The sequence below is a fragment of the Dipodomys merriami genome, unplaced genomic scaffold (genome assembly GCF_024711535.1).
Source record: "Dipodomys merriami isolate MVZ:Mamm:240054 unplaced genomic scaffold, mDipMer1.0.p SCAF_22, whole genome shotgun sequence".
NCBI lineage: Eukaryota > Metazoa > Chordata > Mammalia > Rodentia > Heteromyidae > Dipodomys > Dipodomys merriami.
The window spans coordinates 13,652,979-13,723,842 of NW_027203604.1; the positions used below are offsets into that span (position 1 = coordinate 13,652,979).

The 70,864-nt window shown below is 46.0% G+C and overlaps 2 protein-coding genes and 1 long non-coding RNA gene across 3 annotated transcripts; all 3 read right to left on the minus strand.

Moving 5' to 3' along the window:
• Positions 1-430: 430 nt before the first annotated feature.
• LOC138834926 (NUT family member 2G-like) lies at positions 431-6,967 on the minus strand. Its single transcript, XM_070033722.1, has 8 exons — positions 6,934-6,967; positions 6,627-6,647; positions 4,583-5,288; positions 3,595-3,723; positions 2,649-2,788; positions 1,907-2,199; positions 1,496-1,612; positions 431-1,168 (listed from the first exon to the last, which is right to left on the minus strand). Exons 1-8 carry the CDS (start codon positions 6,965-6,967, stop codon positions 431-433), a joined length of 2,178 nt encoding a protein of 725 aa, XP_069889823.1.
• A 12,075-nt stretch (positions 6,968-19,042) lies between these two features.
• LOC138834927 (NUT family member 2G-like) lies at positions 19,043-23,791 on the minus strand. The gene is made up of 6 exons (XM_070033723.1): positions 23,243-23,791; positions 22,257-22,385; positions 21,312-21,451; positions 20,571-20,863; positions 20,114-20,230; positions 19,043-19,786 (listed from the first exon to the last, which is right to left on the minus strand). Exons 1-6 carry the CDS (start codon positions 23,683-23,685, stop codon positions 19,043-19,045), a joined length of 1,866 nt encoding a protein of 621 aa, XP_069889824.1. The 5' UTR covers positions 23,686-23,791.
• Positions 23,792-50,375: 26,584 nt separating this feature from the next.
• Positions 50,376-54,426, minus strand: LOC138834591 (uncharacterized). The gene is made up of 2 exons (XR_011374213.1): positions 53,484-54,426; positions 50,376-52,900 (listed from the first exon to the last, which is right to left on the minus strand). It is a non-coding gene; the product is annotated as an uncharacterized lncRNA (long non-coding RNA).
• Between the last annotated feature and the right edge of the window lie 16,438 nt (positions 54,427-70,864).

Sequence of the window (70,864 nt, forward strand, 5' to 3'; positions counted from 1 at the left end):
GACGATTATGATCAAGGATCACAGTGAGATTCCAGTCTGCCTGCTCCCAGGAGCAATGGACTGATCCACATGGAAGAACTGCAGGAGCAATGTGTGCACGGCAGATCCTGACAACTCTACCTCTTTCCCTGCTCACCCTCCTCATTCCGTGGACAGCCCAGACCCAGGCTCAGCTGTGTGAGGACACATTCCAAACAAACTATCTTTATTTAAACTGCACAATTACATAGCCCCCTAGGTAAATCTCCCTCCCCATCCTCCTCCCCCGCTTTACTCATTCCCCCTCCCTTCTTTCCCCTCAGTCTCACTACCCTCCCCCTTCCCCTGCTACCCTGAGGACCCCTGGATCAGCAGTGAGTGAGGAAGACCTTTTGCTTGGTCCATTGCACAATGCAAGCCAGGTGAGATCTGACTCAGGCCCCAACTGGCTTCAAGGATTTTTCTTCTTCCGCTTCTTCCTCTGGGCATCCAACACCTCACGCTTTCTCTTCTGAGGCTGTGAGGGCTGAACCAGCCCCAAAGCCAAGTCCTGCTTTGCAGATTCCTCATAGTGAGACCCTGCACAGGGATTCTTTGCTGCGTTGCGTGAGTCTCCAATGCGAGCCCTTTTCTTGGACTTGGCAGGTGGAGGGGGATCCAGGCTGTGGCCTCTTCTCTTGCACAGTGAAGGCCCGGGGGCTTGGTGTCCAGAGGACAGGAGGGTGGTGGGGGACCTGGGGCTCTGAGAGAGTCCCCAGGGCAGGAGACAGTACTCAGAGCCCAGCAAGGAAGCCAGGCTGGGGACACCTTCCTTGCCCACCTTCCTGTCCCCTGCTCGCTTGCGTGGAGTGCCAGCAGGACGCTCTTCCATGTGATTCACGGCATCTCCAGACCCCAGTCTCTGGGGATGGGATCCATGTCCCCGGGGACAAGCAGTGGACCGGGTGGTTCCTACTGAAGGACACCCGTAACCCCCCTGGAGAACAGCAGCAGCAGCAGCAGCAGGTGTCAGGTGCTCTGCATCTGTGCCACCATGGCTCTGATCATCACTGCAAACGATATGCAGAGTGCTGGTATCTGCACTGACTGCTTGTTGGGGGCTCTGCTCATTTCTCTCTGCACCTTGGCAGATGGCCAACTCAGAAACACTTGAGGCTACTCTGAGTGCCCCAAGACGTTTCTCCACTATCTGTTGGAGGAAATACAGAGTTACTGGCTTTGCATCTGGCTGGGAAAGGCCCAGAGTAGAGGGAACAACTGCAGGGTCACCTCTCTTGGTTGCAGACACACACACTTGTGCTTGTCAGATCCCCACTGGGTCTCTTTGCAGCTGTGCAAGCTCAGCCCCTCCCTGGCTCTCCTGTGTCCTTCCTTCTAGTCCACATCCACATCTACCTTCAGGAATAACCTCCAAAGCCATGACTGCCCAGAAGCCTAAGGCAGTGCTCCTTCCTTTTGGGTGTGTGGCCTTTCTTCCCCTCCTGATCTACCTGCCTACAGTCTTTCCTGTGCCAACCTGCTCAGGGGTGAGTCCTTCTTCCTGTTCCAGCTCCGCAATTAGGGCCTCAAGATCCAGGTCTGGTTTGGAGGAAAGCAATTCTTCCAGGAATGTGGGGTGAATGATGGCCTCCACCTGGAGCAGAAGGAAGAGGGTGTCAGTGTGTGTAGAAAGGAGAAATCTGTGCCAAGGGGACCTTGAGAACACAGGAAGGAATGACCTCCCCAACCTGGTACACACACACACACACACACACACACACACACACACAAACACACACACACACACACACACATACACACGCACACACACACACACACACACACACACACACACACACACACACACAGTGCTGAACAGCCAGGAAATCAAGGTCCATTCCAAGGGAGAGGGAAAGTGGCAGAGAACAGGGCTGGAGTTGGAGCCCACATTTGACATGAAATCCTCCTGGCAGCACAGCTGGTCAAGGAGGCTCAGGAGCTCTGGATCTGAGCACATGTCTTCCACATCCTGTTGTTCCATTCCCGCCTCTTTGGGTGTTCCCCCAGAGTCCTGGGTGCACAATTCAGGAAGGCCCTCCAGCCAGTCCATGATGGCCATGTACTCCTCCACGGCTTCAGGTGGGATCTCCTCGGGTGCCTTGGTCTCTGGCGGCCTCTGACCTTTGGGTGCTGATGGCTGGGCAGGCTGAGCCTTGAGGCCAGTCTTGCTGGAGTTGCCCTCTAAGGGAGAGGAGACCAGACAAAGCAAGGATGGGGGAAGAGCTTCCTCACCAGATGGCTGAGCAGCAGAGTTTAGTAGCGCTACAGCAGCCCCAGACCAGCATAGACAGTGGAGCAGAAGAGACTGCAAAATGTGGAATACATAAGATAGCCATGCAGTACCAAATTCTGAGACACTGACATTCTGGTGCTCTGCCCATCCCATTGCTGATCCTGAGTAGGTGTTGTCCAAGGTGCTTGTGCTGAGAGGACCTATAGACACAGCCCTATAATAACCACTTCCATGCTAACTATTCCTCCAGAGACCTCAGGTTCTGGAGGGATGCTTTGTTTCCATTGCGCGAGGAACTCCTCCATCGAAAACAGAAGGCCTGCATGTGGGCAAACCCTTCGAGACCCCATCAGCCACTTCATGCCATGGACTCCAATAGAACATTGAGAGACTCTACCTGGCTGCTGGAGAATGTCGGGGGATGAGGGCCTTGGAGAATCTGGCTTCAGTGGGATGGCAGGAGGCGGGCCTTGGAAATGCATAGTGCCCTGCAAGTTTGAATTCTCTATCACCTCCGTAGCCTCAAATTCCATGAACCTGGGAATGTAGGAGGCACAGGGTGAGCTGAGAGGGGGATGAGCCCCATGGGCACTTCCCAGAAGGAGGACATAGAAGGTGTGCAAGCAGTACTCTGAGGTTCTTGCCTAGGCGCAGAAGGTTGCTGATAAAGGATGAAAACAAGATGTCAGTGTGGGAAGGAGTGACACTGTCCAAAAGAAGCGCACTCTTCACATGGAGCACATGACTGAATCACCCTGAATAACACATTATAATAGCAATAAATAATATTTTTAAAACACGCAAAGGTCAGGGAGACTCTAGATCGCCCACGACTTGTGTGGAAAGAAGTGACCCAGGAAGGGCCTTCAGTGACCCATCTTCTGAGCCTATTCCATCCCTGCCTCTAACCGAGGAGGTGAGTGGCAGAAGCTGATCAGGATTGTGATTGATGGAGAGAACAAAGATGAAATTAAAACCTTGGGTTCCTAGAGCAGGCATGGGCCCTCAACTCTCATGAGCCACTGATACCTGGAGCCATCTTTGCCTTTGCACAACGGCCCATGTTAGCTGATTTCCCCAGCGAGTCTGACCCTCCGTCCCCTGGCAGGTGTGGACCAGGCATCAGTGAGGCAGGAGTTTGTGAGGGCCCCCAACTTAGAGCTCAACCCGCACCTCAGAGAGACTGTGCCACTACCTGGACAGAAGGCTGTCAGGAGAAGGGCATCTTCTGTGCATGCCCATGCCCTTCCTGGCAGTGGGAGTGATGAGCCCCACTGGGCCCAGGCGTGCAGTCTCTGTCCTCCTCCACCACACAAACCCCAGCTCCAGGGTCCCTCACTCACTTGGCCGCCATCTCGTGAAAGTTCATGCGCTCGTAATTGCTAGTGCCTTCCCACTCCTGAAGTCCTCTCCACAGGCCCTCATCCAGGGACATGGTGGGCTTGAGCCGGGCCAGGGACCGAAGCACTGGGCTGCAATTCATCAGGATCAGTCACAGCCCACAGCCCACAGCTGACCCTCCATTCCCAGTGGACCCAAACCCTGTGCTCCTCACCCTTGCTGCCTACATGTCCAGCTCCCATGTGGGCTATTATCTCCAGGTCACCCTTATGGACCACAGAAATCAGTAGCAAGGGCACTGCTGGCCTACCCATGTTCCTGTGAGTGCTTTCCATTAGTGAACATTCTAGACTGAAATACTCTGTTCTTCAGAATTGACATACTCTGAAGCCTTAATCCCCCAGTGATGCTATTGGGAGACAGGGCCCTGGGCCAGCCTAGCTTAGGTACACTCATGGAGATGGCATTCTTCACCAGGACAGGACAGTGGCCTTGGAGAGGCAGACAGGAAGAGCAGCCAAAGCTACCTCTCAGCCCTGCATGACACACACAAGGCAGCCATGAGGAGAACCATCTCCAGAAATGGAATCTTCCTGCCCAGAATCTGAGAATTCCATCCTCCAGACTGTGAGCAAGGAATGGTTTCCATTTCCAGTTCCATAAGTATGGGTGAGGCCTGAGCTGAGTGACACATGCCCAGAATGGTCTTGAGCCTAACGCCAAATTGTGGCACCCTTCATAGCAGGTGCTGTTTTGGAATGTGGTCCTTTCTACAGTGCTAATCCTTCTGTAAAAGTAAGATGGCCACACTCACAGGGGTACCATGGTGCAAAGGGAAGGAGCTTTTCTTGCACCTGTGTGACACTCCTATTTCTGTGTGTGGTTTTTCTCTACAGGTGTGATAAACTTCAGGACTTCCCTGCCCTTGTGGTGTGGATTCCCATGCAGGAGCCCCAGCAGGAGCTCCATGTTCCCAGAGGAGACACTCACATGAAGAAGCAGGCAAGTGCTTCCCCATCAGGAGTCTGTGGAAGTTTCTTCCAGACCAAGGCCTTCAATTGCTGCCAGCGCCGAAAGTTCTGATAGACACTGGGAGGTGGAGGCTTGGCCTGGGATGTGGGCCGACTGCCCTCTGTACAGGGCCTCTGTGGCCACGGTGCCTGCTGGCTCACTGGGGGCCTGATGGGAGCCTCCTGGGAAACTGGTGGTGTTGATCCCAGGGGTGGGCCCCAGGTCAAGCGGTCTTGGGCAGCCTGTCTACATCCAGTCATGGGGACACTCCCTGGAGCACTGCTGGCAGGACCAGGCAAGAGGAGTGGAGCTGGGCCCATGGAACCCCCATCCCCAGGAGGAACATTCCAGATGAGAGGGGCCTGAGTGACAATTACTTTTGGAGTGTGGAGGGGCACTGCTGGCCTTCCTCCTGTCCCCATTTCCACAATGACATGGGAGGGGCCTGCCCCACTGGGTTTGCAGCTTCCTCCTGACACCAGAGATGTGCTGGGGAAAGCAGGCAGCACCAGAGGGCTCCCCTGAGGAGGGAATGCCGCAGCCACTGTTGGAGGTGGACAGGGAGGCTGCTTCCTCAGTGACCCTTGTGCTGGTTCTGGGGCGGCTGTGTGAAAGGTCAGCTCTGTGAGAGGAGCTCTGGAAGCAACGGGGTTCAGGCTCAGGTAGGCTGCCGACACTGGACACGCTGCTGGAGAGAGAACAGGGTTCATTGAAGAGGGACAGGGCACCGCAGAGGTGCTCCCTAGGACTTGGAAAAACGGAGAACTAAGGAGGAACGACAGCAAGTCAGGGCTTGCAGTGGGGAAATAGTGTTTCACAGATGTCCCCAAGTGAATGCCATGGTGTGTCTCTCTTTGAGGATTAATCCTGCGGAGGACTTGCTCCTGTTCTACAACACTCCTGCACCTGTGTGTGCTGAGATTAACCCCTCAGCTTCTTCTGCTTCTGTGGGTCTCCTTCAGGCATCCTGGGCAGACAGCCCATGTCCCTGAAGGCCGTTCCCTAGAAAGGGGTTAATTTGCCCCTGTTTGGCAACACGAGCCACTCAGCATGCTTGCTGTTTTTCAGGAGACCCAGTCCATGTGCATTGCTGTCCCCCAATCTTCTCTGTGGAGGTTCAGATTCAAAAGCTGCCCCTTTAGCTGCTCAGCCTTCCTTTTCCTGGTGCTCTACATAAACCTCTCCTTTTGTTTCTCCTCGACCACCAGAAACAAAAGCACTGAATGAAATCTCTCACCTAGCAGCTTAGGAAGTCTAGAGGTATCCTCATAAAACAACCCACAACCCAGTTCACATTAGCACCTTCCTGGATAAACAGTAATGGAAGAGACTTCTCACCAGGCCTTTCCTATGTAATTGCTTGTCCCTTCCTTCACAGAACCATTGGTGTGGTGATATCTTGTCCTTGCACAGCCAGGCATGGCTGCAGAGGACCAGAACACTCAGGAAATGAGGAGTAGTGAGTCAATAACGGGATAGTCTAGAGATTTTCATAGTCACTTTGTCAAATCAGAAATGTGTCACTTTTCTATTTTGCCCTCAGTTGTATCATAGATTGGGTAACAAGGATCCAGGCGTGAAGCAGATACACAGGGTCAACAGTGCTCTAGAGGACAGCATGTTCTGAATGCCCTCACGTAGCCTCTGTGAAGAAAATAGGTGCTCAGGTCCTACACCTAACCACCAGGTCACCTGCTGTAACTTGAATGACAAGAGTAACAGCAGAATGTCCTCCCCACTCAGTGGTGCTCCCTCTGACCTCTTCAGAAAGACAACCCCAGAATCTACAAAAGGAAAGTCGGCAGCAGTCCATATCAGTTCCCGATTCATGAAATACCAGCTGGAGGAGATGCGCCCAGCCTTCATGTCCACAGACAAAGGGCAGAGATTGTTGACCAGACAGAAAATCGGAAGGCTTCTTTGTACCAAGGGGTGACAGTCGCCAAGTGTGTGCAGCCCAAGCTGTGTGCCAGTTGCAGTGTCCAGGCTGCGCTGTCCCTTTGCGATGAGTGGCATGAGTTACCTGGACTAGCATAGAGGTCCCCTGTAAATGGGAAGAGACCAGCAGGTCTGGCCTGAGGCCCGTGGAATGACCTGCAGCCTCGTCTAAGAGACCATATTCCTAGGGTCCTTATGAAGACTCCATGGGAGCCATCTCCAAATTGTCATACTTTCCTGAGTCATCTAGATGATCTTGGGAAAGTTCAGTGCTATGCTGATAAGCTACAGCTCAATAACTCAAGGTGGGAGCGTGGTAACAAACGGAAACTCCAAAAACCTTTCAGGGATAGCTGGGGGTTAGAGGTTCTGGCCCTGCCCTTCAGGCTTACCTCCATCTGAAGCCATCCCCACAGGGTTGGACATCGCCCACAGCTGTCTGGCAGCTTTCGAAGGCAGGAAAGTCAAGTGGAGAACCCAGAGAGCAACGTGGCTGCAGTGCTTCTCAGGGTCCAACTACAACTGGGGAAAGTTTAAATGTAAATAGCAGTAGAATGTGGGGGTCAAGGCATTCTACAGTGGGGGAGGGGCAGAGACCCAGGAAGGCTGGGTGGGGGTTGACAGACATTCCATTAAGGGCTGTGGCAGGAGGGCCAGAACCTCAGTTCCCTTTAAATAATAATACAGAGGCAAGATGACTGGTGGGTGCCCAGGCAACTTTAATATTCGCTCTCACATGCAGCAGCCAATGGTTTTGCTGATGTTTTCTTCCTTCATGTCTTCATCCATAAGCCTGGTTTTCTTTCCTTCATCCCACCCGATTTCCTTCTGCATAAGTAGATTCTTGAACCATTTCAATGGTTTCATAAGCTCGGTCTTTAAGCTCAGGTTTGTCAATGCATATGTGTATTTACATGTGTACATCGTGTGTTTATATAATTTGTATGTATACATAATGTGTATACATCATCCATACCCACATATAATTCTGGCTAAAGATGATTTCAAATATGAAATATCCATGGTAGCCTCTAGACTTCATAGCTGTAGAGAAGGCTGTGAGGAATAGGGACCAGAAAACGTACTCTCGTCCTATAGTAAAGGTGTTTCATATTTTTCTTTTTCTTTTTATGCAAAAATTAGAAATTCTCTATCCTTCTTTTGTCTGTGTAGTTTGAGAAGATCCAGGCTTCCACCCACTGATCCCCAATACCCACTCCTCTGTGTCCTCCACATGGTATGGGAGCTGTCCCCTGGGGTCCTGACCACACTGCTCACTGGATTCCCAATGACTTGTCTCCATCACATCCACTTGTTCTTTGGAATCTGGTTTCTTTGTTGCATGGGTGATATTAATGACTTGATGTCTTGCCTTTGGCATCAAGTTGTATTCTTTGTTGTTGGTTTTCACACTAAGATGATGGTAGAGCCACACACATCTAGTAAGACACATAGGTTTTGTGTTTTGATCTTTAGCTGAGCTAGTGCTTCTCTCATCATCTTCTGTCCTGAAGTGCTGCCGGGACAGCTAACCACACCTTTCACAGCCATATGACTTCAGGGTACATATTTGATGGTCACTGCAGCAGGGAATCATACATCACTATTTCTAAATATGTTTTGGACTTTTCTTCCTATCATATTGTACAGTGCGTGTGTGTTCATGCCATTGACACCTATAAGGATAAAATGATTTTGTGGCCAGTTGCTGGTGACTTAGTCAGGTGGCTGATATGTCAGGTTCAAAGTTCAAAGCAATCCCAGGCAGAATATCCATGAGACTCTTATCTCCAATAAACTACTGCAAAAAGTGAGAACTGGGGCAGTGTCTAGTGGTAAAGCAAATGACACAGACAATACCCAGACCCTAAGTTCCAGTCCTACTTCTGGCAAATAAAAAGGGGAAAGAAGATGATTTTAGTCCAAGTTTGGGTTAATGTGAGGGTCTGATAATATTTCATGTAGGTTCACCTAGATTACAGATTTTGTTTCCATAGAAGAGTAAATAAGAATTGGAAGTGTGAATTTGTGATAAAGTTGGGTTTTAAGACTTGCCTAGCAATCAGTTAAGCACCAATTGTGAGTAATTGTTTTAACCAACTCTTAAAAATGTGTGTTCTCATTTACATATTGTGACAATTGCAGTTCTTCATTGTCCAAATCACAGGAATTTTAATACTCATAGTTTATGCCAAGAACAAAAGACATTGCTAGAAAATACACAACAAGACATAGGATGAGTATGAGGAAGAATCCCAAAGGAAAGTATCTGCTACATTATGTCTATCAGCACTCCTTGCTGGCATCCTACAGATGGGAAGGGAAGAAAAGTCCAGAAGGACTGTTCCACTATGTGACCTTTTTTGGAAACAGAACACTGTTGGCTGAGATATTTTGACCAAATGGGTTTTGTATGAAGAATGACAGGGGCCAGGCGGGAATGGAAGGCAGAGCATCTCAAGTCCAAAGCCCCCACGGTAGTGGGGGGGGGTCTCCCTGGATTGGGACACTTGTGTGGTTCCATGTCTCAATGCTTCTTCAATATCCTGCTTCCTACCACCTATATTTCTGAATGAACCTGTGCATGTTTCCATCAAACGCCTGCACGGTGTTTGGTCACAGTGGCAGGGGAGAGGACACATAGCGGCTGCCCATATGCATACCTATGTGTAGGTTTTAGTCTTCTGTCACATGGAATAATTGCTTTCTTATATGTAGCTACCTTTCTGCTCTGCTTGTCCGCTTCTCTGTACAAGTCTCCCTAGACCTTGCTTGGGACTAGAGATGTGCAGATATAATGAAATACTTCCAGCTATAAGTTGTGAAGACAGTGCACACAGAGGCAATGCCTGGAGCCACGTTGAATGCCAGGAAGGAAACGCCAGTGACAATGCACTGGTGGAGAAGCATCACCCAGTTTCAGAGGACAGAGCCCCTCTGCCCTCTCAGAGGGGACTAGCGATAGTAAGAGGCTCTATTTTGTCCTTGGAGCTTTGCAGCGGGCATACCTTGCTGGGGATAGCTTGAGGAAGTTGCTGCTGCCTGTGGAATGAGAAATCAGAGGAATCTGCAGGGCCCTGACAGGGGAGTGCTGGGCTCGAAAGTGTTAGTAACTCAGGACAGGTGTTTTTCTTTCACGTTTCTGACTGAAATTTTGCAGTATGTCTCAGGGAGGGAGGGAGCGAGAGGGTAAAGGGGAGGGAAGGAAAGAGAGATTTGGAATGAGAGACAGCAATTAAAGGCACCCCATACCACGTGAAATCAACCAACATCTGCCAAGGCTTTCATATTGAGGAAAGCTGTCACTAAACTGTGAGAGCATCCACATTTACTGGGGAATCTCTGTTGGAGGAGATGTACGTAGCAGAGCAAAGCTGTAGTATGGAAAGCTCTAGGAACACAGTGTTGCCCAAGTCTGAAACTCGGTGCCAGAGGGGTCTTAAGAGGAATTTGGAGTTGGGTGGTGTGCAGTGCAGGGGTCTCAGGTTGGTGAGTTTGGAAATCACGAGTGTGCATGTGTGACCGGCTGTTTTAGGGAAGGGTGACAACCCACGTTCTGGGAGGGGCCTCCAGGGTGAGCTGTGGCATGAAGCCACGAGGCCTGCGCATGCGCCCAAGGAGGCGCTCTGATGCTCCACCTTCAACTGTCAACTTCCTGGTGGAGATGCGCAAGCGCGAGCCTGGCCCCTCCCTGGGGAACGTTATGCGCAGGCGCGAGCGTGGATGATGTCATTCAGATGGTGATGTCCAGTCTGTTAATAAAATCACGTGTAATAGCAGCTCAGGGCTCAGTCTTCCTGAGCTTGTGAGTGCGCTGCTGCAGTGTTCTGCGCTGGGGCTTTAGCATCCCCGTGTCTGCGTGGTGTCAGCAGCCTGTGAGCCTTTAGCATCCCTGTCTGTGTCCGTGGGTGGTGGCAGTAGCCCGTGGCCGGTGGGACTCGGTGCCCTTTGATCCCGGCCAGCTATCTGGCAGTTTGTGCACCATGGGTCCTGGCGAGTGCCATAGCCCTGCGATCTCATTTTTCGGTGGGATCGTTGGCCTTCTACTAGAGGATGCAGGCTAATAATGTGTTGTAAGCCTGCAGGCATGGCCCCTCCAATATCTCTCACAGCCTCAAGAAGGGAGAAGCTTGAGGGAAATGTCTGCTGTGCTTGAAAATCCATGTCCAGTTCTGCTAAACAGTAGCTCCTTTCATTGCATAGTGATAGAAGGTCTGACAGACCTGCTTGGGGCACTTATCCTTATGGAAGTGAGCACATCGATCAGCATCCAGATTCTCCCTGTAGTCATCAGTGCTCTTGATGCCATTGCAGAATTGCATAAGAGGGTCTAACTGAGACCGAAGTTGTCATAGCATGACTGCCTTCCGGTGGATGCAAGAGTGTGATGAAAATCAAGCCTGGTGTGTAGTAGTTGATCAAAAGGATTGTGTGCAACTCATGTGATAGTTCTGTAACGTTTATATGTATTCAGTCTTTGAGCATATTTGCCCATGTGAGGCCATGACCTGCTCCTTTGCAGGTCAATGATTATATTACAATGTGTTATTCTTGACAACCTGGGGCCCGTTACAATTCCCAGAACGTGGATGCTTTTCTGTATGTGTTTTAGGACATTACTTGGAAAATTGTTTAACTTTATGTTCTTCAAATTGAGAGTGAGAAGAAAATGTGTGCATTTACATGTGTGACTGATGATGTGTCTGAAACCATTCAGAATATCAGAAGTCAAAGTAGCAAGTTAATGCATTTATAGGATGTGATATCCTATGTTTATAAGCTTACCTTTGAGATATGATGTGTGCAAGTCATTTTTTAACATTTTTCAAGAACTTTTAAAAATTCAGACTTGAGAGTTTATCATGGCAAATTTAGAAGAAATCTGTGCGTATGTTTTTGGATCTGATAAAGAAAATGTTCATTTCTCTGTGGATTTGAAATTGGGTTATGTTATAAGTAAAATACTGGAGGAATACTTGTATGTTCAGGAATGGCTACATGTTTGGTTTCTCTATGTTGTTACCAATTTTATTTCCCAGAGGAATTCTTATATCTCTTACTATGTATTTTGAAGAACACTGAGATTGTGTTTCTCTCTGTGTGTGTGTGTGAGTGTGTGTGTGTGTGTGTGTGTGTGTGTGTGTGTGTGTGCGTGTGTGTGTGTGTCTGCCTGTCAGTCTGTTGTAAATATTCTAAGATGTCTTCTAAGTACGAGGCACTGGTAACCACACTTGTCACTGGTTCATGGACATTAGCTTTGGAGGATAAGCGCACTATATTATATTTGGATCTTCAGTGTCTCACTGGCTTATGTATGACATCTTTTTGATCTTGCTTAGTTCTTAGGTAAAACTGTGATTGGCAGCTGTGGGAGCCAGTTAGGTAGAGCCCAGTAGGAGGGAATTAGCACACTGTAAGCAAGCCTCTTTTTTTTTTTTTTTATTTTTGCCTGTTGTGGGGCCTGAACTCTGGGCCTGGGTGCTGTCCATCAGCTCCTCAGCTCAAGGCTAGCACACTACCACTTGAGCCATAGCTCCACTTCCGGCTTTTTCTGCTTATGTGGTGCTGAGGAATCGAACCCAAGGCCTCATGCATGCAAGGCAAGGGCTCTACCACTGAGCCACCTTCCCAGCCCGTAAGCAAGCCTCTTAAAGGCATGCTTGCAATCTGGACAATCTTTTTATTCTTGCTCACCACGATGAGGTGGAGGGGAATCATCTACTACACACTCTCCAACATGATGTACTGCCTCACAACAAATACAAGACAAATAGTGCCACGTGGCCCAGGACTGGAACTCGAGAATCTGTGTACCCAAAATTCATCCTCTTTTCAGTGATTCATCTTGACTATTTTATTATAGCACCACAACAGTTATGAAATATTCATATGTGTGTTTGTTGGTATTATATGAGTGAGTCTTTAAGAAATTTCCGCATGTGAGGCCATGTTCTGGTTTTGGAGAATAGCTTGTTTGCAAGCCAATGATTATATTACAATGTGTTATTCTTGACAACCTGGGACCTGTTACAATTCTGTTACAAATCTGGTGTTTTCCTGTGTAGGACCTTACTTTACAACCACAGCACAGCAGGCCTCAGCCCCTCTGTGTGTACAGACTCAGCTGCCATACATGTAAGTCACAGGGAACAAAAAAATCAACATGGGGATTTGTGGTCTAGAAACTTCCTGCCAGCTGCGGCTTTTTCATGAGCCCAGTGGGAAGCACTTGTAGTGTCAGAGGCAAGATTATAATTGAAACATGGAAGGAAGCTCATGGCCTCTGCTGTGAGGACACCCAAATCTGCACAGCTGTGGCATAGAAGTGTCTGGGAGCTCAGGTGAACAGTCCCAGGCCCCTCTCAGCAGCATGCCATGAGCAGTGGCTGTGCTGCCAGGGAGGAGGCAGAGCCCAGCCGACAGCAGACATGGCAATGGTGCTTTTAGGATGATCCTTTCCTTTGGGTCCCCTTGGTGAAAACCTCAGTACTGTCCTGTGCAGAAGAGAAATCTGAAGAGTTGTCCCGCTTTCAGCACTTCTCAGTGGGTATCATGTTCCTCTAGTTGCAGTGTGGACCAAGGGAACTTACAGATTTAGGAGCCATTGTGCTGGTTGCTGTGCATGAATCTGTGTGAGCTCTGTGAGTCTGGGCAGGTTTTGCTAACTTCTGAGCCTGGGCTTCCTGTAAACTGGAGCAACTCAGCTAACTCCAGGAGCTATGAGGATTATAGACAGTATGTGTGAAGGACTTTGCTTAATGAATGGTGGGATAGTATGAGTAGGTGTCAGGTATTCAGTGACAGGTATTCTGGTGCTTTGCAAATACATGCTCTGCCCTTGACCCAAATGCAGGCCCCCTTCCTATCTACACTCAGGGTAGTAGCAAGTGTTCTGAAGCTCAGGGGTAGCTGTGGTCCCTGCTCTTACACCTGAACCTCACCCTCAACATTTGCCTCACAGTGACATGAAGGCTGTCAACCGAGTCTCTTACAGTATTGAGATAGCATGGACAGGAGCAGATTCTGCAGAGCACCCTTCATGGTGACTGCAATCAGACAACCGCATAGAACCACAGTTCTATATAGTCACCTGCTATTGCATGAAATTCATTCCACCGTGTGTGTGTGTGTGTGTGTGTGTGTGTGTGTGTGTGTGTGTGTGTGTGTGTGTCTCAGAAGAGGCCTGAAATTCCTTCCCTGTCTCCTTCCCTGCCCTATACCATGAGACTCAGTAAACATACCCCTTCTGATCACTCATTGTATGTCTGGGCTCTGCTGTGAGTCTTCCCATATTGGGGTCTTGCTCTTGGTCCTCCATGGACAGGGGAAATTTGTTAGGCTTCGTGTTAGAGGAGGCAGTCCAAAGGGCTTGTGTCCCTGTTATGTGAGTCTGTCCAGAGGGGACAGGATGACAGCCTACCCATTAGGATCATCTGCCTTCTATGATCTCATTCATTTCAATCTCTCCAGAGAAACATATGATCTAATTACACCTGCTGGGTGTTACACTCATCTGAGTGTCTCTGTGTGTCACAGCAGCAGACAGCAGGTAGACCTGAGAAGGAAGTACAATCTCCTGCCTAGACTGAGGATTTCACTTGTGGAAGAAACTGCAATCATAAAAACAGTTTGATAAGATGGAATATTCTTTCTCCTTCGTACTTCTATATTCTGGTTCCTTTGCAAACTAGAAAAGTTTGGTAGGACTTCAATATGGTACTATATTCTTCATTTCTATCTGCAGATCAGAGAAGATGAAAAGTTTTTCATCACATTACTGATTCTATGTCACTTCAGGGCTGTGTGTCTCTGTGTGTGTGTGGGGGTACTTGTTTAGGTCAGGGTATTGATTTTTTTTTTTTGCTCAAAAGGCTTAAGTTGGTAAATCCTTTTTCTGCTTGCCACTTAAAACCACCTTTTAAAAAAATTACTAAGGCATTTATTTCTCACCACCCTGTGTTACTAATGGCATTGCGATGTACTGTTCAAAGTTATTTACAGATGTTCATTCCTTTTTCAGTCTTAATAGCTCAATAAGTCCAGCGCTGTTGTCTCTGTTTTCCACAAGAAGTAATGTGTCAAAAGTGAGGCTAAGTACTTTCAAAGAACATAAACTAAAAAGGATGTAAAAGTCAGAGTTAAAATCCAGGTGTCAGGCAGCTGCATTTATCCCCTTTTCTTCACAGCCTCGGAGTCCTTGTGTATTGCTTTCTTCTTACTATTGTTGGGAATGCATCACAAAACTTGAGGTCATCTCTACAATATGAGCAGCTACCCATTCTCTGTAAGCCTTTGGTAGTTTGCTTATCCAAGAAACAACTTGGATAGTGAAGGACCTTGGGGAATTGCCCCTCCCCAGACCTATTTTTTCTTTATTATGATAGATTTGCTATACACAGGGGTTGCAGTTACATGAATCAGGTAATGAGTAAAATTCTTTTGAACCATGTTTCCCCCTTCCCTCACTCTCTCCCACGTTTTCCCTCCCACCCACAAAGTGTACAGTTCAGTTTCCATACAGTGTCTCATAAGTACCACTGTGGTGTTTGTTCTATGTTCCACCTTTTTTCCTATCCCCCTCTTTTTATTCCCAAAACAAACCAACAACACAAAAGGAAAAGAAAACAAAAACAGTAAGAGCAGCAGCAAAAAGCTATTTCTTGTTTGCTTTGGTTTGAGTTCATTTCATAACAGATTATTTTATATGATGATATGCACAAGGCTATTGAGCCTATGTGAACCAATCACTTGCATATCTTCCTTTGGCTTGAGTGAATGTCTACATTCCCGTATATTTTATCATGAGCCGTTGTATATGTGTGTTTGCCTGTATATGTGTATGTATATATAAATCATCTATTCTGTTTACTTGCACACTTATAAGCGCATTCTAATTACTACAATTGAGGAAAATATGCAACCTATGTTTCCATGGCTCTGGCTTACTTCATTTAATTTTTCCAACTCTTTCTAGTTTATTATGAACGGTAAAATATCATTCTTTCGATGGATGATTAGAATTCCATTCTCTGTGTATATGTTTGTGTGTGTGTGTGTGTGTATACATATATATATATGTGTATATATATATATATATATATATATATATATATATATATATATATATATATCACATTTTGTGAACTGGTTGTCCACTGAATGAGGCATGATTCCACATCTTGGCTATGGTAAACAATGTTGTGGAGAAGGTGGTGGTGCTGGTAACTTTGGTGTAGCATTGTATGCTATTGGTTAAATGCCAAAAAATAGGATTGCTGGGTCTTAGGGTTTCTATATGTTTAGCCATTTAAGAGCATACTTACTGCTTTCTGACATATTACTCAATATTTTTCACATATTAGTTTTATTTGAAACTTCTCCTTAATTTCATCTACTTGGTGGATGTGCTGTGACTGTTTCAACATCTCCTAGCTGGCTTTGATGGCAACACTGTGGTCCCAGTGATTTGTGTTGGATTGTATGATTTCTGCTTTTGAATTTCTCCATCAGCATAAGCTGAAGGAGGTGAACCTGGGTTAGGTCAGTTTGGTACTAGCAAGCTCCAAGGAAGAAAGCCAAGAAAACCCTTACATTCTGCTGGTTCTTGATAATTCCAATGACTTAGGTGGGAGAATGAGTAAAATGTTTTGATGGTATTCTGAGAGCCAGGCAAGTGCTCAGCCACTCGAGCATTGACCCTAGTATTTTTCTGTGAGTATGTCCTTTTTTATTTCTGTTGCTATTGTTTTTGTCCATAGTCCATTTAGTGATTTTCCTGGGTTTTATACCTTCTCTCCTCCCTCTGCTTTTCAAGTTGCCAGGAATACTGACTTGCACCACCACATCAGCAAGAACAAAATTTATTGACTGGCCAAGGAATGCACTAGTGTGACCCCTACTGAGAAATCAGCCTCTCCACTGAGCAGGTTGGTGAGTCATGAAGGGAGAATAGACAAAATGAAGGCTAATAAAGGGAGGAGTTGTCATGTCTTTTCTCGGCATAGGTGGAGATCTTTCTGGAACTTAGGTGGCTCCCTCACTTTTTCACTAGGTTATTGATCTGCTATTATTGGCCACACCATCTGGTAGGTATCTATACAAAGGTTAAGCCATAGAATAGCTAGAAAAATAGGAAGATAGAGAAGTCAATATATCGTCTTGTTCCAGTCATCCTCTCATTCATCTTTGGGTCTAAGTCAGGAGTCACTTTTTTCTGCAAATGGAGCCATAATGACCTAGTCAAATAGACCAAGAAATGTGACCTCGAAACTGTTACCATGTTAGCCCACACTCCAGAGTTTTGATCCCCAGCTAAGCTAGTGAGACACTGGGGAGGCATTGGCCAGCAGGATGGCCTGCAACATTAGAGACTTTTAAACCAAAATGAAAGTAGCCAGGGGATTTAATTAGTCATTATACCTTCCTTTCTTTCATTTTTTTTTCTGGGTGTTGGGCTTGAACTCTGGGCCTGGGTGCTGTCCCTGAGCTCTTCAGCTCAAGGCTAGTGCTCTACCATTTGAGGCACCACACCACTTCTTGTTTTCCAGCGGTTTACTGGAGATAAGAGTCCTGACCAGACTTGTTAAAAACCTTGAACCTCAGATCTCAGCCTCCTGTGTAGCTAGGATTACAGATGTGAGTCACCATCGCTTGGCTAGTAGTCATTATTCTTGATTTAAAAGAGGGAACTATTATTCAAGACTCATTACTTACATTCACTATAGACCTCATAAGCTAGGCCACCTATGCAAGTGTCCTCTGTGGTTTGATTCTATTGACAGAAACATCTTTCAGGAACTCATACACTTGTACAAACATGATGCTTGCAAAGGGAGAAAAACGTGGTCTTGCAGTAATTTATTGTTGGTTTTTTTTTTTTTTGGGGGTCCGGTCGTGGGGCCTGAACTCTGGGCCTGGGCGCTGTCCCTCAGCTCTTCAGCTCAAGGCTAGCGCTCTACCACTTGAGCCACAGCGCCACTTCTGGCTTTTTTTCTTTTTTCTTATGTGGTGCTGAGGAATCGAACCCAGGGCCTCATGCATGCAAGGCAAGCGCTCTACCACTGAGCCAACTTCCCAGCCCTCTTGCAGTAATTTAATACAGAGCTCAGTGTAAAGAAAAACAATGGAATGAAGACGGAATTTTTTTTTTGGTGAACTGAGATAAGGATGGAAAATGACTTTCGGTGAGAGCATTCTCAATTATCATGTGTTTTATGAAAGAAACACAAATATCACAAGATACATAGTAAGCATATATGATACTCTCACAATTGAGTGTAAAAGAAAGCTACTTAAGATCCAGTAGAAAACATGCTAGGTAGTTATGGCTCTTGACCTTGTCTACAGAGAAAAACAATCTGTGCGGTGAACATGCCAAGTGAATATATTCTCTCACTATGAAACAGAATCCCCACATGGAACCCATAGAAGTGTGATGATGATTTTCAGCAACCCCTGTTGTCAGTCCTGAGAATGAGCCCTGACACATTTCCTGTTTTGTTCTGAGACTTGTGGAACTTGTGCCAAGCGATGGCCAATGGTTGGCAAGACTCTGGCAGGTGAGGACAATTTGCAGCTACATGTCCAGATTGAGAAACCATGGCCAAGTTTCCCCAAACCAGGGACACTCAGCAATCCTGCTCAGAGTGCATAGACCAGGAAAAGCTCTAGCTATTCTGAGTGACAATGAAAGGACAGCCACCAAAAGGCATCCCCAAGAGCAGGTCCCCTGCGTCACTGCCAGAGAGCATGGCATCTGCATGAATCCGGGAGAGTCCTTGCTGGGGCTGTCAGCTGAAGACCAGCCAGGCCCCAGGGGCCAACACTTGACTTCCCCCAGAACCACACTCTGTGGAAGACCCTGGCTGCATGAGAACTTGTTCAGCCAAGCAATTGGCCTGTTGAGGACCATGGAAAGAAGCTCAGTATAATAAAGGCCATCTCCAAGACTCAATACCAGAGAACCTAAGAAGGGCAAGGAAGTGGAAGTCACACTTGTCCCCTACTAGATGTTTGTGGGTCACCTAGTGATGTGCACAAAAGGACCTCTTACGATGGGTGAGGTCTTGAGAGACGATTATGATCAAGGATCACAGTGAGATTCCAGTCTGCCTGCTCCCAGGAGCAATGGACTGATCCACATGGAAGAACTGCAGGAGCAATGTGTGCACGGCAGATCCTGACAACTCTACCTCTTTCCCTGCTCACACTCCTCATTCCGTGGACAGCCCAGACCCAGGCTCAGCTGTGTGAGGACACATTCCAAACAAACTATCTTTATTTACTCTGCACAATTACATAGCCCCCCAGGTAAACCTCCCTCCCCATCCTCCTCTCCCCCTTTATTCATTCTCCCTCCCCTCTTTCCCCTCAGTCTCACTACCCTCCCCCTTCCCCTGCTACCCTGAGGACCCCTGGATCAGCAGTGAGTGAGGAAGACCTTTTGCTTGGTCGATTGCACAATGCAAGCCAGGTGAGATCTCACTCAGGCCCCAACTGGCTTCAAGGATTTTTCTTCTTCCGCTTCTTCCTCTGGGCATCCAACACCTCACGCTTTCTCTTCTGAGGCTGTGAGGGCTGAACCAGCCCCAAAGCCAAGTCCTGCTTTGCAGATTCCTCATAGTGAAACCCTGCACAGGGATTCTTTGCTGCGTTGCATGAGTCTCCAATGCGAGCCCTTTTCTTGGACTTGGCAGGTGGAGGGGGATCCAGGCGGTGGCCTCTTCTTTTGCACAGTGAAGGCCCGGGGGCTTGGTGTCCAGAAGACAGGAGGGTGGTGGGGGACCTGGGGCTCTGAGAGAGTCCCCAGGGCAGGAGACAGTACTCAGAGCCCAGCAAGGAAGCCAGGCTGGGGACACCTTCCTTGCCCACCTTCCTGTCCCCTGCTCGCTTGCGTGGAGTGCCAGCAGGACACTCTTCCATGTGATTCACGGCATCTCCAGACCCCAGTCTCTGGGGATGGGATCCATGTCCCTGGGGACAAGCAGTGGACCGGGTGGTTCCTACTGAAGGACACCCGTAACCCCCCTGGAGAACAGCAGCAGCAGCAGCAGCAGCAGCAGGTGTCAGGTGCTCTGCATCTGTGCCACCATGGCTCTGATCATCACTGCAAACGATATGCAGAGTGCTGGTATCTGCACTGACTGCTTGTTGGGGGCTCTGCTCATTTCTCTCTGCACCTTGGCAGATGGCCAACTCAGAAACACTTGAGGCTACTCTGAGTGCCCCAAGACGTTTCTCCACTATCTGTTGGAGGAAATACAGAGTTACTGGCTTTGCATCTCGCTGGGAAAGGCCCAGAGTAGAGGGAACAACTGCAGGGTCACCTCTCTTGGTTGCAGACACACACACTTGTGCTTGTCAGATCCCCACTGGGTCTCTTTGCAGCTGTGCAAGCTCAGCCCCTCCCTGGCTCTCCTGTGTCCTTCCTTCTAGTCCACATCCACATCTACCTTCAGGAATAACCTCCAAAGCCATGACTGCCCAGAAGCCTAAGGGAGTGCTCCTTCCTTTTGGTTGTGCGGCCTTTCTTCCCCTCCTGATCTACCTGCCTACAGTCTTTCCTGTGCCAACCTGCTCAGGGGTGAGTCCTTCTTCCTGTTCCAGCTCCTCAATTAGGGCCTCAAGATCCAGGTCTGGTTTGGAGGAAAGCAATTCTTCCAGGAATGTGGGGTGAATGATGGCCTCCACCTGGAGCAGAAGGAAGAGGGTGTCAGTGTGTGTAGAAAGGAGAAATCTGTGCCAAGGGGACCTTGAGAACACAGGAAGGAATGACCTCCCCAACCTGGTACACACACACACACACACACACACACAGACACACAAACACACACACACACACACACACATACACACGCACACACACACACACACACACACACACACACACACACACACACACACACACACACACACACACACACACACACACACACACACACACACACACAGTGCTGAACAGCCAGGAAATCAAGGTCCATTCCAAGGGAGAGGGAAAGTGGCAGAGAACAGGGCTGGAGTTGGAGCCCACATTTGACATGAAATCCTCCTGGCAGCACAGCTGGTCAAGGAGGCTCAGGAGCTCTGGATCTGAGCACATGTCTTCCACATCCTGTTGTTCCATTCCCGCCTCTTTGGGTGTTCCCCCAGAGTCCTGGGTGCACAATTCAGGAAGGCCCTCCAGCCAGTCCATGATGGCCATGTACTCCTCCACGGCTTCAGGTGGGATCTCCTCGGGTGCCTTGGTCTCTGGCGGCCTCTGACCTTTGGGTGCTGATGGCTGGGCAGGCTGAGCCTTGAGGCCAGTCTTGCTGGAGTTGCCCTCTAAGGGAGAGGAGACCAGACAAAGCAAGGATGGGGGAAGAGCTTCCTCACCAGATGGCTGAGCAGCAGAGTTTAGTAGCGCTACAGCAGCCCCAGACCAGCATAGACAGTGGAGCAGAAGAGACTGCAAAATGTGGAATACATAAGATAGCCATGCAGTACCAAATTCTGAGACACTGACATTCTGGTGCTCTGCCCATCCCATTGCTGATCCTGAGTAGGTGTTGTCCAAGGTGCTTGTGCTGAGAGAAGCTATAGACACAGCCCTATAATAACCACTTCCATGCTAACTATTCCTTCAGCGACCTCAGGTTCTGGAGGGATGCTTTCTTTCCATTGCAAGAGGAACTCCTCCTTGAAAACAGAAGGCCTGCGTGTGGGTAAACCCTTCGAGTCCCCGTCGGCGACTTCATGCCATGGACTCCAATAGAACATTGAGAGACCCTACCTGGCTGCTGGAGAATGTCGGGGGATGAGGGCCTTGGAGAATCTGGCTTCAGTGGGATGGCAGGAGGCGGGCCTTGGAAATGCATAGTGCCCTGCAAGTTTGAATTCTCTATCACCTCCGTAGCCTCAAATTCCATGAACCTGGGAATGTAGGAGGCACAGGGTAAGCTGAGAGGGGGATGAGCCCCATGGGCACTTCCCAGAAGGAGGACATAGAAGGTGTGCAAGCAGTACTCTGAGGTTCTTGCCTAGGCACAGAAGGTTGCTGATAAAGGATGAAAACAAGATGTCAGTGTGGGAAGGAGTGACACTGTCCAAAAGAAGCGCACTCTTCACATGGAGCACATGACTGAATCACCCTGAATAACACATTATAATAGCAATAAATAATATTTTTAAAACACGCAAAGGTCAGGGAGACTCTAGATCGCCCACGACTTGTGTGGAAAAAAGTGACCCAGGAAGGGCCTTCAGTGACCCATCTTCTGAGCCTATTCCATCCCTGCCTCTAACCGAGGAGGTGAGTGGCAGAAGCTGATCAGGATTGTGATTGATGGAGAGAACAAAGATGAAATTAAAACCTTGGGTTCCTAGAGCAGGCATGGGCCCTATACTCTCATGAGCCACTGATACCTGGAGCCATCTTTGCCTTTGCACAACGGCCCATGTTGGCTGATTTCCCCAGTGAGTCTGACCCTCCTCCCCCTGGCAGGTGTGGACCAGGCATCAGTGAGGCAGGAGTTTGTGAGGGCCCCCAACTCAGAGCTCAACCCGCACCTCAGAGAGACTGTGCCACTGCCTGCACAGAAGGCTGTCAGGAGAAGGGCATCTTCTGTGCATGTCCATGCCCTTCCTGGCAGTGGGAGTGATGAGCCCCACTGGGCCCAGGTGTGCAGTCTCTGTCCTCCTCCACCACACAAACCCAGCTCCAGGGTCCCTCACTCACTTGGCCGCCATCTCGTGAAAGTTCATGCGCTCGTAATTGCTAGTGCCTTCCCACTCCTGAAGGCCTCTCCATAGGCCCTCATCCAGGGACATGGTGGGCTTGAGCCGGGCCAGGGACCGAAGCACTGGGCTGCAATTCATCAGGATCAGTCACAGCCCACAGCCCACAGCTGACCCTCCATTCCCAGTGGACCCAAACTCTGTGCTCCTCACCCTTGCTGCCTACATGTCCAGCTCCCATGTGGGCTCTTATCTCCAGGTCACCCTTATGGACCACAGAAATCAGTAGCAAAGGCACTGCTGGCCTTCCCCATGTTCCTGTGAGTGCTTTCCATTAGTGAACATTCTAGACTGAAATACTCTGTTCTTCAGAATTGACATATTCTGAAGCCTTATTCCCCCAGTAATGCTATTGGGAGACAGGGCCCTGGGCCAGCCTAGCTTAGGTACACTCATGGAGATGGCATTCTTCGCCAGGACAGGACAGTGGCTTTGGAGAGGCAGACAGGAAGAGCAGCCAAAGCTACCTCTCAGCCCTGCATGACACACACAAGGCAGCCATGAGGAGAGCCAGCCATCTGCAGACATGGAATCTGCCAGCCCCAGAATGTGAGATTTCCACACTGTTAGCAAGGAATGGTTTCCATTGCTGGGTTCCACAAGTATGGGTGAGGCCTGAGCTGAGCCGCACATGCCCAGAATGGTCTAGAGCCTCAGGCCAAATTGTGGCACCCTTCATAGCAGGTGCTGTTTGGGAATGTGGTCCTTTCTACAGTGCTAATCCTTCTGTAAAAGTAAGATGGCCACACTCACAGGGGTACCACGGTGCAAAGGGAAGGAGCTTTTCTTGCACCTGTGTGACACTCCTATTTCTGTGTGTTGTTTTTCTCTGCTGGTTCCCCCAGCTTCAGGACTTCCCTGCCTTGTGGTGTGGATTCCCATGCAGGAGCCCCCCAGGAGCTCCATGTTCCCAGAGGAGACACTCACATGAAGAAGCAGGCAAGTGCTTCCCCATCAGGAGTCTGTGGAAGTTTCTTCCAGACCAAGGCCTTCAATTGCTGCCAGCGCCGAAAGTTCTGATAGACACTGGGAGGTGGAGGCTTGGCCTGGGATGTGGGCCGACTGCCCTCTGTACAGGGCCTCTGTGGCCACGGTGCCTGCTGGCTCACTGGGGGCCTGATGGGAGCCTCCTGGGAAACTGGTGGTGTTGATCCCAGGGGTTGGCCCCAGGTCAAGCTGTCTTGGGCAGCCTGTCTACATCCAGTCATGGGGACACTCACTGGAGCACTGCTGGCAGGACCAGGCAAGAGGAGTGGAGCTGGGCCCATGGAACCCCCATCCCCAGGAGGAACATTCCAGATGAGAGGGGCCTGAGTGACAATTACTTTTGGAGTGTGGAGGGGCACTGCTGGCCTTCCTCCTGTCCCCATTTCCACAATGACATGGGAGGGGCCTGCCCCACTGGGTTTGCAGCTTCCTCCTGACACCAGAGATGTGCTGGGGAAAGCAGGCAGCACCAGAGGGCTCCCCTGAGGAGGGAATGCCGCAGCCACTGTTGGAGGTGGACAGGGAGGCTGCTTCCTCAGTGACCCTTGTGCTGGTTCTGGGGCGGCTGTGTGAAAGGTCAGCTCTGTGAGAGGAGCTCTGGAAGCAACGGGGTTCAGGCTCAGGTAGGCTGCCGACACTGGACACGCTGCTGGAGAGAGAACAGGGTTCATTGAAGAAGGAGGGACAAGGCACCGCAGAGGTGCTCCCTAGGACTTGGAAAAACGGAGAACTAAGGAGGAACGACAGCAAGTCAGGGCTTGCAGTGAGGAAATAGTGTTTCACAGATGTCCCCAAGTGAATGCCATGGTGTGTCTCTCTTTGAGGATTAATCCTGCGGAGGACTTGCTCCTGTTCTACAACACTCCTGCACCTGTGTGTGCTGAGATTAACCCCTCAGCTTCTTCTGCTTCTGTGGGTCTCCTTCAGGCATCCTGGGCAGACAGCCCATGTCCCTGAAGGCCGTTCCCTAGAAAGGGGTTAATTTGCCCCTGTTTGGCAACACGAGCCACTCAGCATGCTTGCTGTTTTTCAGGAGACCCAGTCCATGAGCATTGCTGTCCCCCAATCTTCTCTGTGGAGGTTCAGATTCAAAGCTATCCCTTTACACTAGGTGCCGGTGGCTCATGTTTGTAATCCTAGCTACTCAGGAGGCTGAGATCTGAGGATCATGGTTCAAACCAGTCCAGGCAGGAAAGTCTGTAAGACTCTCATCTTCGATAAACCACCAGAAAACCAGAATTGGTGCTGTAGCTCAAATGGTAGAGTGCTAGCCTTGAGCTGAAGAGCTGAGGGATAGCACGTAGGCCCAGAGTACAAGCCCCATGATCGACAAAAAAAAAAAAAAAGAAAAAAAGAAACCCCTTTAGCTCCTCAGCCTTCCTTTTCTTCTCTAACCTAGCACCAGAAACAAAAGCACCAAATGAAATCTCTCTCTAAGCAAGCATCTGAGATAGCCCACCCAGCCTATGGGTCTTCCACCTGGCACCCCTCTGGATAAACAGTAATGGAGGCAGAGTCTCAGCAGACCTTTCCTATATGATTTCTTGTCCCTTTCTTCACAGATCCATTGGTGTGGCTCATAAGTAGTTCTTGCACAGCCAGTCATGGCTGCAGAGGACCAGAATGGTTAGGGGCATGGTCAGTAGTGGGTCAATAGGGAAAATTTCTAGAGATTTTCATAGTCACTTTTTCACTTCAGAAATCTGTGACTCTTTTAATTTCATTCCCAGCAGTATTAAGGATTGAGTCACAGAGATCCAGGTGTGAGATAGGTACAAAGTTGGGAACAGTAGTCTAGAGATTACCATGTTCTGAAGGACCTCATAGAGGCTCTGTTAAGAACTAGTTGCCCAAATCCTACACCTTATAACCAGGACACCTGTTGTACTTTGAATAAAAAGAGTAGCAGCAGAACATCCTCCTCATTCAGTGATTCTATCATTCCTCTTTTTGAAAAAGAGAATCTTAGAATCTATTAAATGAAAGCTAGCAGCAGTCCACACCAGTTCCCTGTTCATGAAATACAAGCGAGATGGGCCCAGTCTCCATGTCCTCAGTGAAATGAAGTGCATCCAGTAGACAAGACAGAAAATCTGAAGGCCTGTTTGCACCAAAGGGATTTCACTTGACAAGTGAGGGCAGCCCAAGTCCTCAGTCAGTTGAAGTGTCCAGGCTGCCTTGACCCTTTGTAATGAATGGCATGAGCTTCCTGAATTGAAATCTGTGGATTCCCAGGCAGAGACCAGGGGATCTGGACTATGACCAATGGAATGATCTACAGCCTTGTCTAAGAGACCATATTTCTAGAGGGTCATTCTGATGACCCTCTCAGGAGCCATCATCAAATTGTCATACTTTCCTGAGTCATCTAGATGATTTTGGGAAAGTTCAGTGCTATGCTGGTAAGCTACAGCTCAATTCGTTAACTCAAGGTGGGAGCGTGGCGGCAAACTGAAACTCCAAAAACCTTTCAGGGATAGCTGGGGGTTAGAGGTTCTGGCCCTGCCCTTCAGGCTTACCTCCATCTGAAGCCATCCCCACAGGGTTGGACATCGCCCACAGCTGTCTGGCAGCTTTCGAAGGCAGGAAAGTCAAGTGGAGAACCCAGAGAGCAACGTGGCTGCAGTGCTTCTCAGGGTCCAACTACAACTGGGGAAAGTTTAAATGTAAATAGCAGTAGAATGTGGGGGTCAAGGCATTCTACAGTGGGGGAGGGGCAGAGACCCAGGAAGGCTGGGTGGGGGTTGACAGACATTCCATTAAGGGCTGTGGCAGGAGGGCCAGAACCTCAGTTCCCTTTAAATAATAATACAGAGGCAAGATGACTGGTGGGTGCCCAGGCAACTTTAATATTCGCTCTCACATGCAGAGGCCAATGGTTTGCTTTTCTTCTTCTACCTCTTCATCCATAACCCTGGTTTATTTTCTTAGTTCCCACACTGTTTCCTTTGACACTGGAGGTTCTTGAACTAATTCATTGGTTTCATAAGCTCTGTCTTTAAGCTTTGTTTTGTATGTATTTGCATATACACATTATGTGCATGTATAATGGGTTTACTGTATATACATAATGTGTATGCGTTGGCTGTAGACACACACATTATGCTCAATAATGCGATGACAGAAGCTGTGAGGTATCCATCATGGTCTCTGGACTATGTAGCAACAGAGAAGTATGTGAGGACTAGGGGAGAAAACTCCCCTTTGCTCTAATGGCAAGGTAATTAGGGTTTGTCATCTTCTTATGCACAAAATAGAAATGCTCTATCCATGAATTGCTGTGCATTTTGTGAAAATTCTGGCTTCCACCCACAGATCTCCAATCCTTGCTCCCCCAGGATAGTGGTAGTTGTCCGATGTAATCTGAGAGGCCAAAACATCACAAGTTCACTTAAAATCAAATGTCAAACTTTGTATTTTCATCTTTCCGCACACTACTGATACTCTCATCTTCCATCCTGATTCTGGTCTAGGATTGCTAACTGTAGCTTTCATAGCCACATGACCATCAGGAAACATAGCTGATGGTTTTCCCTGAAGTATGTTGTACATCTTTTGCTAAATACGTTTGGACTTTGCTCTCTTCATGCCTGTACAATTCCCATGTGTTCGTGTGGATGAAATATGTAATGATAAAATGATTTTTTCCAACTTTATGTTAATAACTTCAGAATCTGAGAAGTCAAGTAGGCTAAACTAGGAGAAAGTAAATATAAATTTTAATTTTGAATTTGTATCTATGTTGGGTTTATTGAGATACACCATCCAATAAATTAAGGACTGATTGTGAATCTAGCTGCATAGTAATTGTTTTAATCCCTCTTTAAAGAAAATTACATTTCTTTCAGTAAGAAATTTATTAATTACTGTATAATTAATAGGGATAAAAAAGATTTGGAACTTCACAGAAAAGAAAGAAAATATGTATTTTCATTTGCATAATATGCCTCCTTGCCAGTTTTCAAGTCCAAGACACAGGAAGAAAGCACTACTAGTTTGTATTGTAACAAGAAGACATTGTTAGAAAATCGAACAAAGGCGTAGGATATGTATGTAGAATAGTGCAAATTGCCGAGTGATGGTCTTTGCTCCCTACCAGGTACCCTACTAGTGGGAAGGCAAGGGAAGTTTTGAAGGCCTCTTCCATTTTGTGAACTTTCTCTGGAACACACTATTATTGGCAGATAAGCTTGTAGCCCTTTGCTAAGATATTTTGACCCAAAGGGATTGCTGCATGAAATGTAACAAGGCCATGCAGAGTATCTAATGCCTATATCTGAGGAGTCTTCTCTCTGCTTGCTACACTTATGTGGTCTCATATCCCAAGAACTTTCCTGGAAAATTCTGTTTTCTCCCACCAGTATTTATTCATGAACTAATGAATATTTCTATAAAATTTCTGCGTGGTGTTTGGGCACAGTGAAGCAAGGTAGCACACAAAGCAATTGCCTATCTGCAAACTTGTAGGCTTTGGTCTTCTGTCACATGGAAGTACTGCTTTCTTACACGCACCTAACGTTTTGCTCTTTCTGGTAGCTCCCTTGTACAGTAATATTTTTATTTCATTTGGGCTGCTATAGATATGCATATATAATCAATTTAGTCCAATTATAACTTGTGAAGACATACCATGCAAAGGAGTAGCAGTTCTTTCAAACCTTTTCGGTGACCATTCTTGCAGAAAAGCCTCAGGCATTATTGACAGCTAAGAAGGAAACACCAGTGGAAACACACCCATGAAGTATCAGTGCCTTCAGAGACCAGATGCTCCTTCACCTTCTTAGAGGAGAGAGAGGTATAGCAAGATGCTACTTCTTGTTCTTAGAGCTGTGCAGTGGTAAGGTCTTGGCAGTGATAGCTGGGAGGATCTTCCTGCTACCATGTGGAATGAGAGATTATAGGACTCCTGCAAGGTCCAAGAACAGTAAGTGATGGTTTTGAAAGTATTATTATCAGCTATCAACTATTTGCATAGTTTATTCTGTTCTTTTAAGTTTTCAACTGAAATTTTGCAATATGTCACACGCACAGAGACAGAGACAGGGACAGAGGAACAGAGAGAGATTAAAAGGGTACTCATACTACTTGTAAAGTCAACTAAAAGTAGATAAAAACATTGAAAGCAAATGTTTGTGCATTGAAATTTATTGGGGGAATCTTTGTGTGAAATACATGTATATAGTAGGGTAAATGTAGTAGGAAGAGCTCTGGGAATAGAGTCAGGACAAATCACATCTTAGAGTACTCTCCAGGTTTGAAATTCTGTGCCAAAAGGATTCTTTAATGGGACTTGTAGATGGGTGGTGTGTAATTACATGGGTAGCAGGTTGGTAACTTTGCAAATCATGAGTGGTGGAGTCATAGTGATAGTGGTTTAGAAGGGATAAACATCAGGTTTCTGTGAGGGGGCGTGGCCTAGAGTGTGCGCTCTGGCCCCACGTGTCATGGCCAGCATATGTGCATAATTGCGTGGGTGCAAGGGTACTGGGTTGTCATGAGCGTGGGCACATGGGCCTGAGCATGGATGTGCAGTGCTGGCGTGACAGTTGACGTCCAAGCAGGAGCGTGGATGCGCAGGCGCGAGCTTGGAGGACATGGTCTCAACCGTCATGGATTCCATGATGTCCAGAGTTAGTTGAATGAAAACAAAGGTAATGGAAACTCAGCACTGATTCTACCTTAGCATGGCCGGGCACTGCTCCAGGATTCAGTCCTTGGTCTTAAGCATCTCTGTGTCTGGGAAGGGCAACAGTACCCTGTGGGACTCGGCGCTCTCCGGAGCCCGGCCGGGACCTAGCACTGTGTTTTGTTGGGATTGGGGGAGGGCCACAGCCCAGGGCGCCCCTCATTCTTCTGTGGGGTCTTTGGCCTTCAGGTGGGGAGTGGAGGCTAATAAATGTGCTGTGAACCTACAAGCCTGGCCCTTCAGATAACCCTCACTCCTTCAAGAATGCAGAAGGTTGAGGGAAACTTCTCATGTGTTTGAAAAGTATGTTTCTGGTGGGCTAAAAAGTAGTTACTGTCATTGCAAAGTGATGGAAGTTCTGACAGACTTTCTTGTTTCACTTAGGACCCTTGTGGTTGTAAGAAAAAATGTCAGCATCCATATTCTGTCTATATTCATCTGTGCTCTCAATGCCTATACAGAATTTCATAATAAGGTTTTGTTCAGACTGATGTCGTATCATGAATGATTTCTTCTGGATGCAAGAGTCTGGTGAAAATCAAAACTTTATAATTAGTTGACTAAAAGGAATCGACATTGAAGAAAATTGTATATTTTATTCCATTGTATACTACTCATCTATTCAGCAAAAGTTATGTATTCAAATGGGTGTTAGTGATAACTTAGGAGGAAGTCATTGAGCACTTTTGATCATGTGAAAGTGTGTTTATTTTGGAGAGTATGTAAATTGCAATGTAATTATTATAAAATGTAGTGTTTTTGGCTATCTGGGGACTGAGAATTCAAAAGACAAGGGTCATGTTCTTTATGTGTTCTGAAACATAGAAAATTGTATACGTTAATGTTTTGGAGTTAGATTGTAATTTGAGTGTGAGAATGTAATCAATGCATTTGCATATGTGATATACTGAATAAAGGAATTTAGGATAATATTTGTAGCATGATGCTTGAGTGTATTTATAAAATGTAAGATGCAATTGCATTTGGGGTTAGACATTTGTGATTAGTGTTTTTGACATTTTACCATTTTACTTTTTCTTTACAGATTTCAGATTTGTAAATGTATTATGGCAAATATGGGAGAAATCTGTACATATGTTTATGGGCCGTGTTAAGAAAATGGTCATTTTTCTGTACATTTGAAATTGATTTAGATTGTGGGGACAGTGAAGGAGGATGGTTTGTGTATTCAGGAATTTCTGGATGGGTTTGTTTTGTAATTTTTACAACTTTATTCCCCAGATGATTTATTTTTTCTTTCTTGCTTTCTTACTTATTTTCTTGCTTGCTTGCTTTCTCTTTCTTCCTTCCTTCCTTCCTTCTTTCTTTCCTTCTTTTTTTTTGCTTTTTGTTCATCATGGGGCTTGAACTCAGGGTCTGAGCACTGTCCCTGAGCTCTTTTGTTCAAGGCTAATGCTCTGAAACTTTGAACCACAGCTCCACTTCCAGGTTTTGAGTGGTTAATTGAAGATAAGAGTCTCATGGGGACTTTCCTGCCTGGGGCTGTCTTCAAACCACAATCCTCAGATTTCCTGAGTGGCCAAGATTGGTGTGAGCCACTGGTACCTGGCTTCTTATTAAGTATTAAGTATTCAGCAGTACACTGTGAGTGTGTGTGTGTGTGTGTGTGTGTGTGTGTGTGTGTGTGTGTGTCTTCCAGCTGTTTCTTCAAAGTAAGAGGCAACAATGGCTACAAATATTGAAGATGGACCTGAATTGTGAGTGCCACATTAGGATCTGTTGGCTATTTGGTGTATATACATCGTGGTCATTCTGAGTTTTGCTTCACTCTTAACTAGTTAATTCTCTTGGACTAAAGAGTCCTCATTAATGTTGAGTTCAAGGTCTTTATGCAATAATATATTGGAAAGTTAGATGTTCTTTCAACATTTGTGTGGTCCTGGGATCTGGATGTCATAGATACCTCTGGAGAAGAGAACTTTCATGACTGTGCTGTATATATCATGGCCTCACTTTTTTTCTTCTAGTTTTAATTTTTATTTTATATTTTATATTTTATTGTTATTGTAAAGGTGATTACATTACAAAAGGGATTACATTACAAAAGCCAGGTAAATGAGTACATTTCCTTTTGAACAGTGTCACCTCTGCCCTTGTTCTCTCCTAGTTTTTCCCTCCTAATCCCTCTCACCTACAAGTTATATAGTTCATTTTCAACATAGTGTCTAAGAGAGTATCACTGCTGCATTTGTTCATCCTTTGTCCAACCATTTCTGTGCTACCCCTTAGGCTCCCCAAAATATATAAACGTAATTACATACAAGAAAATAGGTACAGAAATGAAAAAAAAAAAAACAGTGACAAAGAAGGAAAGAAGCAAATTAACGTAAAACCTCTTGTTTCCATTTCTTGGAGTTCATCTCAATAAACATTTTATATGATCATGTGCCCATAGCTATTGAACTTTTGTGATTCTCTCTTAAAATATCCTCCATGGGGCTGGGAAGGTAGCTCAGTGGTAGAGTGCTTGCCTTGAATGCATGAGGCCCTGGGTTTGATTCCTCAGCACCACATAAACAGAAAAGGCCTGAAGTGGCGCTGTGGCTAACTGGTAGAGCACTAGCCTTGAGCTGAAGAGCTCAGGGACAGCGCCCAGGCCTAGAGTTCAAGCCCCACAACCGACAAAAAAAAAAAAAAATCTCCTTTGATCTCACTGTCTGAATGTTTAAAGTCCTTCAAGTGTGCTATTTTGTCTTTAATTTGTTTTGTATTTACTTGTAGATTTATAGATACTTTCTAGTTACAATAAATTTCTAGTTACAGACACTTTCTAGTTACAACAAAGTACATTATCTCTTTTTAGTTTATTAACAGGCTAGAGAAGGTTGACTAGATAAATGAGGTACTTATGATAAACTAGAACCAATTAAAAAATATGATCCAATATCAGAGCTACCAGGGGAAAGCCAAAATATGACATGACACCTCTGTGATGTGGAGGGGCCATGGCTAGTGAAAGGGAGATGACAAAGTCCCAGAAACTCTCTGGGAGGAAAATAAGGCCTCTCCAGGAAGCAGGTACTCAAAAGGGGTGGGGTGGAGTCAGGGGAAAAGCCATAGAGGAATGGAGAAGAGGAAGAAAATGCAGATGAGAATCCAATGTATAACATACAAAATTAAGAGTGAGGGAAGAGGTGGGGAGGGAGGAGTGGTGAGAATTTTGAAAAGGGGACACTGACCAAGATACATTGTATTTATAAACCCCTCTTCTATATGGCAACTCCTTTCTACAACTACTTTAAAAATGAGAAAATAAGGATTCCAACTCATCCTAATGTTGTGAAGGGAGATATGTGCTCACTTTTGGAAATGTACTAATCCACTTATGCCCCTCCAGTACAACTGAATATGTTACTTTTCCTTTTATCAAAAAACAAGTCAATTTATAAATATTAATATAAACACAAATATGCCTGTTCTTTTTAAGGGGTAGAACTCTTTTTCTATGAAAGATGACCTAGTTTAGGAAGTACAACTTAAATTTAATGCTGCTGTATGAAAAGGCATTGTTGTAAATCATGGCAATATATCTACAGAATGAGTAGTTTTCTCCCATTTTAGACTATTTCAGAGTTAAGCAGTTAATTAGGACTTGAGTTCAGTGCATCCCTTAACCATCACAAGTGAACATATTAATTATTGCAATTTAGTGTATAAAATATGAATAAGTATAATGATACCTGTGACTCATACAGGCAGGTGTTTTGGGTTTTGAAAATGTTGAGCCTGATCTAGTGAGGAAAACACTTAACGGAATGCCCTTCTTCTACGTTAAGGCATTTGTAGATTTTTAAAGGGCGGTGTTTCCTCATTCCTTTGGCTTCTCATTTATCTAGAAATCATTGGGCTTCCAGAGGTTTGATTAAAAATTAGGACTATTCCAAATATCACAACTTCTTCTAAGAAGTTTATATGCAGTAACTGATCATTGACTCATACTTGGTACCTGAAGTGGATGGATGACAGAGCTATTGGGTAGAGTTTAGTCTGGTGCATACATGAACTTAACCATCATCTAACCTCCCCAGTATCATTTTAGCATACAGAATATATGATTGGGGCTGAGAAGGTGGCTCAGTGGTAGAGCGCTTGCCTTGCATGCATGAGGCCCTGGGTTCAATTCCTCAGCACCACATAAGAAAAAAAAGCCGGAAGTGGCGCTGTGGCTCAAGTGGTAGAGCACTAGCCTTGAGCTGAAGAGCTGAGGGACAGCGCCCAGGCCCAGAGTTCAGGCCCCACGACCGGACCCCCCCCCAAAAAAAGAATATATGATTAACCAATTTAAATGACTCACATCTTGTATTATTTTGCCTATATTTATGGTTTCATTCCTTCATTTAATTTATGCTATATTAGTTTATGCACATATTCATGTAGCATTATTGAATTATTTCTTAGAAAATCACGAGCAGTAAATGTAACAGAAGAGTCTTTGAAGGGACCTGAGTGCACTGATTAGAGACGTGTGGTCAGACCAAGGCATTAGTAGGAAGCAGGAGGAGAGAGGCCCCATCCAAGGGGCTGTATGTACATCATGCCTCTGACTTGTCACTGTATTTTGGTCAATTTTTCTAGGAGTTGCCTAATGAAAAAACTGGTTATTTTAGAGATAGAAATGGTTTGGTGTTAACATTTTTCACAGAATCAAATACTCCTAGAGTGTATTCTTAAAATCTTTGAGGTTTTCCTAGAGGTCCAGTTTGATTTCTGAGACTTGGTGCCAGATACATCTTTTGCAAGAGGACCCTGATGTGATACAAATTTACCTTTTTATACCTTGAAACTAAAAATAGAGTATCTTAATGTCCTGAATTGTTTTCCAGTTTTTCAACATTAAATTGATATTTGCTAAAAATTTAAATTTTATTCATATTTCTCATATGAAAGTATAGTTGATGAAATCTGCATATTTGATTAAAATAAGAACAGACTATATTTTTTTTTTAATTTAATTTTATTTTATTTGTGAGCATACTGTACAGAGGAGTTACAATTACATGGGCAGGATAATGTGTACATTTCTTACCAAGCATTGCAGCCTCCTCCTTTGTTTACCCTTCACATCCCTTCCCAGCCTCCCCCCTCCCCCCCAATCCCAATCCTTCTCCTTCCCCCCCTTCCCACCCCCCCGCACCGACGTTGTAAAGCTCGTTTTGGACATGACAACTTGTACTTCTCATTGTTGCAACAGGTCCACCTGTATACTTAAACAACTGGTTTTTCCCCATCTCCTCCACAAGTTATAGTGAAAGCAGGGGTTATACTGTGGGGGAGGGACAGACTATAATATTTATCTTCATTTTGTTCATTGTGGTCTCCATCCCCTAAATAATCAGAAAAATCTATTCACAGTAAATTTTGTGAGGGTTTCATTCAAACATATTCTACATTTAGCTCCCATTAGTTGTCTTTTTGTTTCTAGAATCTTGCTATGTAGGGAACTGTGGGTCAGGGGTTTCAGATACTACTGCCTCCCAGCTGTAGGTGACATCAGTCATGGAAACTGAGTGCAGGTGTGGTGACAAGGGACATGATCTTGCCAGAGGAAAGTAACAGAGCTCTTTCTCACAAGTGCTTGCCTAATTTCTAATTTCCAGACAGATGGACCACTCTGTATGTATCTCAAATACTGAGATCATGGGTTGTAAAGCCACAAATGTCCCTTACACCCTGTACCCATTAAAGACCCTGGACAGACTTGTGGTTTCCACTTTGATTTCAATATACCAAGAATGAAATTTCAGAATGACGTGATTTAATACAAATAGAAACAATTGAATTGTTTGTTTCAATCTTGTAATTCTCAGCCTTCCCAATACTGGCACCCGTCTACTTCCAACTTTCTAAATGTCTCATAAACTTTTCTGCGGGGGCTGGCTTCATCCTCAGATGTCAGCCTCTTAAGTAGCTAGGATTACAGATGTGAGCCATTGGTGCCTGGCTTTTATTTGTTTTCTTTTCTTTTTTTTTCTGCTTATGTGGTGCTGAGGAATCGAACCCAGGGCCTCATGCATGCAGGCAAGCGCTCTACCACTGAGCCACCTTCCCAGCCCCTATTATTTGTTTTCTTGATGATAACTATTCTCGATGTAGTTTTGATTTGTATTTTTCCTTTATGGCTAAGAATGTTGAACAATTGTTCATGTATTTGCTATTTTATTGTGTTTGAAAATGGATAATGAAAACATGTTTTACTTGTTCATTAAGAATAAAATGATTGGGGAGGGGGGAGGCTGGGAAGGGAGGTGAAGGGTAAACAAAGGAGGAGGCTGCAATGCTTGGTAAGAAATGTATGCATTATCCTGCCCATGTAATTGTAGCCCCTCTGTACAGTATGTTCTCAAATAAAATAAAATAATATTAAAAAAAAAAAGAATAAAATGATTGGGGCTGGGAAGGTGGCTCAGTGGTAGAGCGCTTGCCTTGCATGCATGAGGCCCTGGGTTCGATTCCTCAGCACCACATAAGCAAAAAGAAAAAAGCCGGAAGTGGCGCTGTGGCTCAAGTGGTAGAGTGCTAGCCTTGAGCTGAAGAGCTGAGGGACAGCTCCCAAGCCCAGAGTTCAGGTCCCAGGACCAGACCCCCCCCCCAAAAAAAGAATAAAATGATGTAATTTGTTAGAAAATATATAGACCTGGAGATCTTCATGTTGGGTGAAATAGGGCATTTCACAAGGATGAGTATCACATTGTTTTCTCTTGTTTGTGGAAACTAGGAGAAACAAAACCAAACCACCAAGGCCAGTAATATAAAAGGGGGGACTACTGTGGAGCAGGGTGTTTGTGAATGTGAACAAATGCTTACTAGCATTTGTTCAAATGCTATGGAAAAACCCTCTACTTCAGCTGATAGAGCTTTATCTATCCAGGTACATTGCTGGGCACCAATGGCTCACACCTGTAATCCTAACTAGTAATTAGGGAAGCTGAGCTCTAAAGCACTGTTCAAAGGCAGCCCAAGGAAGAGATTCAAAGCCAGCCAGGGCAGCAAAGTCCACCAGACTCTTATATCCAGTTAACCACCAGAAAACTGCAAGTGGCACTATGGTTCAAAGTGGTAGACGGCTAGCCTTGAGCAAAAATGGCTAAGGGACAGCACCCAGGACCGTGAGTTCTAGCCCCACAACCAACAGCAACAAAAAGATTGTCTGGTACAGATCTTAATCATGCCCCCTTAAAGTGGCTCAGGTCAGGACAAGGCCCGCATCCTACATTTTCTCCCAAACCAACTACACTATTCTCCATCCCTATATAAGGTCCTACATCCCAGGAAACGGAACAGTTAAAGTTAGTGTCTAACTCCAAAATACTGAATACATTATTAACTAGACAACTGTCAACATTCTGGAGGAGGGGCTGGGGATGTGGCCTAGTGGTAGAGTACTTGCCTAGCATGCATGAAGCCCTGGGTTTGATTCCTCAGTACCACATACACAGAAAAGGCCAGAAGTGGCATTGTGGCTCAAGTGGTAGAGCTCTAGCCTTGAGCAAAAAGAAGCTCAGGGGCATTGCCCAGGCCTTGAGTTCAAGCTCTGGGACTGGCAAACAAATGAACAAACAAACATTCTGGAAGACAGGTTGGTCTGCCTCTATGCTTTCTGGGAATTCAATGAAACTCAAAACTCCAGTGACCCAAGGAGGAACAACAGGGCCAATAGGATCATAGACATGATTGGCAGCATTGCCTTCCTAGCAGACCCTAGCATGCAGTGGCTGAGACAGCTTCTGTGAAGATTCCCAGGGAAGAGTCAATGGCAGATATAAGACAATCATAGGATTTGCTAGAAAATATTCTGTACTAGATGAGTAGCCAGCAAGGAGAACAGAAGATGTTCAACTGAACCGAGTTCATCAGGTTGAAGAACATCCTAGTAAGATGTCTTCCCAGGCTTCCTCATCCTGACAAACCCAAAAGGCTTTGTGAAGTTTGTTTTGATTAAATGGAAATGATAGGAGAAATGAGGAATCGAGGGCAAGTCTTCAGTGGCATTATATCATGTGCTCATCCCTTCTAGAATCTGCTTTGAGGAAGACCACATGCCACCCATCCCCACCCCAGCCAAAGGGACAAAGAGAAGGCATTACATCCCATGACATGCAAAGACTGTATTAAACAAAATGCATTTGAGAAGGGAGACAGCAGCAGTTGACAGAGAATGTACTCATACACAAAAACCAGATTTGCTGTGCGTGGACTGGAGTTTCTCCTGAGAAAAATGCACCTCGCCAGGAGCCATGTAAGAAGTATGGTATGCATGCCTGCCCACTAAACCACTAGGATGACAATGCTGTGGGCAGTGGATATTCTGGCCTGAGACATTTGTCCCCCTTTGCCTATGCTGGCAGGCATGGCTGAGTAGAGACACAGGCTTTCTGGGAGGCAGGTCTGTCCCAGGATCATTACAGTATGAGACTCTCCTATCATTGACAGGACGGCTATGGCCAGTAGGGTTGGTTTGGAGAAAAGAGATCCTGCTTTTCTTCACTGGGCCTCCTTCTTGGTAAGGAGGAGCCATGTGGTAGTGGGAATGTCTACCTGTGAGGGCTTGAAATTCTTTGTGTAAAGTTTTCTTGGAGGCAGAAGGCCCACGGTGAAATCCCATTTCCTCTTCTTTGCCCAACAGTGTTCTTGAGTTGTCTTGGACCTTCTGCTTGTGTTTAAGTCTTGGTTCTTGCTATTGGCTGACTGGATCTTTGAATTTGGTAGTGAGTCTGCCTGACTTTTGTCTTTTGTAGGAAAAATGGACATAAAAAATTCTTTATCCAGTTTCCAAAATGACTCGCTGGGGGCTGCTGTCCTTTCTCGGGCATAAGTGGGGAGGATTCTTCCTCACAGTTCTTGTTTTCCAGACTTGGGCAGGAGAGTTCAGCTTCCAGCCTTGTGAGGGCCTCATTCCTGCAGGCTTTGCCTTCTGTGTTGTAGCTTTGGGCCTCTCGCGGCTCTGTGTTATATCAGGGCCAGGAAACACTTAGCTGTACCGTGGGTGCTGGAGGTTAGATGTCTTAGGCTCTTGCTGCTTCATGATGTGCCCTTCCTTGGCAAGGGAGAACGTGGCTCATAGAAAGTGGATGTGCTGCTTCTGGAAAGGTTCTGTGAGCTAGTCAGAGATCTCTGGGAAGCCAACTTGTGCTCAGCACCTCAGGGGCACGACCTTGCAGGAATGCGTCAGCATCACAGTCCTGCAGGATAACACCGAAGGGTGGGCTTTCGCTAGTACTGCTTGACTCTGCCTGTTCTTTAGGCGTGAATCTCGCGAGTGCTTAGAAATAGAAATTCTGGAGGGGATGGCGTTTGAGTGGTCCTCAGAAGTTCTAAACTTCTGAGGTTCAAGTTATTGGAATCCATGTTGACTGTCAAGTTAGTGGGCTGTTCCTCTTCATTCTCTGCCATTTCCCTGAGATCTTCTGTCCTTTCAGATGTGGATTCAAAAAGACCTTTCGTATCGACACATTGTGGCAGAGTCTTTCTTTCTCTTGCATTACTAGGCTTTTAGTTGGGTTTAGACTGCTCCCCTCTGATCCTGGCACTCTTCCTACTAGGCTTTAAGATCAGGTCTCAGAAAGCAGTCTATCTTCCTCTGCAGTTGGAGAAACCTCTGAGGGACCACAGTTGTGACTACACAGTGTTTCTCTCAGGGTTTCATGTGGTGATGGTAGTTGAGAAGGCTATATGGTGTGGCCTTCAGTTTTCTCCTATCTCTTTATTTTTACTTTGTGAAGAGCTTCTCCCTGGCACGCTCCACCTTTCACTGTGGGATTGGCCTTGAAATCACTACAGGCCAGGTTCTGAGAAGCTCCCTGTGAAGCTGGCACAGGGGGAGCCTTTTTCAAAGTAAGGGCATTTATGGGCTTGAGAATCTTGAGGCACAAGCCCCACTGGTGCTTAACCCAAAGCTTCTTAATCTGTGCGTCTAGCAGCTGTCGAGGGGCAGCCCTAAGTGGGAGGAGCTCTTGCAGGTTTCCCTAGTCTCAAGGGTGATCTCTGCCAATGTTCATGCTAGAGTTGGCGTTTTCAAGGGGGAACAAGGCATGATCTATCATGCCCCAGGAATGACTAACGTGATTAGGGACCTTGTTCCTATTGATCTGCTCCCATTTAGTGATGAGATGGGCTATTAGAGTTTCTCCTTGATAGTTCTTATTTGAGTAAGTTGGGGGAACATATTCTGAATCACTACTTGATGATCTCCTTTCTAATGGTCACTTTCTAATTCTCTCTCAGTTTTGGCATCTAGGAAATCCACTGAGGAGCTTTCTGCATCCCGGTCTAGGTCTCACTACTCTGCTCACATAGTATTCCAGGTCTTTTCTAGAGTTCTCCCATCCCTGGGATACTGGGCACTCTGAGGTTGCTTTCTGAATATTTCAGTAGCAATTGTCTACATCTGTCGAGCTCTGTAAAGACTCATGCTTGTCATCTCTCTGATCTGTTCCTGGGAAATTCTTAGCAGAAGACAGCTGGATCTTGCCATTTGTTTTACAGAGGTGCTGCAGGAGCCTCTCTTGGAGGTGATGTTCCAGCTTTTTCCTCATCTCAGAGCAGATAAATCACCTGAATGGTTGATAAAGCCTCTCTGGTTCCAGGGGCCCTGATCTTGACAAAAGGTTTTGTGAGACTGTTTGACCACAGAGGGTAAAATTCTATGACTTTCCAGGTGCTTCTTCTTAAGATGATGTTCTAGCTGTTGAACTACAGTGGGACAGTACAGGACCTCACTGGCGGTGAATGACATGATAGGATCAGTATAGGGAATGGGCCATGGGCATAGCCCTGGATCTCAGCCACTGGGGAAGGCTGAGGCCAGGGTAAGGTTGGAGTGAAGTGTTGTGATTCGGCCAAGTGATGAGTAAGGGCTGGGGTGGAAAGTGTTGTGGAGGTGCTTTAGCTGGACTCGTACTGGCATGAAATGAGAAAAACTATTGAATAAAATGGAGGGTAAGTCTAGTGGGTGACCAGACATTTTGACAGGAGCCACCAGGGACTCACTGTGCAGAAAGGTAGGGCCAGAACAGCTGGCTGCATTTCTGCAAGACCATGGGGGAACCAGCTTCTGAGAATCAGGAAGCTGCTGTGGTTCTCCCTCTCTGTGTTCCAGAAGGGCTGAGGGATGGCATTGCCTTGTGCACTGCCCAGTGACTTCACCATGTTCCCCAGAGAATCCAGAGGGTGTTCTTTCTCCTGACAAGATTTCAGCTTTGCTCTCTTCCTAATAGCTATCTCCAGCAGTGCCAGGATATCAGAGTCCAGGGCTGGGATAGGAGAAGGCACCCTAGAGCTACTGGTTGGAGAGCTCTGTGGGGTGGTTTCTGGTGGGACTTCCGTGATGTTACATGGAGGAAGACTTGAGTTTGGGTGGAGTGCAGGCACAGGTTGAGGAGAATGAGAACAGGGAGAAGACTGTTTTCCTAGACCAATCAATGGCTCTGGAGGCTGAGACACACTCTGAGATGCGTGTGACTCAACAAAAACTGAGGAACCCAACTGAACTGGTGACAAGGTAGATTCCGGAGACTGCAAGGTCTTGGTTAAAGGAGCTGTTCAAGCCTTTGAAGACACAGTGCTGGAGAATGTGTCCTCCTCAGAGTGCCTCACTGATGGGTGGGCTGTAGCAGATTGTGAGTTGAAAACTTCACCTAGGGCATCTCCTTTTAAGAAGTGCGGAAAGCTGCTGGGGTCATTGAACTTCCCTAGATGGCTGTAGCAGACAGGAGACAAACTTTATTCACCAACAGATAGGCCTAGGAGGATGGGCTTCACTTAGTTTTTTGTGTGCGCTGCTTCTGGGGCTTGAACCCAGAACCTAGGCATTGTCTCTGAGTTTTTGCTCAAGGGTAGTACTGTGCCACTTAAGCCATATATCAGCGATCCTAGTGGACATAAAGGAGTACTACCCCATGGCTTTGCATTTTCCTAATGACTAGTGATGTTTCATGAGGTTGTACAACTGCACTGGAAAAATTCCAGTTGATGTCCTGTGCCATTTTCAAATTAGGCTTCTTTTTATTTTAATAATTAATTTTGTTATTTTGTGCTTTTCCTAAGGCTTGAACTCAAGGCCTGGGCTCTGTCCCTGAGCTTTTTTTTCCCTTCAAGGCTGGCCCTTGAGCCACAGCTCCACTCTCACTTTGTGTGTGTGTGTGTGTGAGTGAGTGTGTGTGTGTGTGTGTGTGTGTGTGTGTGTGTGTGTGTGTGAGAGAGAGAGAGAGAGAGAGAGAGAGAGAGGGAGAGAGACTAATTGGCGATAAACTCTCATGTGTTTCCTGTCCAGGCTGACTTCCGTCTGTGATCCTCAGATCTCAGCCTCCTGAGTTGCTAGGATTACAGGCATGAGCCACCAGTACCCAGCAGTTCATAGGTTTTTGTTCATTTAGTGACTATAACTCTCAAGTTTCCAATAGGAATGAACAAAATAAAACACTAACCCTATTTTGTCCTATGTAATTAGTTTCTGAAAGCCACAGTAGTTCATTCTGTCCTAACGGCTCATTTTCAACTAGTTTCCTATTTACCAAGGTCAATGCTTGATATTATTGTGCTGTGCAAGACTAATGCACAGGCGTCCCTCATCTCATAGGATGCGTTCATAGTGAGCGTCAGTCAATGACCTCAGCTATTTAGAGACATGAGCCACTGGCACCCAGCTATGAAGCTTAAAAAAATCTTGTAATATAACTTTATATCAATATAACTTTATATCAACTTTAATATCAATGTCTTATAGCATTTGGGGAATTTTTTCTTAGATACTTCTTATGTTTTTATGTCATTTGATATTCTCTCATATTTTCAAAATACAGATAATGTTTAGAAGTATACTGAATTCTTGTACATTAGAATAATAGCTGAACAATTATTTTCAGATTTTCTACCTACACAATCAAACTATTTAGAAATGTTAACAGTTTATTTCCTGTTCTTCTTACTTATTTTCTTCCATGTACTGGTAAGATTTTTCAGTAACATAAATTTTGATTCTTGATCTTGGAAAAAATGCTTCTTTCTCTATTCAATAATCAGTCGCTGATATTAATTTTTAGTTACTAGTATGAGCCAATCATTATTTTTACAAACCATTCATTTTTCTAAATAAAGTTATATAAACTTCCAGTTCAACAAAACAGAAGCAAATTCTCAAAACTCTCCACTAGTTATTTATTTCATGACACCTACGCTTTAAGCTATTTACATATCGTCTATTTGCATGTGAAACTGTGCATCTCCCCTCAACCTGTTGGTCAGTAACCCCCCATGGATAGGTTTGAAGCTGGTCAAAGTTGACATTCTTATACCACGGAAAACAGCAAATGCTACAAATCAGGTTTTAATTCTCAGTGAGAGCCTGTAGTTAAACAGTTACTAGCATATCTCAGTCAAAACTGATGTTTGTTTGCTACAAATTCAAGCATTTTTCTACCTGTTAACTCAAAATGAGGAGATGAGGAAGTAGAGGGTAGGAAAAGTTTTAGCAGTGTGTCTGTAGCCTGTGAGGGATGATGATGTCTTTGTTGTTGTTCAGACAAGTGCCATGCTCCAGTGGCCTCTGCCTGGGCCCTGGCATCCTTCAGCAGCAGCTCAGAGCTGTCCAGCAGCCAGGGCCCTGGATTTGCTAGTCTAAATTGGGGAGATGGTGATTCTGCTATTGTCAATCCACCTGAATTGGCGCTGTGGCTCGAGTTTTAGAGCACTAGACTTGAGCTGAAGAGCTGAGGGATGGTGCCCAGGCCCAGAGTTCAAGCCCTATGACCAACACAACAACAACAACAACAAAAGGCTGAAGGCTTTTATATTCCATTTCTGACTTGTAGAGACAGAAACTTAAGCATCTGGGTCCCTTGTTTTGAGCCCTGGGTACTGTAGAAGCTATAAACACTAGGAAGAAAAATTTCAAAGTAGAAGTTCAACTTATTTCCAATACATTTAATGAAAACATCTCATGTTTGACATATCATTATGATGTAACATGTCTATTAAATGATCATGCAACATTTATCTTCTATTTTGGGGCTTCTTCATATATTTAAATGAGATTTAAATGAAACTTTAGGGAGATTAAGATCTCGCTAATGAAAAAGCTGGTGATTGTGGAGATGGTAACAGGTTAGTGTTATTTAATGTAGAATTAAATACTCCTAGAGTTCATATTTGAAATCTTTTCTTGTGATTTTCCTAGAGGTTCTGTGATGAGAACAGGCTGGACTTGCTCTAGTTTACTGTAGGATGGGTTGAACAGATAATGTTTTGGCTGTCTACAGTCTCTGGGAAAGCAGCCCTTTATCTCCAGCTGGTGCTCTGGACAGTCACTGTAGGCACAGAGAGGTCAGTCAGCAAACACTTGGACCAGTCTAGAACAGGGTTCTCACTGTTTTCATTCTCCCGTCCAGAAATGTTGCATGTGAACAACTGAAATTGTTTCCCAAGAAAAAAGAAGCTAACACAAAGGCTTTATTTAATTCACCATGAAATATGATGAGTGATAAAGAAGCCTCAGGGTTAAGCCCAGAGATCTGAGCAGGTGTCCTGGAAGGAGGCACTGAGCTGATTGTGTCTTCCCTGAAGACACCTTTGACCTTTGAGGGAACACCCTGCTTCCCTCACCCGCTCCCCACTTGCCATATCATGTCCTGGAACCCCAATGAGTCATTAGGGGGAAAGGAAGGCGTGTAGCTAGATGACATCGCATTGAAACAATATTACAGTGGCCTTGGAGAGAAGCTTAGTGTGGCACAAGTTTCAATGTAGTGTTTCTTGCTTGGTCTGTACATGCCCTGAAGAATGGGTCTTCCGTTTATTTCATTAGCTCACTTAGGATTTGTCCCCCTGTGCATCTCTGCTCTTGTGCTTATTGAAACTTCAGGAAGACATGAACTTTTTTCGCCGTTCACCTTAGTAAGTCTCCTTTTTGTGAAATGATCATGTATTTTAGGGCAGTGTCCACCCTGGGGCAGCAGAACCAGTGGTCATTTTTATTAATCACGGGTCAGAGTAAGGTGGGCCCAGCCCACACCTGTCAAATCCTGTCAGCCTTTCATGACCCTAGGGAAGCATCACAAGTGTGTCAAGATTCTGCCAGAGGTGAGGAAGCAGTTACATTGAAATAAGATGGAAACTTGCTCAACTGCTATGCCAAAGCAGTCCAAAATTTGCAACCAAATATCTAATAATGAGCTGTGGCTTATGCCTTGGCTCTCACTCTTGGATCTGAGGCAATTGAACTTTGCAATCAGTCAGAATACCAGTCTACATTGAGAATCTCTAGCCCTGAAGCAACTCGATGCTGCTGTGGGTGGGGCTGGGGAAAGATGGTGTCATGGGTGATTGGGGCTGAAACTGGTAAGGTGTTTTTTTTTAAAAATTTTTTTTTGTCAGTTGTGGATCTTGAACTCTGGGCCTGGGCATTGCCCTCAGCTCTTCAGCTCAAGGCTTGAGCTACAGCATCACTTCTGGTTTTCTGGTGGTTAATTGGAGATAAGAGTCTCACAGACTTTCCTGCCCTGGCTGGCTTTGAACCATGATTCTCAGATCTCAGCATCGTGAGTAGCTAGGATTACAGGCGTGAGCCACTGGCACCTGACCCTGTTAGCTTTCAGTTAGTCCCCATGTGTCAGAATAGGGTCCCCTGAACACATTTTTCATTCATACAGCTTCACAGTTATCGTAAAGTTTGCTAAAAAGAGGCCCCCACATGTCAGGGAGAAGAGAGTTCATTAGCAGAAACTAAACCACCAGCCTGCACAAGATGGAAGTAGTCATAGAGAGAACTATGGTGGGGAGAGAGATTATATAGGGGAGGGTGAGTAGGAGGTGTGGCTACAGTGGATGAGGAGGGGTGACCTCAGAGCCTGGGGGGCTGCGAGGTGTTCCTCTTGCCTGGGTTATAGGTGCTGGGTAGGAACTTGTCAGGAAGTGCCTTGTACAGTCCTTCTCAGAGAGAGAGAGAGCAAAAGGAAGGGGCCATTTCTCCCAGGTAGACCTAGCAGTTATGAGGTTGTCTATGGCTGCCAGAAGGGTCCAGATTATCTGCAGCATGCTCTGTCTCTGGTAGTTGCTATTCTTATGTGCTTACCATGTTCAAAATACTTGAAGTTAAAAGTTCCGATTTTCTTTTTTTGGGGGGTCCGGTCGTGGGGCCTGAACTCTGGGCCTGGGTATGTCCCTCAGCTCTTCAGCTCAAGGCTAGCACTAGTGCTTCTTTCCAAGGTCTCAGAGAGTTTGTGAGAGGAGAGCCTCTCACAGTATGGCTGCCAGGAAGCAGAGGGCTAAAATGCCAGCGCTCAGCCCAAAGATTTCTTAATGTTACACCAGAGCCAATGGAAGGCTCTGAGATCAAATCCTATCACTGTCTCTATACATCATACAATATGTATTTACCTCATAAAATGCAATACCTATTGTAGGTGATAGATTCATTTCAGTGTACTTCCATGGAATTTCCATTCTGTGTGGTCAGTGGAGGAGAGGGCATCACTGACTTTACTGCTTTTCCTTGCTGATTTCTCCCCTTTTGCTTTTCTGATACTGGACTCAGAGACTCTTAAGTTTTTTTGTTTTCTTCCTTTCACTTTTTGGACATCATTTGAAGTACAAGAAGCTAATACCCTGTGATGTTTCTATTTGGATGAGCTTTGAGCCTTGAATATGTCTATTACAAAACTGTCACTACAACCCAGGTGACACCCATTTCCATCACCTCTAAGAGTTTCTCTCTGCTCTTCTGCCCTAGATGATCCAGCCTTCTCTTTACCTCCATTTTGTATCTCCCTTAACCTCCTTCTTGGGAGGCCTGGTTCTCTCCTGCTACATGCTGGTGTGTACCAGGGCAAGGCTCTCCTGGGGATTTGCAGTGCAAAGGCTCCCACATCCAAGAATTTGCACAGCCATCCCCTCCTCCTGTCCCTCTTCCTCCTCTTCCCCCTGCTCCTGCCTCACTTCCCCCTGCTTCCCTGTTCTTCCCCTTCTCTGCCCTCCTTCTCCTTCTCCCCATAACTATCTCTTCCCACCCCTTGCCCCTCTTCATCCCAGATTATTGCTTGTATTCAGCTGATAGCAGTAGCCCCCTCCACATATCTGTGGTTGTATCGATCAAAGTTTCAGTTACCTGAGCTCAACTGTGATCTGAAAATATCCTTTGGAAAATTCCAGAGGTAAAACAGTTCCAGTCTCTGACACTGTATGCTATTCCAAGGAGCATAGGGAAATCTCAGTAGGTACTCCTTACCAGGGTGAAGTCACTGCTCCAGTATCCAAGTGTGTGTTTGTGTGTCAGTAACCTTTTACTTGATAATGACCCCAAACGCTACTCAAACTTGCCAAAGAAAAGACAGAAAGTGCTTCCGCTTGAGTCACACTCTCTGCTCTTTTTGCTTTAGTTATTTTTTCAGGTGGGGATCTCCAGCTTTTGCCTGGAGCCAGCCTCAGTCTGAGATCCTCCCAAACTGCCTACAGAGTAAATGGGATTATCAGGATAAGCCACAACAATTTTTAAATTCAGATTCATGCTTGTTTAGATGTGTTCTTCATTTAGTCTTTACAACAGTGTAAGAACCCACTGTATGCAATGCTACTGAGGCACAGTTAAGATCATATATGGGTGAGAGGACCCCTTGGAAATACAAACTCAAGTTTATCTGATTCTAAAGTCCTGTTCAAAACTACTGTGTGGCATTGCCTATCTATGGAACAATGGCCTTCAAGCTAGAACTCATTCATCTGCAAGATAAGCTTTCCAACAAGTGTATTTCCTGTAAATCTTAGTATGCTCTGTAAAGGTAGTTTAATGGACAAAATACTGGGGCATGGAGAATAGAATAAATAAAATTAAAACCCAGTGCACATAAAGTTTGATAAGAATTCCTATGTTCCACTAAAAGCATTGTCTGTGGGGACAGGAGGCAAAAGCTGGAAGAGAGGAAGGAAAGGCTTGATGTTGTTCAGATAGAAACTTATTCACTTGATGTAACTGTAATCCCTCTGTACACCATTTTTATAATAAAAACAGTTTTAAAAAGCAATATCTTTGATCTCTTTCTTCCTGTTCTTAAAAATTGTTTTACTTCATTACAAAGAAATTAACCTCTACCATTAACTGCCATGTGACTCACACCTACAATTCTAGCTACTTAGGTGGCTGAGATCTGAGGGTCCTGGTTCGAAGTAAGCTCTATCGTGAAGTCTGTAAGGCTCTTATCTCCAATTAACCACCAGTAAACCTGAAGTGACACTGTGGCTCAGAGTGGTAGAGCCCTAGCCCCTGAGTTCAAGTCCCTCGACCACCTCCCCTCTCCCACTTGCTCCGAGACAGACAGACAGACAGACAGACAGACACACACACACACACACACACACACACACACACACACACACACACACACACACACTCACACATGAGATAAAGGAATAGTGCTGTCTTTTTCTCTTCTCCCTTCCTCTCCCTCCTCTTCTCTCTCTTCTGCCCTTTTCTTCTTCCTCCCTCCCTCCATTCTTCCCTTAGCCTCTTCCTCTCCCTTCCTTTCCCTCCTCTTCACCGTCTTTTCTGTCTCTCCCCTCTTCCCTCCCTTTTCCTTTTTCTGCCATCCCCTCGATGCCATATCTGTCTGAAATAGTGAGCCAGATCACACTTGACTCCCCTTAAGCTGTTTTCACAGCAAGGAAAAAGTCATTAGCACAGTTTCATGACTTTATCCTCTGGACTCTTCTTCTGTGACTTTGTCTTCCATGTTACAGTCCGGTCCCACATCAAATTCACTGGGAAGACTGATGCCTCAGTACCCCTAGTGTTCTTTGCTTTATCACAGATGCCCCACTCCCTCGCGAACCTCAAACTTGGTCTCCCCTAGGCCGCGTCTCTACTTTCCCCTTCACCCCATGCCTCTGACTCCATTCTCTCACATAGGCCATTCTCTCACTCTCAGGAAAATGTTTTCTTTTCAAAATTACATCACAAGTAGGATTTCAATGATTTTATTAATAACATGTTAACAGCACATACTACTGGTGAAAGTAAAGACGAGTAATTAAAATTGACTTGAAGGTGATTTCGATGATAGTGCAATTTTTTTTCTGGACCCTTCAGGGAAAATACAGTTGGAGGACTGGGAAGGTGGCTCAGTGGTAGAGTGCTTGCCTTGCATGCCTGAGGCCCTGGGTTCAATTCCTCAGCACCACATAAGCAAAAAAAGAAAAAAAAGCTGGAAGTGGCGCTGTGGCTCAAGTGGTAGAGTGCTAGCCTTGAGCTGAAGAGCTGAGGGACAGCGCCCAGGCCCAGAGTTCAGGCCCCACGACCAGACCCCCCCCCAAAAAAAGAAAATACAGTTGGAAATTTTGCAGTTCTTCCATGTTCTTATAAGCATCACAAAGAACATATACAAAATGCTCATGTACAAAGTAAAGCACTTGGAAGGGCAATGTTACCTTGTATCCATTTGTATATAAACTCATTTCAAATACAAATGAAGATTTCCAGAAATTCGTTTCAAAGACTTTTGTGGTTTGCCATTTTTCAAAATTGTAAAAAAAATTTTCATTGAAACTAATGTCACAGTGTCTTGCCTATTTTAAATAAAAATAATTTTAAATGAAAAATAGAGATAAAAATAAAACACCCTACATCAAATATAAACAATTATAAATGTAAAATAAAAATAAAGTATAAGATAAATAAAAATGAAAGTAAATAATAATATATTATAAATGTTTTAATAAAACATAAATATAAAAATAAAAGCCAGAAAAAAGAAAACAAAATTTAAATATAAATAATATGAAAACTAAAAATGTATTTTGATAAAATAAAAATAAACATAAAAATAAACAGATAATTATAAATATATATTAATATGAAAATTAGAAAGATTTAAAAAGAAAAATGCAGTGAGATATATAAGTGTAAATAAGCAGTAAATATAAATTAAATACAAATAATATAAAAGTATAGATGAATGTAACTAAAAATATAAATTAAGCAAAATATACATAATTTTAAATATGAATATTTTAATGGAAATAGTTATTAATAAAAATTAAAATAAAAATGAAATATGAACAAATAAACAATTTTAAACATAAATTTAGATAATATAAGCATAAACACAAATAAAAATACATAATTTTAAGTAGAAATGTTTTAATATTTAAAAACTAAAAATAATAAAAAATAAAAATTAAATTTACATTTTAACAAATAATGTACTAATAGGAACACAAAAGTAAAAATATAAAATATAAATAATGTTAAACAAATTGGTGTGAATCGTCTTATTTAAAATAAACAAAATGGAAATTTATATTTTGACCTTTCCATCACCAACAATTCTGGACTCACATAATTGACCAGACTTTCCTCTGCAGGAGCATTGCTGCAGCTTGGGCTCCTGTTCCAAGGCTGGGGTTCACAGCACCACAGATAACTGGTCCTCAACACGCAGTCTTCAAGAATGAGAGAAATAGACTTAATCAGTCATTAGTGAGACTGTAGCTATTTGACAAATTTTCCTGATACTGGATATGAGTATACTTTATCTGTCAAATTCTGAGGAAATTTTTCAAATAAAATGTTGGAAAAGTTTTTCCATTTCCTAAGATGTGCATGAGAGTCTAGTAAGATTCTAGACTTTTAGCAATTATTTAGTAGGATAATTCTCCATTATCTTCTAGAGGAATTCATGTGTGTCTCTTCCAGTGCTTTGTTTATGTGTAGTCATTGGAACCATGTTGGATTTACTCTTAGCTTCTTCTGGATGGTTCTTTGTGATGCTTGGAGCATCTTCTATTGGGTATGGATTATGCTCATATAATTTTTTCGGTCTCTTTTCTCTTTCATGACCACTCCTTTCCTTATGGTTTTAAGTTTTTTTCCTTCATTTCTACCTATGCCTTATCTCTCCTGCTTCTGATTAGAATCCCACTGATTTTCCTTGTCTGTGACAAAAAACCTTCCTAAGATCTCTGTTCACAATTGTGGTTTTGTCTTCTTTCTTTTTGTTTGGTAGTCTCTCGGGTGGCTAGTGTGTAGTTCATTCACTTTATTTTGTCAACTGTTTCTCTGCTGAAGTTATTGTTGGGGTACATTCCATTCCCCAGCAGGTGTATCATCCTTGTTTTTTTTTTGTGCTATGACCTCTGTGTGTGTCGGTATCTCTATTACTTGAAAAATGTGAGGGTGTTTTGCTACTGGTTGTCTTCAGTTGCACGCTTTAATAATATGTAACTGTTGTTCTTTAAAGTACGTGTTTGCATTGCTAGAATTCTTTCTTTTTCCTCTGTCATTTCATGTTCTGGAAAATCTCCTTTTGGTGGCTGATCAGAATTTTTCCTTTATGTGTTCTGAAATGCTTGAGTTTGGGACCCCAAGAAGACCACCAGAGACTAAGATCGATGTAATCAACAGCAAGGTGTTTATTGTTTGCATAAAAACAACATTCTTCTAATGCTGTGCACATTCCTCCTTGTTATATAAATATTAAATCTAACCCTCTTCTATTTTGTAGCAGGACTTCTGCCAAGGAGTCATGGGATTTTTGGAGATAGGCTATGGAGTTTTCTAAGTGCTTAATGTCCTCATCTATTGTAGCCCGAAGATTTGCATAGGAAGCTTTGTGCATAACCAACAAGGCCACTCCAGTTCCTAGTCTGGCTAGCCCTAACAGAGTGCCAATGGTTATAATAGCTGTGACAGGTTCTCTTTTTACTCTTAGGGATGGCTGTGTTTTTGATGGTCGCATCATGACCTCTTTCAGAGTGATAAATCAGATCAGTCGTGGGATCAATTGTACGAGTACACAAAAGCTGCCTAACTGGTTTAAGACCTCTCCATGTATGCAAGGGGTCAATCCCATAGAGCAGGCCCACCATTCATTTTCTGGAGGGATTATGTACCCCTTATTTAGATTTGGTGTAAGCGTACAGTCGACAAATGAGAATACTGGGAGGGCACCTTTCCTAAACAAAGTCCGTTTCCAACAACTGACTGAAGGGTTAACTTTATATGACTCTTTTGCTGCCATCTACATTGACTAATATCTGAGTTGGTGGAAAAAAACTGCCCCTTACAGCTACACCCTCATAGAAGGGGAACTGCATGTCATAGCACATCCAGTAAGATTTTGTTATTTCTGGCTGAGTCTGGTTTAGAACTGCATAGGTATTTACCAGCAGCTTCCATAAAGGGGTTCCGACTTTCTGTGTCCTGTTGTTTCCACTCATGGACTTTACCTAAATTAAGCGAGTCTGTTGTAAGTGACTCTATTGTAACAGATGTGGGCTGGACTCGACTTGCAGTCGGTCTGAGAGCTTCCTTGGGTCCTATCACTGCCGGGGATTGTATTGATGTTTTGGAAAGCCTAAGGGCCAGTATGAGCCATTGAGTAGGGCTGACGTGTAATTTGAATCCCCATATTTTTCCGACATTCCATCCTTTCGCCCCTTTTCTTGTTGGGGTAAACCTAATTTGAATCATAGGCCCCATAGTTGTAAGTTTGTGAAAGGTCACAAAGTCATTTTCCGCAGTCTTCCAGCCATACGCACTTGGTTTCACACCTCCATTGTTTACAATAGTAGTCACTTCCACATAAAATGTTAGGGGTCTTTCCTTCAGGGCACACATACCATGTATGTACCTTACAGCCTGCATACCGGCCATATATGTCACCATTTGGCCATGTCCCTTTTGCTAATTCACGTAAGTCGAAAGTCAAGTCCAGAAACCAAGGTGAAGGTCCTACCTTAGTGGCTAGGACCAGTTCTCTGGCTGACCCAAGATTACTAATAGTCCAGGGTCCATTTATATGGGTATTGGGAATTATTACTGATTTGTCCTATTACTTGGGAAGGGATTTGGCAACTGAGCAAAAGAAGCGAAAAATATATCATTATTTCGTGCGGCACAGTTTAAACTTAAGGGGGTTTGCAGTCTTTTTTTACTTGCCACTCTGGCTCAGTTTTGGAGAAAGAGTCCTTCACTACTGCCCAGGAATCCGCTAGTTTGGCATGCGAATAATGAATCCAGGCAGCTATTCCATCAACTTTGAGAACAGTGGGAGTTGTGAGGATCACCACATATGGTTCCTTCCAGCGAGGTTGCAGTGATGTCTGCTGATATCTCTGATATCTCTGCTGATATCCATGCCAGCATGGAACCTGTGTGGCTGAGGAGGGGGTCCTGTCTCGTACAGAGCCTTGAGGCAGGGCCACACGTCCTGGTGGGCTTGTTGGAGGGCTTTAGGGAACACAAGAGGTCAGAGTCATCAAATTCTACAAGTAAATGCTCAGACAAGCATGGAATTATGGGAGGGGGCATGCCAAACATAACTTCAAAAGGAGTGCCTTCTAAATTATAGGGGGAATTTCGCATCCTATACAGGGTGTAAGGAAAGAGGGCCACCCAGTCTCTGCCAGTCTCCACGGTCAATTTGGTTAGGGTCTCTTTTAGGGTTTTATATTCATTCTCTCTACATGTCCTGAACTTTGGACAATGTAATTTCCAATCTGCCCCCAAAATAGACACCAGTCCCTGACTTACCTTAGATACAAAGGCCAGTCTGTTATCTGACCCTGTCATAGTTGGGAAGACGTACATGGATAAGATGTCTTCCAGCAACATTTTAGCCACCATTTGAGCTGTCTCACGCTTGGTTGGAAATGCTTCTACCCATCCTGAAAAGGTATCTACAAAAACTAAAAGGTACTTATATCCATATTTGCCAGGCTTTACCGCCGTGAAGTACTTCTCAATGAGCTCCCGGCTTGTCTCCTCCTACCCGATTTCCAGGATCAGTTGTGCTGTGGCTTGCATTTATCAACTGGCAGGCTTTGCAGGTGGCAACAATCTGCTGGACCTTGGAAGTGGAGTTTTTAATCCTAATCTTAGCATGTCTTAATAGGTCTTGCATTTTTCTCACCTATATGGGTAGAGTGATACATTTTTTGTAAAATTCTGTTACCTAATTTTTCAGGTACTATTACATGACATCTAGAGTCTCACCACCATCTTTTTAAGACATTGAGCCATAGGCTAAGTCTTCCTCGGAATATTATGGCATTTCTGGTAGACTTCAAGGTCCTGGGTCAGGTAGGTTAGTTACCATCACAGTCTTTCTTTGCAGGGCTATTTCCCGAGTGGTTTTATCTGCCAGATTGTTCCCTCTGGATACCTTGTCTTTAGGTTTCTGATGTCCTGGACGGTGCAGAGTGACCAATTTTTTTGGCAACCATAGGGCAGTAATGAGGGCCAATATCTCTTCTTTATTTTTTATAGTCTTTCCCTCAGTGGTCAGCAGCCCTCTTTCCTTATAGATGGTGCCATGTATGTGGACCGTGGCAAAAGCATACTGGCTGTCAGTGTACACAGTCAGCTTTTTGTCTTTCGCCAGCATTAGTGCTTGGGTCAAGGCTATCAGTTCAGCTCTCTGGGCTGATGTTCCCAACAGGAGGGGCTCAGCCCATACCCCTTCAGTCTCTGCTACTACCGCCACGCCTACATACCTCTGACCTTGTTGAATGAAGCTGCTCTCATCCATGAACCAGATGACCTCCGCATCTGACAATGTCTGGTCCTTGAGGTCTTCTCTGATGCCGTGGACCTACGCTAGGATCTGTGCACAGTCATGCAAAGGAGCCTCTAGGTCCGGGTCAGGTATCAGGGTCGTGGGGTTGAGAGCTGAGGGTGCCTGGAAGGTGATTCTGAGAGAGTTAAGTAACAGTCCTTGATAATGGGTGAGAGCTGGGCGTTGCTTAGCCACCGGTCCGAGGGTTGCTTCAGGATTCCTTCAAAGGCATGGGGGTGCTGTCAATGTCCTTTACCATTAGGGCATGGCAACTATCATCCTCAAGCAAGGTGGCCAGCCAGCCGCCACAGGGTCCAGCCTTTTTGACAAGTAGGCTACTGGCCTCTTCCAGGGACCCAGATACTGGGTCAGGACCTCTTTAGCAACCCCCTTGCGCTCATCAATGTACAGTAGAATGGTTTTGTGACATCAGGTAGCCTTAGAGCAGGTGCGGACAGCAATGCAGTCTTAATTTGATCGAAGGCTCTGCCCACCCACTCAGTCCACTGGTAGGGCTGAGTTTCCCTCATGCCTTCGTACAGAGGCCTGGCTAATCTAGCAAACCCAGGTATCCACAGTCTGCAGAAGCCAGCAGATCCCAGAAACTCTTTCACTTGCCTTGGGGTCCGGGGTACAGGGATTTTTAGGACTGTCTCTTTCCTGGCCTGTGTTAGCCAGCATTGCCCATCCTTTAACAGATACCCTAGGTACGTTACCTCAAGTTTACAAATTTGAGCTTTCTTAGCTGAGGCTCGGTAACCTAGGTCCCCCAGGGTCTGCATCAGGTCTCTGGTCCCTTCTCTGGTCTGGGCTGCAATCAACAAATCATCTACATACTGTAAGAGAGTTAGCTCAGGGTGTTTCTCCCGGAACTCACCTAAGTCCTCATGGAGTGCTTCATCAAAAATAGTAGGAGAATTCTTGAAGCCTTGTGGGAGTCTGGTTCACGTCAGCTGTCCATTGATTCCTTTTTCCTTGTCCGACCACTCAAAGGCGAATAGTTGTTGACTCTTGGGGGCCAGGGGAAGACTAAAGAAGGCATCTTTTAGATCTATTACCATATACCACTGCCTTCCAGGTGGCAGGGAGCTTAGGAGGGTATACAGGTTAGGGACAGTGGGGTGAATGTCCATCACCCTTTTTGTTCACCTCCCTCAGGTCTTGGACCAGCGAGTAGTCCTTGGACTGAGGCTTTTGAGCAGGCAGAAGCAGGTGTGTTGCAGGCCGACTGGCAAGGCCGTAGGATCCCCGAATCTAACAGCCGCCAAATATGGAGGGTTATTCCTGCTTGAGCTTCTACTGACATAGGGTATTGACGAACCCTAGCCGGGTCCGCTCCAGGTTTTAGTTCCACATACACTGCCAGCTGGTGTTTGGCCAGACCCATACCTCCTGTCTCGGCCCATGCTTCTGGGTACTCCTTTAGCCAATAGTCTATATCCAGGGATGGGGTGTTGGTATAGTCTATATTCACCCTCTGAGTTCACAGTCAATTCCTGAATAGGCTGCCCCTGACTGTCAGAGATTGTGGTGCCTCCAGGTTGAAAGTGAATTTGAGCTCCAATTTTGGTGAATAAATCTCTTCCCAACAAGGGGTAGGGGCAATCAGGGATAACTAAGAATGAGTGTGATACCCGGCTCAGGCCTAGGTCCAATGTTCTTCGGGTAGTCCATGCACATTGGTTAATTCCTGTAGCCCCTTGTACCCAAGAAGTCTTTTTAATTTTCCTTGTGGTTCCATCAATATGGAGTGTTGAGCTCCAGTGTCCACTAGGAACTCAATTGGAGTCCCCTCCACCTTAAGAGTCACCCTAGGTTTGGGGAGGTGACCTGAACCCCGACACCCCTAGTCTTCCTCTGTGTTAGTCACTAATACAGGGGTGCATCTAAGGGAATGGGACCCCACCCTCATTTCCTTTTTCTTAGGGCATTCCCTTGCCCAATGACCTGTTTCCTTGCAGCACGCACACTGGTCTCTATGCAGTCGCCAGCCGTCAGGTTGGCGCTGTTCCTGTTCCCGGTGGCTGTCCTGATTTCCTAAGCTTTTGTCTCCTCTCCCTTCCTTGTACCACTGCCACCAATATCCTTGTCATCTCTCTGGTTGCTTTTACTTGTTTGTCCTCAGGAGCATCTCTATTATTATAGACTCTTTGTGCTATTGCTAAGAGGTCCTGTACACTCTTTCCCTCTAAATTTTCTAACTTTTGTAATTTCTTTTTAATATCTGGAACTTCCTGATTAACAAAAGCTGCCTGATTTTCCAGAGCTTCCAGATTAATTGGGGTAAATTGTCTAAAAGCTTCCATTAACCTTTCTAGGTAGCTAGCAGGCAACTCCTGTTTCCCTTGTACCACTGTATAAACTTTAACCAGATTGGTTGGTTTTTGGGCCGTAGCCCGGAGACCTGCCATTAGAGTCTGGCGATAGACCCAGAGCCTCCCCTACCTTCTGCCGTGTTGTAGTCCCATCTGGTTGCGGGCGGCCTACTCAAGGGAAAAACAGCATTAAGTAAGTCAGGGTTGGTGGTAGGCTGCCCATCATCTCCAGGGACCAAGTTTCCTGGCCTCTGTCTGGATTCTTTCTCTTTCTTCCATGGTGAAGAGCATACAGAGCAATTGTTGGCAATCATCCCAGGTAGGCTGATGAGAAAACATAACACTATCCAGGAGAGAAATTAAACTCTTTGGGTTGTCTGACTAAGGGGGAGGGGGTTTGATTTTTCCAATTGTACAAATCTCTAGAAGAGAAGAGCCAATACTGAAGTCTAGAGTTCGCGGTCTTGTCAGGGGGACCTATCTCCCTGAGGGGCAAGGTCTCAGTGGTATCAGGAGATTGGGCAGGGGACAGGGTGCATTGGGCTCGCCCTCGGGTTTCCCCTGCCAGTCCTTCCAGTACCTCATCTGCTCTTCCTGCTCTTTCCGCCATACCTCCTTTATCTGGATGGTTAGGGGGAGCCACATAAAGAGAGGGAGGCATGGATTCCAAAAGAAACGGGTCATACCCTTGGAGTACTGGATACAAAGGGGCTGATGGTCAAGCAGGTCCCGGGGCTCATGGCCCCAGCTCGGCCTCCCTTGTCACAAAAATGTTGGCCCTGTGTGTTGCAGTCTTCCTTAGAGGTGTGTGTAAAAGGGGGGTTAGCCAGTTGGGGGGGAGTCCTTGAGTAAGTCCAGACATACTTAGATATAAGGGATCTGATCTGGATGTCCCTCCCTCCCTGGACAAAAGATCACAAACTTTATTCGGAGAATTGTATCTCTGTGGCCACCCTACATTAAAGGTATGCCATTTGGTGGTACAGAAAGTAACTAGCTTTTCTTTTTTTATTTTTACTCCCAAATTATGTCCTCTTTCCCTGGTGTCCCTAAAATTGTCCGTGAGTAGTGTCAGGGGGGTAGTCTGAGTCTGTCCCATTTTCCAGTATAACAGACCACCTTATCAAGGAAGTGACAGTTAAAAATAAAAGTAAAAAGAGAAAGGCATGGGTTTAAAATAAAGCTGCAGTAAAAGCTCTCAAGAGGTGAAACAGAAGTTACTGGCCTATCTATAATCCCAAATGGGTGAAGAGAGACATGGGGCAGTGGTCCTGTCTGTTGATCACGGGCCGTCCGGTAGAAGGCTGCTGGACTCCAGGTTCCGGCAGGTCCTCTGTTTAGAAGAACTCCATCAAGTCTCTCCAGTCCTTCCCTTCACATACACATATAGTCAGGCCAACTGAAACATCCAGCACCACTTTATCAAACAAACATAAATAACCAATTTACAGAATCAAAATTATAACACAAAACAAATGGACAGGTCAATAAAAATAGACACAGATAACAGAATGTGCAGCATGACTTCGGTTGTCAACCAGAGACCACAAGATGTTGGCCTCCCAAATGAGGGGATTCCATGTCCCTCCAGAGGCCCAGCATGAAAATGAGGGGATTCCACATCCCTCCAAAGGCTAGGGACATCTCCCACAGACCCCGTCGGCGGCCCTATAGTGCGTCCACCAGGACCTTCTACCGACCACAAACCAGAACCTGCAGGCAAATCAGAATACAGAAAATTTCAAATCAGCAAAGTCTTAATTTACCAGATGGGTTTTCTCCACCTCTTGATTGAGTGTCTGGGTAGGCTTATAAGGGGGATCCTGGACGAGCCCCCAGTGAAACGCTCGAGTTTGGGACCAAGAAGACCACCAGAGACCAAGATCGATGTAATCAACTGCGAGATGTTTATCATGAGCTAGCTCGGTCCTCCGCGCACACAGCAAACAACTGGTGACGCTGGGAGGCCGTGAGCACAAAATCAGCACAGTTTTTATAATATTGAACAAACAAGTTCAGGGGATTTCCACACAAGTAGTAAGTTTTGGGGATTTTCACATAAGCAGTAAGTTTTGGAGATTTCCACATAAGCAGTTACATGATTGGTTAAAAATTGCATAGTCCTAAGGTTTGAGTCTACTCTGACCGCACTGTCCTTTTTCTGATCCTGGAACACTTGGGCAATTGCTCTGTTTCTTAAGGGTGGGCAGGGTTGGTGGTAACCTGCAGTTTTTCCAAGAACTGTTTTTCCTTTTCAGGGTTATTTTGAGGGCAGTTCAGCACTAGATGGTGGGGTTAATCTCAAATTGAAGTTACTTGGCTCTTCAGTTCCATAAAAGATGTGTTATACTTGTAAAATTTCTTCTTGGCTGCTTCTTGTTTCTTGTTGCAGCTGGTTTTGAAATAGAACTTCTTTTTCTAATACAGCTATTTTCCTTAGAGCATCCATTCTCTTTTGCTGTAAGGCATCATTTAGCTGATGAAAATTGTGTGATTTGCAGGCTTGATTGGTGATTTTCTGGTTGGGTGACTCTCTCTGATTTGTGGGGTGCTTGATGAGGAAGTCCTTAAGATTCAGTCGTTCACTTGAGATGGAGGGAAGGGACAGGTACTCACTCAGACTGCCCTGAGATTTCCTTAGTTGTGATTTTTCTCTAGGCTTACTTATATCTTGTGGTTTTTCTTGTGATTTCTCCATTGGGGCATGGATGTTAGTGCCCTTGATGTTGAGAGCGCACTCATGTACTGGCTTAAACATGGTAGGCAGAAGTTTCACTCGGCCGATGTGCAAGGTTTGAAAAACACATTTGATTGTTGAGCCATCCTGGGGTAGTATAATTTCTTTGGGTTTCTGGTGATATCTGGCAGCCAAAAGTCCATTAGCTTGTCCCTGGCAACTTCTGGTACCATCTTCCCTATGGTCAGTGAATAGGGATAATTCCTTAGCCTGAAGAGGTTGAAGGCAAGTGGGTTTGCCTGCTAATTTTGTGGGGCTAGCCTTTTGATCGGGAATCTTGGTACTTTCAGTGGCCTTGTCCACTGTAGTGTCCTGGGGTGTTGAATGAGTTCCAGCAGCCTGGATAGTGGCAGCAGATGTAACCACAGCCTTGCCAGGTTTCAGCTTCTTGGCTGCATCCCTATCAGCCAGGTGTTCAGTGGCTTGGTGCTCAGCTCTGCTGGGGGTCATGGCAAAGGACATACTCTTAGTGGTTGTCGGGGATGACCCATCCAATTGAGCATGATCTGCTGTTGATATGGGGGTATTTGCAGGAGATTTGCCCACAAAAGCTGGAGAGGTGGCAGGTGTTTTTGTTACTAGTCTCTTTTGGATTTCTGTAGTGGTGGTGGGAGCCGTTAGGGACTTCTTTCTCTGTTTTTGCTGGTCCCCTGTCTTGGGGTGTGAGTGGGCCAGGAGCAGTGAATTTTTCTTCACTGTGGCCTTAAGCCTGGCAGGAGGAGGTCTGGAGCCTCTGCGGGGACTCGGGTCAGATCCCATTGTCTCGGGAACCTCGGGGGACACCTTGCCCTTGCTTGCTCCAGTGTCGCTAGCAGACAGGTTCCCAATACTTCCCACTTTAACGAGAGAAATAGGGGATGCAGATGGTGACTGGGTGTCTGCGCTAGTCATGTCTTCATTGCTTCTCCCTAGACCCCCGAGCTGCTCCTCCTCAACATTGGCACCTGGGCTGGGTCTGGCTGCCTCCACAGAGGCGGGGTGCACTAGGTCCTTCCACTTGCTGTCTGAAACCCAGTAGGACCTGGGTGGATGATCTTGCTGGGTGGCCGCAACAGGAGGCCCCGTGGATGGTTTTTGGGGTGCTCCAGCTACTTTGTGGAGTATGGACCAGAATGGGTAGTTCTTCTTGAGCCAGGAGAGTCTGCACAGATATTCACCTTGGGTGGCCCAAACAGGATTCTCTGGAGATGTGTGTCCAGGTGCTCCGTCCTCTCCCTGTGGACTCAAGAGGGCTGGGTACAAGTCCCCAGCCAAGGAGACTCGGTACAGATGATGCTTCTTGGCGGCCAGCACAGAGGCCACTGTTGGTGTTTTATCGGGTGCTTTGTCCCCTATATGGGGGGCAGTGCACATGGGATATGTATGAAGACCCGTGGAGGATCTGCATGGATGATGGTCTGGGGATACCGGACCATCATCTCCAACCAATATGGGTAGGCGAGGATGATCCCCTTGGGTGGCTGATCCAGCAGCCCCAAGGGATCTTCGGAGTGCTCTGTACACTCCCCTGGCACTGATGATTTGGTCAGAAATTTCTGAGGGGCGGTGGGGATGATCATCTGGTGTGACCAATAGACCAGCCCCAAGGGAGCCTTGGGGTGCTCCATACACTCCCTGGCGGCCAGCCAGGACTTGGTCAGACAGGTCTGACGGTCTCCGGGGATGTTCTTCTGGGCTGACTTCACCGTCGGCCACTGCGGGGGGTCTGCGGGGATGATGCTCCCTGGTGACCATCCCATCATCCTCAACCAACTTGGGTAGGCGAGGATGATCCTCTTGGGTGGCTGATCCAGCAGCCCCCGAAGATCTTCGGGGTGCTCTGTACACTCCTCCGGCACTGATGATTTGGTCAGATATTTCTGAGGGGCGGCGGGGATGATCATCTGGTGTGACCAATAGACCAGCCCCAAGGGAGCCTTGGGGTGCTCCGTACACTCCCTGGCGGCCAGCCAGTACTTGGTCAGACAGGTCTGACGGTCTCCGGGGATGTTCTTCTGAGCTGACCTCACCGTTGGCCACCGCAGAGGGCCTGCGGGAATGATGCTCCCTGGTGACTGGCCCATCATCCTCAACCAATGTGGGTAGGCGAGGATGATCCTCTTGGATGGCTGATCCAGCAGCCCCAAGGGATCTTCGGGGTGCTCTGTGCACTCCCCCAGCATTGATGACTTGGTCAGAAATTTCTGAGGGGCGGCGGGGGTGATCATCCGGTTTGACCAATAAGGCAACCCCAAAGGATCCTTGGGGTGCTCCATAAATTCCCTGGCGACCAGCCAGGATGTGGTCAGACAGGTCTGACAGTCTCCGGGGATGTTGTTTCAGGCTAACTTCACCATCGGCCACCACGGAGTGTCTGCGGGGATGATGCTCCCTGGTGACCATCCCATCATCCTCAACCAACTTGGGTAGGCGAGGATAATCCTCTTTGGTGGCCGATCCAGCAGTCCCAAAGGATCTTCGGGGTGCTCTGTACAATCCCTCGGCACTGATGATTTGGTTAGAAATTTCTGAGGGGCGGCGGGGATGAACATATGGAGTGGCTGATAGATCAACCCCAAGGGAGTCTAGGGGTGCTGCATGGCGGCCAGCCAGGACTTGGTCAGACAGGTCTGACAGTCTCCGGGGATGTTTTTTTGGGCTGGCTTCATAGTCAGCCACCGGGGAGGGTCTGCCCAGAAAATCTTCTGGGGTACCCAAAGCAGGAACCCCAATAGATGCTCTTCTGCGGGCTCCAACCCCCAGCATTTGGGGCCCTGAGATGGTGGTATATTTGTTGGTGTTCTCCAGCCAGGAGGGTGTGTGAAGGTGGCCATCTTCAGTTGTGAAGGCAAGGGAGGATTTTCTCTGACCTTTGTCCTCCACTGAGGAGACACTGGACAGGGGTGGAAAATTGTCAGAGTCCCTAAATTCAGAGGTGTAAGGTCTGCCCTGGGCCATGCAGGCCCTGTGCAGACACCTCCCTACCTCTGCCCAGTGTCTGTGTTACCTAGGTAACTGGCACACCTGGAAGCAGTCATCTCCCCCTCCTCCTAGGTAACATCCTGGGCTGCCTCTGGTCACTCCTCCTCCCATCTGACCACAGGAGGGTTCCAGGCCCTGAGATCACATCCAGATCCATTGTGGCCACCCCTTTCCCCCACCTGGCCACACCTCTTCCTGTCCCTGGCCTAGATAAGTCTGGCCTGGGGGTGGGTCTCCCCTTTCAGCCATGCCTCTCCCCCATGCATGGCAGGGGCAGCAGTTGCGTAAATAAACCTCTATTCCAGCCTGAATACTGTGTGATGTACTCTTCATTGGCTACCTAATGAGACCTACTTATTTAGTGTATCTTACATGTGGTGTCATGACTCAGATGGGGTTTTTGAGCTGGAAATGTTAAATTTTCTGACCATCCCCTTTCCATGAACTAAACTGCTTGACACACCACTCAAGACTTTTCACGAACACCATTGCTGGCCTTCACCTCCACAACCTCTCTACTGGTTCTTTGTTGCTCAGTCTCTGTCCAGATGTGGCGCCACACCAGAGAGCTCACATGGCCTTTAACTGAAAGGCCGGTGACCTCTGGAATCAAGGATGCTTGGTTTGGGGGCCTTGGCCTTTTCTCTCTAGAAGGCTCTGGGGGAAGTCGGGATGCCACTTCTGCCTGGTCAGCTCTCCTTCACTCACCAGACTGACTCTTTCTTGTGCTGTGAGTCATGCCCGAGCCGGGAAGCCCCTTTGAAATGCCTCCTGCGCTCCCTGGAAAGCCAGCGTGCCTAATTTTTTATACCATCCTCAGATTTCAACAGGTTTTGCCACTGTAATGGTAAATGGTCAGAAGTCTGTTTGCTTTCAGGCTCTCTTTGCTCTCTCTACCAATCATGTCCAACTTTCCCCATCTCTCCCTCTTTCTTTTTTCTCCAACTTTTTGGCTTGTACCCTGAAGACTGCAACACAGGCTGGGTCCTGGGGACCCTCTCAAAGGCTAGCCATTCCAGGTTTGAAAGTTGTCAGAGTTTCCATATGTTCAGTTTTCTTTGCCTGTCCTCTGTCTTGCTAAGCCCTTCACCTCTGCCTCCCAGCCATCTCCTCTAGAAAGGTAGCTTTTCTTGTCTTATAGTTCAATCTCTCCAATCTCTCTCTCTCTCCTCTCTCTCTCTCTCTCTCTCTCTCTCTCTCTCTCTCTCTCTCTCTCTCTCTCTCTCTCTCTCTCTCTCTGTGTGTCTCTGTGTCTTTCCTTGAGTCTACCCACACTCTGTTAGAGAGTGCTCCTTCCTTTCTGCTTCTTTGTCTGCTTGTCTGCTTGCTTGCTTATTTAATAAAGCTCCACCCAGTTTTCTTACCATCATGACTTTTCCAGAAATTCACCATCTTGGCCACATGGTAGGTTAAGGATTTGGCCTCATGTGACCCCTACCCTTCTACCAAGGTTACTACTCCTACATCCAGTTATTCTGATGTACCTTGCCAACAAGTTGCTGCCTCTTTTCACAGGCCCTGGAAACTGAGGCCTGACCATCTGATGTGCTTTGTTAGCAAAGCTGTCTAAACATTGTTGTCAAAAATTTTGGGGTTTCAGTTTTGCCTTTTTTGTTTGGTGTTGCCTATTCTAGCACTGACCACATGAGCCTAAAATATTGGGCAAAACAATGTCATCTTACTGCTGGAATTCCTAACGTCTACAGCTATTATTCATTTTTGTATGCTGTAAAACGTAATGTGCACTGTGTGTGTATGTCTGTGTCTATGTCAACTTCTTTTTTGTTGTTGGTTATAGGGCTTGAAATCTGGGCCTGGGCGCTGTCCCTCAGCTCTTCAGCTCAAGGCTAGTGCTCTACCACTTGAGCCACAGCAAGCACCATTTCTGATTTTCTAGTGATTTGTTGGAGATAAAGAGTTTCATGGATTTTCCTGCCTGGGCTGGCTTTGAACCATGATCCTCAGATCTCAGCCTCCTGAATAGCTAGGATTTACAGGAGTGAAGCTACCAGCACCCAGCTATGTGTAAACTTCTCATCTGGCATTGTAATCAAGTTATTTGGCTTAAATGGTCTGAGATTCCTGAATTTTGTTCAGTTTCGATTCGTAGTTCAGTGCCAGCTAGTCTACATGTAGTCCGGATCCAGTCCATCTCTTCCAACCTGGAAGATGGCCTTCCTATTGTCTAGACCATCCTGACTACCTCCACCATGGTAAAAGTAGACTGGACTTCTGCTTGATTCCACCACATGCAGCTGATTCCTTGGTGAAAGATTGTTTTGGACTTGCAAAATCTAAAACTCTTGAATGGCATTCTTTCTTTCTTTTTATTTTGGGGGGGGTGGGGGTGGGGGTCCGGTCGTGGGACCTGAACTCTGGGCCTGGGCACTTTCCCTCAGCTCTTCAGCTCAAGGCTAGCGCTCGCGCTCTACCACTTGAGCCACAGCGCCACTTCTGGCTTTTTTTTTTTTTTTGCTTATGTGGTGCTGAGGAATCAAACCCAGGGCCCCACGCATGCAAGGCAAGTACTCTACCACTGAGCCACCTTCCCAGTCCCGGCATTCTTTCTATAATATTACATTTGTAATCTTACCCAGCCTGACCCAGAAAAAGCTGGCTATGTTGTTATGGTAGTGAAACAAGTGTAGGCCAAGGGAGCCTCTGGTGAACTTTGATTAACTTAGGCATCATTAAGGTCACTAGAAATCAGTACTATATCTGTGCTAAAACTCATCACATCTAATCTGATGAGTTTTGTCATTGCAGAATATTTGTTCAACAATTCTTGGTAAGGAGCTGATAAGCTCTACTTATTTCTATTTGATCTGCTTGCTGCTTTCATTGGAAATAATAAAGGGTTTTTGTGGCAAAGATTGCAGTTCAAAGCCAGCCCAGGCAGAGAAACCCCTGAGACTCCATCTCCCAACTAACCAGCAAAGAGCCAGGCTGGAAGCATGGCTCAAGAGACTCTTGTTGCTAATTAACCAGCCAAACACTGGAATTGGTACTATAACTCAAAGTGGTAGAGTGCTAGCCTCAAGCAGAAGTGCTCAGGGACAGTGCTCAGGCCTTGAGTTCAAACCTCCGTAACCAGCTGGGACGAGCAATCCCAGAAATGAGCACCTAGACCCTGGGACTCAGCCAGTCTGGGGAACAAGGGACCATGGAGAGGAGTAAGAGGAGATGATGTCACATGAGGGATTGTTGTGACTGCCCTTTCAAAACTAACCAGAGCCAGGAGGTCAATAGAAGTTAGAAGCCCACTCATCTAATGTCCTAATGTCCATAGCTGTCTACCTTTTAGTTGGACAGGAATTTACAGTCTTGCCTTTGTTACCTGACACTCTCCCTTTACCTAGTTGTCAGATGTCAGAAGTAGCTAGGGACATTTCCACCAACTCCAGGACAGCCTGCAATGCAGCAGATAACAACTAGCCATTCTAGCCAAGTCACCCAGTGTTTAGTTTTCTGCCCCAAACCCTTCCTCTTGCCATTTGTTTACTCTCCAGTGTTTTGGGGTTTTTTTGCCCATCCCCTCCCTGCCCCATGAGACTTCTTCCAGACTCCATTCAAGGGCTACCACCAAGGGACAGCTGCTGCCTGCTGCCCTCTCCCAGAGGGGACCACACCTCTGCCTTGCCTTTTACCCTCATTGCATGCCCCTTGTCAGCAGGAAGTAGCCAGAGAGAATCTGTGCCCTTTTTCATAATTATCTAAAGGCTGGAATGTGAGGTCTGCCCTGAGCCATGCAAGCCCTGCCCAGACACCTCCCTACCCCTTGGCTAGGTTTCTGCCCAGTATCTGTGTTACCTAGGTAACTGGCACACCTGGAAGCAGTCATCTGCCCCTCCTCCTAGGTTACATCCTGGACCACAGGAGGGTCCAGGCCCTGAGGTCACATCCAGATCCAATGTGGCCACCCCTTTCCCCCACCTGGCCACACCTCTTCCTGTCCCTGACCTGGATAAATCCTGGCCTGGGGGTGGGTCTCCCCTTTCAGCCATGCCTCTCCACCATGCCTTTCAGGGGCAGCAGTTGGGTAAATAAACCTCTTTTCCTGCCTGTATACCGCGTGGTGTTCTCTTCATTGGCTACCTAATGAGACCTACCTATGTAGTGAACCTGGTCTTTGCTCAGCCTGCTCCGCAGTCACAAAGTGGGGAGCCCCGGTGGCAGATGTTCTTCGAGGACCATAATGGACAATGCGGGCGCACTGGCTCGTGTCAACAAGCCAGGAAGGCTTGCGTACGTTGTGCTCCTCAGCTTTGTAGATTGGGGCCCCCGAGGGTGTTTTCTGGGGGACTCCATCACTCCCTAAGTGAGGCCACAGGATGACTGGATACCGCCCGATGTCGAATAGCCAGGAGGGCCTGTTCAAATAATCCTCCCTCCGGAAAGACACTGGATCCCCCGGGACGCTTACTGCCTGGGGGTCCACAGTAGTGGAGCGCCGGCGATAGGTGGCAAGAGAACGCTTGCGTGGGGTGGCCTCCTTGATGTCGGTCGGAGCCGCCCCTGGGGATCTGGCTGGCTGGCTGGTGGTGGCTTGGCCCTCTGCTCCTAGCCCATTGGGCTCCATTGCCAGAAGCAATGCTATGTGCCCTTCCGGCTCTCCCTTCACATCCCAGGCCCTCTTCCTAACTCTCACTCTGAACTCCAATGCATAAAAGCAAGTGAGGTATCCATAATAAGCTCTGGCTTGCGCCTTGGCTCTCGCTCTTGGACCTGAGGCAATTGAAGTTTGCAGGCACTCTTAAACATCAGTGTGCATTGTGAGGGTATGCAGCACCCTATGATGCTGTGGGTGGGGCTGGAGGACTGATGGGGTCACAGGTGACTGGGGCTGAGCCATGTGCTCGCTGGTAGTTTTCTGTTGCTGCCCTCTGCCTCCGCAAGAACAGCTACATCTGAGGAAACATGCATTTCTAAGGCTTCTAGGTTATGAGGCTTACGGCTGTCAGAAGGGTTCAGGTTAGCTGAAGGGTGTCAGTCTTTGGGCAGTTGGAGGATCTAGACTGTTAACGAAATGAGCTCCCTTCCCATAGCTTAGTCCACTCCTTCCCTTCTTCACAGCTTAGCATGCTCCCTTCCTAGGCAACACTAGGCCCCTGTAGTAAAGGCAGTAAATAATCAACTTCCAACCCCCTTTACCTTGGGATAGCATTTCTCTGGGGCAGCTACCACCATATAAAGCAACAAGAGCCCGCTAGAGTGACCTTCAGGTCTTGGTAGTTGCAGGACCCTTGTCTGCCATTCGGATAGCAGCCATAAATCCTAGTCCAACATGATGAAGCCCTGGCCCACACATCCACACCAGTGTCTCCGCCTCCAGCCCCTTCTAGCCCCTCCTAATCCTCCTAGGTTATATAGGTCACCCCAGACAATAGCTGGTGCTTCTAACTTCTCCCTTGTGAGAAGGAGTCTTGCCAGCACCCTTTCTTTGTTCTCTGTACCGGATGTCTGTGTGGTTCTCTGGCAAAGTCTAATTAATCTTAATTTGCTATCATAGACTCTGAAAGTCTTGTCCTCAACTCCACTTCCATCTTCAAGTCCTGCAGATCCTGTCCTGGGTCAGTTAGGGCCGTCTTCTGCACTAAAGTGCAAAGTTCAGCTCAGCACCTTGGACTGAAAGGGATGAGGCAAATGAGGATCTGTCCAGGAGATGGCGGTGGAAGCACACGGGGTTTCTAGGAAGAATTGCCAAAGAAATCTTTCTTAGGTGTTTACCACGTTCTAAGTACTGGAAGTTGAAAAGTTCTTATTTCAGTCACTGTTTTAGTACGTTTCTCTCCATAGTATGTAAAGCCTTCCTGAGGAGCAGGAGAGAATACTTGGATGTGTGTTTGTGTTGGCTCTGTCACGGCTCTGCCAAGCTGTCATACATAGCTTAAGGAAAGAAAAGTGTCATTTAGGCTCGCCGTTTCTGGTATTTCTTTCCAAGGCCACAGAGATCTTGTGACAGCAGAGTGGTTCACAGCATGGTAGCCAGGAAGCAGAGGGCTAAAATACCAGTGCTCAGGGCCAACATTTCTCAATCTTAGTATCAGCAAGTGTAAGGCTCTGAGATCACACCTGATCACTGGTAAAAAGTACATGTATAATTTATCATGCAATATGTATACACTTATTATATGTAACATATTTCATAAACTACGACAGTACCTGTAGTATGGGATGCCTGTAATATACTTATTTGCGTGTACTTCCATGGAATTTCTATTCTGTGCTGTAAATAGAAAAGAGGGCAGCACTGACTATAGTGCTTTACTTTCCTCCCCTCCTCCCTCCCTTTCTTCTTTGTCCCTTGGTGATTCTGCACTTTGAGATTTCATTTCATTTTTTCTTTCTTTCATGTATTTTTTTGGAGGTCAGTTGAAGCCCCAAAAGTTGTACATCTTTATGTTTGTAACTGGATGAGCTTCCTACATTGAATATGTCAATTATAAAACCTTAATCCAGCGGGAGCCACTGGCTAGTTACTCAGGAGGCTGAGAACTGAGGATCGCAGTTCAAAGCCAACCTGAGCAGAAAAGTCCATGAGACTCTTTTTTGTTTTAGATGTTGTTTTGTTGGCAAGTCTTGGGGCTTGAATTCAGGACCTGGACATTGTCTTGAGCTTTTTTTGCTCAAAGCTAGTAATCTACCACTTGAGCCACAGAACTAGTTCCAGCTTTTTCTGTTTATGTGGTACTGAGGAATTGAACCCAGGGCTTTCTACATGCTAGGCAAGCACTCTACTAAGAAGCCACATTCCCAGCCCTCTGAGACTCCTTCCTCCAATAAACCACTCAAAAAAAGCTGAAAGTGACACTGTGGCCAGCACCAGCCTTGAGCATGAAGAGGCTCGGGGACAGGCCCTGAGTTTAGGAACCAAGACTGGTCCCCCAAAAGAAACAAACCCCCAAATAAAAACAAACAAAAAACACCCACAATCAAGGTAACACCCATTTTCATTATCTCTAAAAGTATCCCTCTGCCCTTCTGTCCTAGGCGATCTTTCCTTAATATCCATTTTGTATCTCCTTTCTTAACGTCCTTTTTTAGATATGTGTCTGTGTGTGTATGTGTGCACACATGCATGGGAATGTGCATGCATGCATGCGTGTTCACAGGCGAACATACCCATACATTCCTGGTTCTCTCCCCACCCTCTGTTGCAAACCAAGGTAGTGCTCACTCAGGAGTTTGAGGAAAAACCAGCCTGTATCTCCAAGGCTGGCACACACATGGTTTTCCACAGCTGACTCAAAGCCATCTTCTCCTCTTCCTGATCCTTTACCATCCTCCTCTTCCTTCCTCTTATGCCCCTACCTCCTTTTATGGCCTTCCCCCTCCTCCTCTCCTTCTTCCTCCTCCCTGCCCCTGCTTCTCCCTCTGCCTTCTTTTCCTGTTTTCCTCTTCACCCATCCCTGCCCCTCCTCCCCTCCTAATTCTTTTTTCCTCTTCTCCCATGCCTGCTAGCTTCTTTCTTCTCCTAACCCTCCTCCTCCTCTTTCCACCCCTCTCCCTACAAAATGATTGCCTCTTTTCATTCAATAGCAGTGACCCTCCCCTCCTTCACACATCTGTGGTTTTATTTATCAGTTTCATTTACCTGAAGTCAAGTGTGATCTGAAAATATCCCACTTGGGACAGTTCCAGAGGTAAACAGTTTGATCTTTCAAATTGTATGCTCTTCCAAGTAGCCGAGGGAAATCTCACACTGGTCCTGTTCCTCTTGCCTAGATTATAGATCATCCCTTTGTCCAATGATCCACACAGATGCTACCCACCCATTAGTCTCTCAGAGCCTCCTTCGGATCCAGTGACATTACTGCTCCTGTATCCTAGTGTTCATTTGTGTGTAAGTAACATTTTACTGGATCGTGGCCCCAAAGTGCAGAAGTGGTTATGATAGCTATTCGTAGCTATTCAAGCTATGCCAAAGAAAAGTCAGAAAGTGCTTTCACTTGAGTTACGCTCCCAGCTGTTTTTCCTTTAGTTATTTTTCAGGTGTGGATCTCAAGTTTTTGCCTGGGACCAGTCTCAAACCGTGGTCCTCTCAATCTTCCTCCTCAGGAACAGGGATTACAAGGGTGAGCCACTGAGTCCAGCCCTGACCCTTGTTTAATTCAAACTCATGTTTTATCAGATGCATTTTTTCTCAGTCTTTACAACAGTCTGGAAGAACCCACTTTATACATAGACAATGAGGCTCAGGGAAGGGAGTGAGGAAAATATTTAAGATCACACACCTGGGAAATGACCCCTGGGAAATACAAATTTATCTTGGTCTGATTCTAAAAGTCCAGTTCAAAACTACTGTGTGGTTATTGCCTATCAATGAAATGGAGGCCTTGAAGATAGAACTAATTCATCTGCAAGATAAGCTTTCTAACAAGTTCATTTCATGCAAATCTAATATGCTCTGTAAAGTTAGTTTAATTGACAAAATACTGGTGTCTGGATAGAATAGAATAAATAAAACCCAGGGAACATACAGTTTGATAGAGCTCATGTTCACCGTTAAAAGCAATGTGTGCTGGGTGCTGGTGGCTTGCACATGTAATTCTAGCCACTCGGGAGGCTGAGATCTGAGGATCCCAGTTCAAAGGAAGCCCAGTCAGGAAAGTCTGTGAGACTCTTGCCCCCAATTAATCACAGAAAAAGTGGTTCTGTAGCACAAGTGGTAGAGGGCTAGCCTTGAGCAAAAGAGCTTTGGGACAGGGCTCAGGTCCTGAGTTCAAGGCCCAGGACTAGAACAAAAATGAAAAGCAATGTCTGTGGAGATGGAAGAGGAAAACTTGGAGAGAGGGAAGAAAGAGATGACATTGTTCAAAAAGAAGCATACTCTTTACCTGACAGATGTAACTGTAACCTCTCTATTCATCACCTTCATAATAATGATAAAACTTTTTAAAGAAATGTCTTTGGTCTCTATCTTTCCCCCCCTTAAACTTTTTTCAATTTCTTTTTTGAGATGGACTGTCACTGTGTTGCCATGACAAATCTCAAAGTCCGGACTCTGGCCATCCTCCCACCTCAGCCTTCTCTAGAATCTTGGTGTACAGGTCTGCATCACCTGATAAGCCAGGTGGCTTTTCTTGCCATTCCTGACACTGAAGTCTGCACATGAGGGACAGAAGCAAGATTGGGGGAGCTGTCCTCTTTTTGTGGTAACCTGCTCCCTGAATGCCAGCTGCATATGAAAAGCATTCCAGTTTCTCCAGAAGGTGCTGGCCTGGTTCACTGCAGTTGCAGGGAGCACGGGGAGGTTGGGAAGAAGCACATGCAGTGATCTCAGTGGCCAGAGCTGCTAGAGAAGAA

What these genes read in the sequence shown, in the direction of transcription:
- LOC138834926 (XM_070033722.1), bottom strand. Translation starts at nt 6,967, where the DNA reads ATGTCCAACCCTGTGGGGATGGCTTCAGATGGAG. An exon ending in GGACCTCTATGCTAGTCCAG is followed by an intron (nt 5,289 to 6,626) that starts GTAACTCATGCC and finishes TCTCTCCAGCAG; the next exon opens with CGTGTCCAGTGTCGGCAGCC. An exon ending in AAGGACTCACCCCTGAGCAG is followed by an intron (nt 1,169 to 1,495) that starts GTTGGCACAGGA and finishes TTCCTCCAACAG; the next exon opens with ATAGTGGAGAAACGTCTTGG.
- LOC138834927 (XM_070033723.1), bottom strand. Translation starts at nt 23,685, where the DNA reads ATGGGGACAGGAGGAAGGCCAGCAGTGCCCCTCCACACTCCAAAAGTA. An exon ending in TTTCACGAGATGGCGGCCAA is followed by an intron (nt 21,452 to 22,256) that starts GTGAGTGAGGGA and finishes CTACATTCCCAG; the next exon opens with GTTCATGGAATTTGAGGCTA. An exon ending in AAGGACTCACCCCTGAGCAG is followed by an intron (nt 19,787 to 20,113) that starts GTTGGCACAGGA and finishes TTCCTCCAACAG; the next exon opens with ATAGTGGAGAAACGTCTTGG.